The sequence below is a fragment of the Nuphar pumila genome, chromosome 3 (assembly GCF_984573655.1).
Source record: "Nuphar pumila chromosome 3, dmNupPumi1.hap1.1, whole genome shotgun sequence".
In the NCBI taxonomy this organism is placed as follows: Eukaryota; Viridiplantae; Streptophyta; class Magnoliopsida; order Nymphaeales; family Nymphaeaceae; genus Nuphar; species Nuphar pumila.
The window spans coordinates 110,171,122-110,243,210 of record NC_143251.1 but is presented as its reverse complement, the minus strand read 5'-3'; the positions used below and the strand labels follow the sequence as shown (position 1 = coordinate 110,243,210).

The window sequence follows — 72,089 nt, the reverse complement described above, 5'->3', positions numbered from 1 at the left end:
CCATATGACCATTATTTTAACATTTTAATAAAGTTTTATTATTTTGAGTAATATCTCAATAAAAAGTGTTTTAAAATTTTAAATATTAGTTAAAAACTAAAAAATTTCCATGTCCCCAATGTCTCATTTTTGGAAAATTTTCGAAGTTGTGAATCGAACCTGCATTCTGTGTCCTGGAGTCCAGAAGGATCAGAACAGGAGCTTAGACTGACTGTGTGTTCTATACAAAGAAAATACACGTACCAATGTGAATATTTACTTGATAAGTACAAATATAGGCTCTAGTCTGATTAGTGGGCCTACTGTGTTTGTTGGACTCACAGAGCTCCCTTTAAATTGCACTTATGAGGGTGGAAAATCGAGCAACAAGGACCAGTTTCGTAGCTGAGAGCTGTGCTCTCTGTTCTTCATTTTAAGTGGTAGACTTTTGTAGAAGCAAAAAGAAATAATTGTGTTGGTACTGGGGACACACTTGAAGTCAAACTAAGAGTGGCAAAATTGTAGGCGTATAAGGTGCAAGTTTGAAATTGATTGGCCACCTTTTAAGCTGATATTGTTAGGTATGAAACAAGATGATATCTTTATTTTCTTAGGTGCCCAATAAAATCATTGCCTAACATTGACTAATAGACAATAAAAACCAGACCCAAGGGGTTTGGCATAGTGGGATGGGGCCTAGATCGTTTGACGGGCAGTCTAGTGTCAAATCCCATAGGTGAGCTGAAGCTTGACGACTCCGTGGGGTCGAGGGGTAAGCCGTCGGAGCTTTACACCGACATCGACAGCGATCATAAGTACGGCAAGCAGAGCCAGCACGGCTAGGTCTCAGTGCCTGGAGCGTTTTCTCCGGGTAAAAAAATAATAATAATGGGAGTGCTGAGTTTGTGTTGGTGATGATAATCATATAGCCTTTGAATTTTGCCTACGTACTTGTGTGCAGATAATGTTGCTGCATCTTCTTTTATATTTTAATGGTGAATGGGAAAAGACAATTTCTTCTGTCAAGATTGACATTCAAGATTACAGGGGATGTTTGGTTACCTTTTGCAAGATCTTGTAAGAAGCAATAGCTAGCATTGTTGTTAAAATCGGTTCACTAGGTGATTCAGTTTCTTTTAAGAAACAGAAAAAATGGAATCAAGCTGAATGATTAACTTTTTCTCTACAGAGAAAGCTGGGGTTAGGCAGGCAGCTACTATTTATACAAGAATAACATTTGGGGTTCAAACTTGCAATGTTTCAATACAAGGTGAGGTGCACTAACTGCTCTTCAGACAAGCGGAGCCAACCCCTCCCCCTCCCCCTCCCCCTTGAATCGATCAACGTTTTACCATCAGATAACATGTGCCATTAAAAAGAATATTAAATTTTTTTTAACCCCCTTAAAAATATTAAAAAAGAGAATTGAATCCACCTTGAATTAGCCCCCCTTTTGAATCGTCTTTGGGCTGATTCGATCTGAATCTACTGATTCAGGCCAATTCAGACTGATGTTAACAACATAGAAAACTAGGCTCCATTTAGTTGCCTTAGATTACTACATTTTTGGTGAATTAGAAATGGCACAAGAACTAGTGGGTGCAGAGAGAATCAGTCATTGAATTGGCCCAAGCAAGAGAGAACCACATACAGTTCATACTCTGGGCATGATTCTCGTTCATCTGAAAAGAAACCCAATTGTTTGTCACATTTTCTCATCATCAATTGTTTTTCATTTCTCGCGTATAAATCTTGATTTTCTGAAGTTAGATTGAAATTCATGCTTGGGCACAAGTACTTTACTTATGTATCCACCTTGATGCTTCCTATCAAGCTGGTGCCAGAGAGTTCGAGGAAGCAGCATAAGCTTAGGAGGAATCATGTAGAGATTTTTTTTTTGATATTACATGGAGAAATCGCCCCCAAGGATCAGAGACCTAGCTGTGCTGGCTCTGCCTGCCATATTTACAGTCGCTGTCTTGGTAGCGTAAAACTCTATGAGCTCTTGCCCCAAGGATTAGAGACCTAGCCGTGTTGGCTCTGCCTGCCATACTTATGGTCACTGTCTAGGTAGTGTAAAACTCTGTGGGCTTACCTGTTGCCCCCAGGAGTCATCATGCTTGGGCTTGCACAAGGGGTGACACATGATATTTGAACCTAAACCACCTGCCTAACAACCTATGTCACATACCACTACGCCCCCTTTGGGGGCAATGATGTAGTGATGTAGAGATGTTAAATGTCAATTCTAAATAACTTGCTCATTTGCTAGTTATGTGAGCATGATCTAGTCAAGCTACATATTTAGGAGTCTATGTTTACGATATTTAGTGTTTGTGCCCCTACATTTTTCTTTTTGACAATGAGAAACCCTTGACAAGAACCAGGTCACTTAATGGGCCTGCCCTCCTTTGAGGTAAACCCCCAAGTGGAGTCACCGACACCCAAATCCTTACTAAGCCCACCAGTAGTTAAAAAGCACATGTGCACCTGGTGGTCGTCAAACCTGGGACGAAGGAGTCACCACCTTGTGCCCAGGCTGTTTACTCACCTAAGCGCTAAAATTATGATTTATCGTGTTCTATGTTAATGAGGAAAATAATTATAATTTTTATTCAAATGTTTTTTTATTTTATATTTACATGAATAAACCACCCACAAAATCAGAGACCTAGCAGTGCTGACTCTGGCTTGGCCCTTTTTTCCAAGGAGTCACCATGCTTGAGTTTGTGCAGAGGGTGACCCTCATAGGATTTGAACCTAGACCACCTGCCTAGCGGCCTAGGCCTTATTATTACTATTTACAAATGAATTTCGCCAGACAAGCTTGGACCCCAACAGATTGACACATTGGCCTGTTGAGCCAATGGGCTGGACCATGAGCTGCTCTTCAAACCCAAGCCTGTTAAGAACCGGGCCAAAACCCAGCCCGTTTATAAATGGGACAGGCCATCTACGGGCCGGCTCGCACCTTAGTTGATGCTTGACAGTTGACACCCCTAGTTATGAGAAAAAGTAGGGTGAATATTTGAAATTTCAGAAAAGTGAGGCAGTTTTCAAAATTATAAGCAAAAAGTTAGCCTTTAAATGGAATTTTCCTTATTGTTTAATAAAAAGGCGGTAGCGTATTCGTGATTTGGTTCCTATCTCATGACCGTTATTGTATATCCCCCGTCCGTATCCATATGACATCATCACCTTCAACCCAACCATGAAAAAGGTTCGGATATGGACCGTTCAGAAACCCCAAAATTGACGTTGAGATAAGCCAAAAAGAGCGTGTGCGAGGACGGAAATCATGGGTCGGATTAGAGACCAGTCCAACCTGGATCTGCATGGGTCTGATCCCCATGACCCAACCTTGACTTGCAGTTTTGTACCGTTGAGAGCTCCATCATATTCACGTCAGTATGATCTTGATAGGATCAATGCCCTCTCTCTCTCTCAAGGGCTTCTAACAAACGTCATATTTATATGACGTATATTCCATAACTACCGTACATCTTACTTGATCAAGGACTGGTTGCGCCCACTCTTGCATATCTCACGGTTGCCAAAGTGAGATGTGCAGTGGGGATTGAATATAACCAAGGTACGGTAATATACAATATGACCGTAACTGCACTCACTGCTGGAGTCGTATTACTGCAGTTAACACGTACCTTGTACTCTAGAACTGTAGACTGCAGTTTGTGATGCAGGATGCCCAAAGTGTCATTTATTGAACCAGAGTCCGTAGCGTATGCTGCAGCACGGACACATAGATCCAGACTTCTCAGAGCTCATTAATTAGGAATTGACTACTCCCGACATCGACACAATAAATGCTATCACCCCCATTCCATGCAAAGTCATAAACCCCTCCACACCCAACTCTCTCTCGATCCATAATACTCTAAGCCCATGGCATTTGCACCGACACTAAATGCCCCGATTCCCAGCTATGTTTAACGGCATTGGAAATTACTGGGGATTCCGTTCCTATGTTTGGGAGGGTAACCAAATTTAGGGCTGTCAACGGGTCTGGTAACCGACCATCAGGGTGTTTGCAAACCCGCCCAAATAACACAGTGGTGGGTTTTTTTGGGTCACGAAAACGAAATATCAAACCCAGATCCATATAGTTTTCAGAAGTTTACTTTTACTTAAAATACTCATTTGGGTTGAGTACCTGGCAAAAAGGCCAGGTCGGGTTGGGTAATCAGGAAAAATCATAACTCAAACCCCGCCTGCATATTGCTCAGGTTGGGTTCAGGTCTACCTAAATACTATTTGGGTCGACACCTTTTATGCACACATGGTGGAAAATTCAGGTTCAAGTTCGATCGGGTCAGGTCAGGTATCCTAGCACAAACCCCACCTGTGGACAACATTTCAAAAAAAACATTAAGGTTCAGTTTGGAAACTGGCAGTGATCAGATGTGTTCATGAAACGGGCAGGTACAGGAGGTGGTAGTTACCAACTTTAGGATTTAGTGCAAATACAAAGAGTCTCACGGTTGGATCCTAGTACAGATTCAGTGTGGTCAAATCGGTCTTACATTAAATCTAATGACCAATTTAGTAAGCCATTGAGACATGCATCGCCAGGATAATGATGAAACCTATTACACACCACATTTATGTTTGAAAATTCAATGAAACAATTAAGACTGCATAACGACTACCCTCCAGAGGTTAAATTTTTAATCTATGTATCAGTAGCACATCACTGAAGAGGTCTTGATAAGCCTATCCAGAATCCCCTCTGAACCAGGCCGTTAATCACTTCTCACTCCTCTTCTCCTCAAGAAATATAGTGCACACCCCGATCCTAGATCTAACAGTGGTATCAAAGCCTTATTGCGGGTGTGCGGGCATTGTAGTGAACTCGACCTTCACTTGAACCAAACCTCGATCGAACGAATCAGCTCCAAGATCTGGTGCATTGTGTAGAGCATCTGGTTCTCGGCGTTATCGATCCGACGATCGAATGGGTTCATCCTCAAGGCGTGAAGATCAGATGACCTACAGACGAGATCGTACCAGAGGATCTGTTTGCAGGCAAGATTGGCTCACCGATCCCTAGGGTGAAGGGCGATCTTTGCATGTGGCACTCGATTGAGAGGCCAATCTTCTCTACCGTCTCCTTCACCCTCCTCCACGTCAAGAAGCGAGGGAGGAGGCAATCCTCGCTCGTTCTACTCACCAGAATCGGCATCGGAGACCCCCGAACCTTCCACACCTCCGAAGAGCTCCTGTCCCTCTGCAAAACTCTGGCCTCGAAGCAGCGGAGGTCGAGAGTCGGAGAGGTGATCGACGAGTTTACTTCTCCGTCTTCCTCGCAGAAAGCCGCAATGAGTTACACCTCACGATCGACCAAAGACTAGAGCCAGCGTCCCCACTCTGCCTTGTTAGTGTAGGGCCGCAAGTCGGAGAGGATGAACAAAATGAGCCGGAAGGTGATCTCGAGGCCCTATAGGGAGGGTTTGAGGAGCGACTTGTTCTTCCAATCCGACTACTCTGGTTCCCCAAAGCTTCTCTGACGCTGAGCAGTTCATCAGGTCCAAGCTCGACGAGTGCTGATCGATCCTGTCGAGACCCTGCAGTGATGAAGCCGAGAGGTTGAAGCCTCGCCATCGCCCTGGCCGTCGGCAGTAAGGGAAGCTATGAGATCTAGGAGGCCGAGAGGCAGGTCATCGCCCTTATCCACCTGCCTCAAGTGGAAGGTCTTGCACACCTTCTCGATGTCATGGTATTATAATGTGCTTGGTCTGAGCATAGATGGAGGAGAACCATGTGCTTCCCTCTTTCGGTCTGCAAAGAGCAAGAACAGAAACACACAAAAACAAACACATGAAAAGCTCTATGTGTGGTCATCAGACTCTAAGGACTCCAGACACTAACAACAAAAGAGGAAGGAAAACCCTTGCATCTGAGGTAGAGGAAAAACCTTACTGAATCGGTGTTTGCAATCGATTTTTAGTGAAACAACATACTCGAATTGGGTTGGCTTCTTGACTGAGATCAGAGGAGGCAAAACCCCCTCTGTGTGCATTATAATAAAAAATGTTTTAGGTGCTGGTGGTTGCGTGGGAAGCGATCCCTGCCGATCTCCGACAGCAGGCTGTTGAAGTCTGAGGCAAAGGGAAAGCCCTATTTCCACCCAGTGGGGTGCATGCTTCTGCTCCTGGCATCAGAAAGAGGGAGGGAAAAACCCCTTTTCGTCAAGAGGTCGACGGACTCTGACGACCCCTGTTGACGGTTACAGTAAGGGGGGGGGGAGACGGGGATGTGGAGGAGGCTCACAGAGTTTGGTGAGAGGAGCGTCTGAGATGTCAAGATCCCCGACGGGGGCAACATCCTTGTTGTTCCCAGGAATATCAGTTGCAGGTGATCGAATCCGGTTCAAGTTTGATGTCCTCGAGTTCAATCAAGCGAAAGAGTTGGTGATCCTCTGCAACGCTGATGTTAGACTCATCATCTACTCCAACACGAGGAAGCTCTAAGTTTTTACTAGTTCCAGAGGAGAAAGAAGAGCTTCGATAACACCTTCGTCGGCGGCGGCATCGACCGACTTGGCGGTGCAAGAAAGCATACGGCGATAGTGCTTGGCGCCCCGTCGGAGACGACACCATTGTTGTCGACGAGCAGCAGGACTCCGATCGACTGAGATGATGAAGTTCCTTCGCTGGTCGACGGCAACCGAAGGGCGGCGACACTGTCGTGGGGTGGAGGAGATCCACCAGGAGACTAGTGGTTGTCGGATCTTCCGATGAAAGCGGTGGCAAGGACGAGATCCCCCAACCGGTCGGGCAGTTGTCGGATCTCCCGGTGAAGGCGATGGCGAGGCCGACGACCATTGCCCCCTCTTCCCTTAAGAGGTTTTTACACAAAGGGTAAAAAAGGGGGGGGGGAGTTAGGGTTTCACCCTCATTTTTTTTAATGGTGGTTTTTTGCCTTTCCATCCCCTTCCTTTCATATTTATCCTGCCTATATTTATACATAACAAGGCTCATTTTTTGAGAAATTTTATAAACATACCTGTTCTCTGAAAAATATTAGAGACAAGGTTATAGTTTTAGGATTTTCTCATAATTGGTTTTTGAATTTTTCTAAAATTATTAAAAAGCACCTACAATTTTCTGTTTAACTCAAAAAATTATGTTTTGGTGTTCTAGATTGTTGATTTTACCCAGATCTGTTTTGATTTTTCTGATTTTGCAGAAAAATGCTTCTGGTTAGTGGAATACCTGCCAGAGTGTTATCTAGACAGGTTTGGATCCAGTTGATTCAGGTAGTTTCATAAAGACATGATTGGATTTGGTAAAACTTTTTTTTATCCTGAAATTCTTTTTTTGTTATTGCATGCTTAACATTATGTTTTGGATCATATTATATCTGGATCCAGTATAGTTTGCATTGATCTAATTTTGATTTAGATCAAGTTTATTTGTGATCTATTAATTATAATGTTTGGGTTAATATTGAATTTGATCAGTATTAGATCATATGTTTAGATCTAGTAAGATGATATATATCTAGTTTGATCCAGTAAAGCATATTAGATCAGGTTAATCATATACATATCTGGATAGATCAAATTGATTGGGTATAAATCCAGTTGAATTAGTTTTTGATTTAGACAATGTTATTAGGTTTTGTTGAACTTATATGGATCTAGATTTGATCCATGTTTTGAATCCAATTAAGTATATGTAGAATATAGATCTAGATTTGATCCATGTTTTGAATCCAGTTAAGTATATATAGAATATGAATCTAGATTTGATTCAAGATTTATGATTGGATCCGGATAAGTGTTATGCTCGAATATGGGATATGTATCTAGTTTGATCTAGTTCTGTGATGGATCCAAATAAGTATGAATTTAGAATTGATCCAGAGACAAATCTAAATATAAATAAATAAATAAATATACATATACATATACATATACATATACATATACATATACATATACATATACATATACATATACATATACATATACATATACATATACATATACATATACATATATGGATCTAGATTTGATCCAAGTTTTATGTTGAATCTGGGTAATATCAAGCCAGATATTTGGATTTAAAAATGACATCTTTTGTATGGGTCCAGGTTTTGACACGGTTAAATCCAGATAAGTAGAATGTTTGGTGTATATATATGGATTCATTTTTATTTGAAATATATGATTTTGGATATGAATTTGGATTATGGTCAAATCCTGAGTGATTCACGGTTTCATTTAAGCTTGTATGAAGATCCATTTTAATATAGATCATGTTGGACTTGATAGATAACATCTCAAGTTGGATATATATATATATATATATATATATATATATATATATATATATAATTAGTAATAAATTTGAAGTTAAATGTTCAAACTTGTGGTTTGATTAAAGCCTTGCAATTGGTTTATCATGTTTGGCATATCCAAATGATAATGAGATAACTCTCATTAGATATGGATCTTGTACATATCTAATTAGATTTGGGTATGAGATTTATAACTTACTTCATGATGAAAAAATAACCTAGTTTGCGAATAACCTCATGATAAGGATATATCATGAAAGAGAAATCCAACAAGTGTACGTAAAACCACGTGATGCCATGACTTAATACAAATATTGCCTAAATGCAATACATTAGAAAGTGGGGGTTAAATTATAATTTTACACATTGATGTGAAGATATTTATTTGTAATAATGATAAATAATCATAATGCTCCCTATAGTGTACTGATATGAATACATGAAAGAATATTTTTCATATTTTAAAGTTTTTGCATAAAATGCTAAATGATATTGGTCGGTCACATTAGTGATTATTTAGATCCGGATATACCGATATAAAATGATGAGGTAAGGATCAACATGTGATAATGCACATAGAAAATGAGAGTATAACCTATGGTGAAAATTTGAAAAGTGAAAGTATTTGTTATGTGAAAATTTGGCAAATCACAGATTTATGAATTAATAAATTTCGCATTACTCCACCAGTGTGCATGCCTATAGTATAGTCATAGAAGAGCCACAGAACTTCATGATTACGTGAGACCCACATTATGATGTATTCATGGATTGCAAGACTTAATATGTAATGAATAGTGAATCCTTGAAATCTATGACATGATGAAAAAATAACCTAGTTTATGAATAACCTCATGATAGGGATATATCATTAAGAAAAAATCCAACTAGCGTATGTAAACCTCATAATGTCATGGGTGCAATACATAATGCACTGGTTATGATAAAATGTCAGTGTTCGCCTCATATGGCCAAGTAGGAGATGTTGGATCCTGATATAGATCCAGTGTGATCAAATGGGTGTCACATAAAATTTAATGACTCACTTAGTGGGCCATTGAGATATACACTACCAGGATAATGGTGGACCCCATTACAAATTGAATTCCCAACATATTTGGAAGGGCTGGAATCCAAAAGCAGGCCGTTAATCACTTCTCACTCCTCTTCTCTTCAAGAAATACAATGCACACCCCGATCTTAGATTTAATAATCACTTTGTCACTTTCTTTCCCAAATGCATAACCAGTTTTCAAACATAGTACCAAAATTTTATCTGATAAGAGATAGGAGTTAATGCATTTGGCAAAAAATTGGTCAAATTACCAACTGGTGGCTGTTTGAAACTGCATTTTGGCATGGGAAGTGGCATTGTATTTACACTAAAGCATGAAATTGACAGCTACCACATCTAGGAGGTGGTAGCAGCTACATCCAGGATTTGGCAGCTGCCACTTCCTGAAATACCACTTCACATCCCAGCTACTAGTTTCCAACTCTCATCCCAACTACATGTTCTCAAACACAGCCTAAACAACGAACCAACCAAACACTCAACTACGTCAAGTGTGAGGCAGTGCAAAACATCGTGTGCTATCTACGGCAAGGGTCCATTAACAGTACACTACGAGATGGACAAAAATTGACAGCACAAAAGGAAAACTTATCCACGAACAAAGCCAACACCATGTGCCTTCATGGAGAGAGGGAGAGATGAGTCCATCTGTCGTTTTGTAGCATACCGACTCAAGCCAAGTTCTAAATTTCACCATCCAGTTTCACAAAAAAATCATCATCAGAAACTTTCGTAAGCGGTAACTCTTCGTCAACTCTCAACGGGAAACAACATTTACAACAATTGCAAATGACGGGCATATTCGCCATTTGCACCCCCAAAGTCCATTCTACAGAGTTTTGAGAGCGACTGGTCTCAGGAAAGAAAGAAAAAAAAGAAAGCGAAAAAGAGGGGAAGCACAGAGAAGATAAAAGGGTCACAAACTTTCTAACAATCACGAGGCGACGCGTAAGGGACAGACTTACCTCGCTTTAGAAGATGTCGAGGATCTCGATGATGAAGCCGTTGCACAGCGGGCACGAGCCCCTACTCAGCCACAGCTCGCGCGAGCAAGCCCTGCAGAAGGTGTGGCCGCATGGGATGAAGGCCGCGCCCTTCTGCCGCACCAAGCACACGCAGCACACGCCCCCCACCTCCGCTCCATCACAACCACCACCCTCCTTTCCGCCGCTGGCCATCCACTCCCTCAGCATCGCCGAGGCCGCCGACCTCTCCGGTCCAACCACCGCCTGCTGGTCCGCTGCCTCCAGCAAGGCCATCAACGACACCCTTATCGGGGTCCCCACGTCCGAGCCCACCCCGGCCGACGGGCCCACCACCCCTGCACCCTCCGCCTCGGCAGTTCTGCCCATCTCCCGCTCCGCTGCCAATGCCTCCGCGAGGTTCATGCTCGTCCTCCGCTCCGTCACCGGCGGGGGGGTCTCCGGCTCCGGAATGGGTTCCTGATCTTCGGTCGTCGCCGGACGGCGGGCGGGAATCCGGTACGAGATGGCCGTGGCTCGCCGGAATCTGAGGCGGTGGACGAAGGACCTCCACGCCATCTTGGGGTTGGGGCGGAGGCCGTTGGGCGCGTGCTCGCTGTTGAGGATGTCGACGAGGCTCTGGCCGTGGCCCCGGGCGCTGTCGATCTTGAGGACGGCGCCGAGCGTCCGGCGTTGGCGGGATGGGTCGTCGTCCTGCCCGCGAAGGAGGTCGCCCAGATTGATCGTCTCCAGGATGGCCATCTGCTCCAGAAGCGTCAATCTCCTCCTCCCTTCCATGTCCCCCTTTGGGCCCTCCTCCCTTTTATATCCTTTCTCGATTTCTCTGATTGATTAAGATTTGTGCAGAAGGGTGAAGAGGATAAGAATTAGGCGTTCTAAAAAAGAAGAAATAAAAGGTTTTTTCTGTTTGGGGTGTGTGTCCGATTATTGAGGGCGGGAGAGGGTTGATCCCCTAAATTGACGGAAACTGACACTGAAAAGCAGAACATTGCTACGGAAGACGATGGAAGAATGTGGGAAGCCAGTCAGGAGACAAAAGAATCCGATTCGAGAAAGGACAAGAGACGCAGACAAAGTATGTGTATGGAAAATGCTCGAAATGAGAAAATTTTACTGGAGGAGAACGAATGATGTTGAAAAATTGTCAGGAAAAGAGAACGAAAGAATCCGCTTCTGACAAGGAAAAAACAGAGGACGGGAATTTTGAAAAGAGCCGAAAATTAGGGATGAGAGCAAGATTAAATAAGAATAAAGGCTAAACCTTTTTTACAGAATGTGAAATCTATCATCCAGATGTAAAGAAGGAAAACCGAAATTGCAGAACTTGTCGCCGAGAGCTAAATTCCAATCAGACACAAGATGAAAGGGAAATATCATATTACCCAAAGAGAAAAATCCCGTAATTCGTTTTTTGAGCTCATGAAGGCTAAATTTTAGCCTTCAGAACTAAAATTCTGAGAGATGCACAACTAAAGAGGAAATGCAGAACGCTGGAAAGAGGAAAAGCACGGGATTTACCACGGAATGTTGAAATTTCACGATAAAACTGCTAATTACTCATCAGATGCAAAGAAAGACGAGAAATAACCATAGATGAGACAATTTTCGAAGATTTCCACGGAAAGCAACATTTCGACAAGAAGAGCGGGAATTCAGAAGAGGACCGAAACTTTTCCAAAGGAAAGACAAAGCTTGAAGGATCTTCAGAGGAAGAGCGCCGGAGACGATTCAGAAGGCATCATCGAGCTCAGAAAACAGTACGATCACCACAAATTCTCCCTCAGGATCCAGAAAAACCGTAGATTAAGGCACCATCAAGAGAAACAATCTCCAAATCGATCTCAGCAAGCATCAAACACTTCAACTCCCCCGTCTCTCCCCGCAAACCTTCCTCAGCTTCCCTGATCTCCCCCTATCCTCTTCACTCCCGCCTCCGAGCTACAGAACGCCAGGAATTGCGAGCACGAACCTTTCCAGACGGCGATCGCTCTCGCATTTGGCATCTGATTCCTTTCCTCTCAGCTACGTCTATCTCCCTCCGTCTCTTCTTTTCTCTCACAGAGACTCAAGCCACGAGGAGACGCCTTTTTCCGCTAGAGTTTTTGAAGATCTGGCCCAGACGGAACGCGAACCGAGCAAAGAAGAGTGACAGAGGGATTCACGCGCACAGAAAGACTAAAGCGTCAACTTTCCTCCTCCTCTTCCTCCTCTTCCTCTCGCCCCTGCAACCTTGCAGAAGAAAGGCTCTTCTTTTTCTTCCTCGAGCCAGGAAAACGAAAAAGAAAAATAATGAGGGAAAATCTCAGAGAGAGAGAGAGAGCAACGATCTTTATCCCTTTTATCAAACGCCGGGTGGTAGAAACAGAAGGAGAGACATTACCAAAACTGCCCTTCATTTTCTATGAAATTTACGACGATAAAAGAAGACGATACTGAGTCGAGTCTGCTGTCAACGGGTCGGGTACCTGACCCATCAGGGGTGTACTCGAACCCGCTCTAATAACTGAGTCTCGGGTTCGGGTTTTACTGGGTCACAAAAATGAAATCTCAAACCCGGATCTATATAATTTCATAAGTTCACTTTTTACTTAAAGTATATATAAAACACTCAGATCGGGTCGGGTCTGGTGCCCAGCAAAAATTATAACCCAAATCTAGCCCGCATGTTGCTTGGGTCGGGTTCAGGTTGACCCGAATATTGTTTGGGTCGGCATTTTTTATGACCATACCTGATAATTCAGGTTCTGATCAGGTTGGGTGCCCGATACAAACCCGACCCGTTGACAAAGACTGCTCAAGGTGACACGGAGTGTAATTGGATTGGATTCCTTCAGACTTATGATCCGAACATGACGTTATCTTTAGATATGGATTTCAAAGAACGTTAATGTGTCATCTGTCCGAGACTCGGATGGAGGCTTTATGTGATCGGACTTGTTCGAAGACTCTGATTGGGGTTAAGATCTGGTCAGATCCATATTCAGATTATAACCAACAACCGAATCACTTGCACTTATAATAACTACACATCCCCAAGTAATTATAGTCACAAATCTGGTTATGGGGATTCTCTTGACAAAAGAAAATCTCATTATAATTTAAAAGCAAATTGTTTTCTTCGGAAAATCTCAGAAAAATATTTTAAAGTTAAATTTTAAAATTAAATAAATATGTACATATAACATAAAAACATTAAAATTTTAAAAGATATAAATATCACATTAATAATGCAACAATATCTTGATAAAGACATGATATTGAAAAAATATATTTTTTCAAGATTATATTAGTTTTTGAAAAACTCAAAAAAAATGGGAGATTTTAGCAGCCCCCTTGGAGAGAAAGTGCTGACCCCTTTGCTCTAGGGTGTGTGTGCCTTTAGATGGTGGGCTTGCTAAGGGTTTGAGTGTAGGTGACTCCACCTAGGGTTTACCTTATAGGGAGATGGGCCTATTAAGTGACCCTTTTTCAGCAATGGTTCCTCTTTTAAAAAAAAGGATTTAAAATATATATATATATATATGGACACACTGGTGCACGCACGAGAAGGTGGTAGCTGCTAACTATTTTTTTAGCTAATCACCCAGTTAACTGGGCTTTTGAAATATTTTTTTCCCATTTCTTTAAATTCTGACCACACACACACACACACACACATATATATATATATATATATATATATATATATATATATATATATATATATATATATATATATATATATAAGCGCACGGGTACGTGCTAGAAGGCTGTAGCTGTTAACTACTTTTCTAGCTAACCACCTAGTTAATCTGGCTTTTCAATGATTTTTTCATGTTTTTCTTAATTTTGACCTTCTACATACTTGATTTTATTTTATAGGAGTTGATATGTTTTTATATGGTTTAAAATTTTGATGAACTAAGTTTTTTTTTAATATTAAAAGCTTAAAAAAACATTTTTTTATCAAAATAACATGATTCAAGTGTCATTTTCTAATAAATTGACTACGTCGAATAAGGTTTTAAGTAAAACATGAAAAAAAAACCCTTCAAAAGCTCAGTTAACTGGGGCATTAGCTGAAAAAGTGGTTAGCAGCTACCACTTTCTCTATGTTTTCAGGTATTGATATTACTGCAATTCTAATGATTGGTTTTGAACTCCAACACATGTACATGCATAAAATATAACTTCCCTAAACATTTGACGTTACGCAATATCGGGATATTGTCTAATGAAAAAAATAAAATAAAAAATCAAAAGGGGAAGGAATGAAGGAAATTTGTGATGGATAAAACCGGTTCCATATCCAACTAGCAAAAAATCCGATTTTCACGCACAATAGAATTTCAGATTTTAGTCGGATTCAGACTTGGAATTGGATGCAAAAATCAAAACCAAGTCTATATCCGGTTATTAATTGTATCTGAATTTGGATACAACACCTGTATAATCGGATTCAGTTCTGATATTGGATTACGTTCAACCCTTTGACGTCCTAAAAAAAAGAGAGCAATGATAAAAAAACTGAGTAAAAACTTTCATATAGCTTCAGAGGAGTTGGCGTAGTGGGGTGGGGGCCTTGGCTACTAGACGGGCAGTCAAGGTTTGATTCTCATGGGCGTCACCTATCTGCGCAAGCCAATGTGTAGCATAGGCCTTGGGGGCAGGGGTCTTAGCCTCAGAGTTTTACATTGCTGGCACGACGACCGTAGGTATGGCAGTCTGAGCCAGTGTGACCAGGTCTTCATGCCGGGTGCAGTTTCTTCCGGTTATAAATTCAAAATAAAAAAACTTTTATGTAACATTTGATGTTATACACCGCCCGAGGGGTCACCCGCATGGCCAATGGGGGGTTGTAAAGGTGTTGAGATGAAGGCACTGGATCAAACCCCACAGATGCACGGGTGTTGTGTCTGCAGCTTTTAGAGGCAGGGTGGCCATGGGGCCCCACCCGGGGTTTCCCTTGCTTCGGCCAGGGTTCCTCATCATAAAAAAAAACTTTTGATGGTATACAATATTGAGATAGATTGATCCAATGAAGAATAAAATAACAAAAAGGAATGAATGAGTAAAAAACAAAAAAGTGCAATGTCTGAGCCCGGGTTCGAACCGGGGACCTCTAGTGTGTGAGACTAGCGTGATAACCAACTACACCACCCAGACATGTTTGTTGGTAGTCTTATCGTTTTTTATTTATTTAATAGTTTTGTTTGACCTGGCAATTTCTTGGGATGAACAAGGCCAAATGTTAATGTAATCTGAGCCACCGATCCTTCCGTGGACCAAAATGGGAATATGAAATAGTAAAGGGTTGAATAGAGAATGGCATTAAGCAATAATTATCACCATGATAACAACATTCGAAACATGATGAAAAATAAATAGGGTTGTCAATGGATCAGATATATCCAATATCTGAATCTGATTAGTCCAATTTGGTCAAGAAAACTGAATCCGACTAATAGTTGGATTCACATTTGTAGGATTTCATGACTGAATCTGATTTGGATAGATATCACAATGCGATTACAAGCATTGTCCAGATTCAGCCTTTTCCCATTTAAATCCGAGTCTGATTAGCCAATATTCAATTATTTGGATTTGGTATTGGCTACATCTAACCCGAATCCGAACCACTTATATCCTTAATCAGAAAGAAAATAAAAAAAAGGCAAATAACAACGATTAACCTCAACACTTTGTATTAAAAAATTGAGTTTTATAATTCCTCATTCCTTTTTTATAACAAGGAGAGGTGCCATGTTGATAATGGGAGCTCTAGAGCAAAGGATTGAATCTCATTTTTAATCTTCACATTCTCAAATACTTGTTATCTATTTGATTCAAGATAATCATCTCTTTTCTGCATGCTGCCTTTATGGGCCAAAATTGCATAATCAGGCTTCATCATGAACTTTCATTTTCATGTACAATGAGTGCCCTAGATCTAGGCTGTCAACTGGTTGGATATGTATCACATACCCAAACCCGAATTTTTAAGTATGGGCATAAAAAATGTTGACACAAACTCAACCTGCTTAATATGTAGGTTGGGTTTGGGTTATAGTTTTTAATTGTTGGATATTCAACCCAACTCGGCTTCACCAGAGTTTTTTATATGTATTTTTAGTAGGGCTGGTAAATGAGCTGAATGAGACGAGCTTGAGGTGTTCAAGCTCGGTTCATTCTTGTGGCAAGCCAAGCTGAGTTCACGCTCATAATCAGTTTTGAGTTAAACAAGCCGAGTTTGAGCTATCTTGTTTATAGAAAAAATGCATTGTTTTAGAGCTGGAAGAAATAGGATTACAAAAAAAATACATGTAAAATATATTTCTTATTACCTAACGACGAGCCAAGTACCTATTTTTCATATTGAGCTTGCCAAGCCGATTTTACGAGTTTGAATGGGCTCTTTACAAGCTAAGAGCCGAGGCATGAGTGTTTTGGCTTGTTTGCCAGCCCTAATTTTTAGTAAAAGAAAACTCCTTAAACTATATGAATCCAGGTTTTGAATTTCATTTTTTTTGTCCCAACAAAACTTAAACCCAAATGGGAATCCCACTAGCTATTTGGGTGGGTTTGGGCACACCCTAATGGGTTGGATATCCCGACCCATTGACAGGCCTAACCCGATTTGTGTTTACAATACAAGTAGACCACACAGATTGTTATAAACTAGTGGATGTGCAAAAATGCAATTCTTTTATTCAGTAAACATGCTTTTAAGCACCCCACAAGTAACCCAAGGAAATAAAAGAAAGCAAGCAATCTTGCACCCCTAGAAATTTTAGATGAGTTTTTTTCTTCTTTTTGGAGATTTTAAAAAACACACCAAGATTTTGGGCGATTATAAAAAACAAACCTAAATTGAAAATTTCAATATTGTTAAAAATACACCTAAACTTTTTCATGGTTAATCAAAATAACCTAGGGTTTACTTCCGTTAAAGGTGTGCTATAATTATCAAAAGTTAGGTGTTTTTTTTTTATTATTGTCAAAACTTTTAGTTGTGTTTTTGAATTTTTTTGAAAAAAATTATTGTTTTAGGGTTAAATCAATAACTTTATCTTATTAACTCAACTTGGTTTAGTGATAACTGATAACCTAAGTTAATTTGACACAAGTATGTTTTTTATTAATAGAAGAAAATTTAGGTGTGTGTTTAATATTCAAAACTTAGGTGCATTTTTTATTATAGCCTGAAATTTAAGTGTACTTTTGAACTTTTTTTTTTTTAGATAAGTGGGAGAAAACTACTGATTTTCTGATCACCTGCAGGTACTATCATTTATTAAGCTTGAAGTCGACTCTTAAAAAAATGCCTTTTCAAACTTGGCTCAATCTTTGAACAGACTCTGTTCATGATCGGTTCAAGCAGGACTCGGTTCGGCTCGAGCTGAACATTTTCACTTTACCAATGAATGGTGGGATTTGAACTCAGGACTGCCCTGTAAAAGTCCAATGTCATACCTGTTTAAGTGAGACCTCTTTTCTATTACTTCTGTCAGCAAAATAACTATATGTAAACCCTAAGGCATTATATAGTATATGAACCGAGCTTAACCAAGCTAGATTGACGGTTTAAGCTTGGCTCGTTTACCTATATCAAGCATGAGACATTGTTCAAGGGCTCCTGTATATTTTCAAATGAGTTCAACCTAGCTTGGCTCTTTGTGTGCAGCCCTACACCCTGTCCACCGAGTGAAGCCCACAGCTCCTTGAGCTAACCCCCTTGATAGGGCTGTCTATGGGTAGGGTACCGGACCCATCAAGGTGTACTCGAATCAACTCAAATAACAAATTGTCGGGTCCGGGTTTTGAAAATGAAATCCCAAACACAGACTCGTATAATTTCAGAAGTTTACTTTTACCAAAAATAATAATAAAACACTCGCCAGGTTGGGTATCTGGCGAAATCAACACAAACCCGGTCCACATATTGCTCGGGTCGCATTCAGGTTCGCTCAAATATTATTGGAGTCGGCACTTTTTATGCCCACACCCAGAAATTCAGGTTTGGGTAGGGTTGGATACCGATACAAACCCAACCCATTGACAGCCCTACCCACTAACCACCCTCGTGAACTGCAGTTTTGTTTTTAACCCCAATCACAAATGTTAGCAATAGTCTGGAAACTATCAAGATTTTATGGCAATATATTAATAAAAACAAAAAATCTTTAAAAAATCGTGTTGCTTTTAGAACATCATGATATTAACATTTTTCTTTGATTTTATATAATTTTTAATATTTGGTTATGTTTTTATTTATTTTCTTAACTTTATAAAATTATTTATGCCAATGTTTTCCATAGGCTTTCTAAAAAAATTAAGGAAATATAGCTTATTGCAATAATTTTCAAGATTTTTTTCTGGTATTAACTTATTAGGTCATAATGAGCCTGCCATAACGCCCAATATATGCACCAACCTAGATTTAGGGAATCTTTTTTTTTTTTTTGCTTTGAATTTTTTATCCTCTTGAGTTACACATTTCTTATCAGTCTCCTAAATAAGGATACATAGTGGGGACATACCAAATTAGCATTTGGTAACGCCCCAAAATTGGACCTTCATTAATGAATTGATGCTTCTGATTGACACCTAGATTTTCCCGTTTGAAAATTGAAATAATTATCCATGGACCTTAGAGATCTCCTTTCTCTCTCTAGACTCCATGACTTCCTCTATAAATTGCCAACTTATATAGACAGGACTCACACAAGTATCAGATCAAGATGGCTAGGGTTTTTGAGCTTCTCTTGGCCTTGATGTTGGTCTTCTTCCTCTCACTCCAACTGACCAAGGCATCTCTGGTAATTTATAGAGGATTAGTTTTCTTCAATTTTGTTCAATGTGCTTGCATGCATGCATGTGTGTATGCACTCGCTCTTGATTGGCCTCCGGTTGGTAAAACCCTTGAGCTCTTCCTGTCCCTCTATGTATATACCCAGCTGCAAAATTTTGCGACAAGGAATGTTCCCGGAAATTTCGAACCGTAGTCTTTCTCATGTTTGGTGACAAACCATGGTCGCTTCTAACTAGGAAGGTGGTGCTTGTGGTGTTTTTAGTGAAAATGCATGGCCTGCTTGTTTTGCTTTTGCTTTTGCTATTTGCTTTTGCTTTTTTTTCATGTAACAACTATGTGTTAGTGCGTGTCACTATGTGTTGGGACGTTGCAAGTTCAAAACCTAATCGTATGATGTGTAACTGGTGTTGGTGGGGGTCTGCCTAACCCCAGCTTGCCTATAAAAAAACAAGAAAACAGAGAAAAAAAATGCTTATGTGGTGAAAGAATTTCAAGTATAATTGCATCAAATTTCTGGGGTTTACTTTGTAAGGAAAACATGAACTTGTTTGGCAAATTGGTCCGATATGGGTGGGATCATGCCTGATCTGAGCCAGTCCAAATTTTTTGCACTAGATTCGAATCTAGTTTTGTCTATGAATAAGATCTTGTGATGCAAAGTGCATATTTGAAATACATACATTAATACTGTATCTGATAAAGCAAGTCCGCAACCAATGTTTTCTCATGTAACAACTATAAACAGACGGGATTAGATCGGATTCAATCTAAAAATCCATATCCAGTATAAAGTGTCGAATTCAGATCATGGGTCTAACTATACCCGTTCCATTTGCGCCTCCTACTTCAGCTGTTAGTTTTTGTGGATTTTTTAACTTTTTGAAAACGTTTTATTGATTTGTTTAATTACTAAATATCAGATTTTTCAGGCGGATCTATCCGAGAAGGAAACACTTGTTTATAAACCGGTAAGGTTTATATTATATCTTGTGTATAGCTGCTTCATCCATATAATAGTGGTAAAATGTTTTTCATGTTTTTTTTTACCTCAATTTTTAATTTTCAGAATGGCCATGAAGGATCTCTTCGCCCTGAAGGTGCAAATCTCTCTCTCTCTCTCTCTCTCTCTCTCTCTCTCTCTCTCTCTCTCTCTCTCTCATATGCTTACAACTAGTTTTGGCATACTAAACTGAACCCGTATCACAGCGACACGCCATTTTGGTGGTGTGTCCATAGTGACACATTGGACAAGACAGACACTGACACGTGCAAACAATTTTTTTATTTTTAATAATTTAAAATAATTTTTCCATAAAAATGTATTTATGGGTGTTTCTATGGTTGTACACACTTAATTTCCATAGATGTTACTCGAAAAAACAAAATCTAGCTTTTTGATGATTCTTAGCATGTTCTATTTACTATTTTTCATGTTAAACTTGATTTAAATAAGATGTTTTATACCTTTACTAAACTACCCATATTTTCATGAATTTAGAGTGGTTATTTTTTCACCATCTAAAAAATAAATATTATGGTGAATTATATATGACAAAATCTTTTAACGTATTAGATATACCATGCAAAAAAAAATGTTTAGATTTACCATTTGGTGGCTAAATCCATACAAACAAAGAGTGTACTACCACTACCGTGGAGGTGGTGCACATATATTTCTTTTATGTAATAAAATATCAGAAATAATTTTTTATTGAATTTGCATTTCGTACTCGTCGCGTGTCGGGTAGTACCCTTATCTTTGTGAGATATGAACTCAAGGAACTTGAATCTTACTCTAATTTTTTTTTTTTTTTTTTGCTTTGATGTGTCCTTTGGTTGGCCTGGTGCAGAGTGCTCAGCAAAGTGCGAGTTTAGATGCTCTGCAACTTCTCATAAGAAGCCATGCCTCTTCTTCTGCAACAAGTGCTGCTTGAAGTGCCTGTGTGTGCCCTCCGGCACCTATGGCCACAAGGAGGAATGCCCTTGCTACAACAACTGGAAGACTCAAGAAGGGAAGCCCAAGTGTCCTTAGCAGCTGAGCTGATATTTATTGATCCAATTCAAGATGAACAACTACACTTAGGATTTTTTTCCTTCTAGTTAGTAATAATTATTTGTGATCAGGCAAGCTCTGTTGGTTGTTCTCTAAGAAATCTATTTTGTCAAGGCAAGGTTTTGCAGACCTTATGATGATAAATTGAGACCTTAAGAAATTTAGTTATCTTTTTATTTTTTGGTTGCTGTGTCACATACATACATTTTCAAACAACTGATTGTATGCAAAACTAGGTATTTTTATGCCCACAAGGGTTCCCCTCATCAGGTTAGGGCGACTTGTGCATGTCACCAAGTTGACGTGTCACAAGTACGAAACCCACTGGTGGCATCCCTTGCCACAAGGTCTAAGCTGGGTGTACTTTTCAGTGGGCAGGGGGGACCTCACGGGTTTTACCAACCGAAGGCCAGCCAATGTGCGTTTGGTGATTTGTGTGTGTGTGTGTGTGTGTGGGGGGGGGGGGGGGGGGGGGATGTTTGCCTTCTATTATCCAAAAAAAAAAACTAGGCCTTCTTACATTGGCTTTGCACTAACTGTTTAGATAGTTGGATGTGGATCTTATCCAAGTTTTACCTTCATGTGGTCCAGCACCTTTTGTATGCAACTTGAAAGCAAACTAGTTTTACTTACCCTGTTTGGTCAGAAACTAGGTCGTTTGCAATTAGATCAACCCTAACTCTCCATGTACTTAGCCTGGATCCAACCGAGGAAAATTCATGCGACATTTTTTAAAATTTGTTTTCTGTATTGATATCAAGAAAACAATGGCATATGCAAAAGTGAAAAATATATGAAAAAGATAAAAACATAAAATATAGTAATATCATTTGTGCTAAAATTGTAATATTTTCAAAATAAGTGAACTAAGAATACCACTGTTTTTTGTGATTATTTCAGAAAATCGTGGTATGTTGAAAATATGGGGATAACCTGAGCTATGCAAGAAATCTTATTTTTCACTTCCTTTTGTTTGCCTTTTTGGCTAGGCCCAGGGAAACAACCCTCCCCCCATTAAAAATTGCTGACCATCAAGTATACCCAACTTTGAACTTATGTCAAGGGCTGCCTCGATCTCATAGGTTTTGAACCGTGGTCATCCCATGTCAAGTGACAAACCACTGGTTGCCCCTAGCAAGGAATGCACAGCCTTTGTGGGCAATCTTTTTTTTTTCCTTGACGAGAAACCCTAATCAAGAACCGAGTAAATTAATGGCCCCATCCCTCTGCAGGGTAAACCTCGAGTGGGGTCACCGACATTCAAGCCCTTACAGAGCCCACCAGTAAAAGGCAGCTGCACACCCGGTGGCAGTCGAACCTGGGACAAAGGGGTCCGCATCTTCTCCTTGGTCCCACTGCCACTCATCCAACCCGGGCAGGTGTCTTTGTGGGAAATCTTCATTTTCACTTTTCAGCAAAAGGAAATCGTGTGAATTGGTTGCATAAGCCTCCCAGAAGTTTCAACATACATCCTAGGAGTTGCATTTTTTGGAATATTTGCTATTTCTCTAAATAAGATACCATACATTTCATTTCATTTCCACCCTCATAATGTTTTACCTGTTTAAATGCTAGGGAATTCAGAAAGTAAACTGTACTCCACAAGATATAATGATTCATTCACTTGAGAAGCCATAACTATGGTCTTTCCATATTAGTCTTCCCTAATCACCAAATAGATAGCCGTTGGTAGAATATAGCACATACAAGTTACCACTCACACAAATTTGGACCCTTAATTGTGAATTAAATGAGTAGATGCAGAGCTTTCCTCTATGCAAGCATATAGAATGTTTCAACTCTACAAGGGTTCATGGTTTCTTCTCTATAAAGAGCCTTTGCCTATTCCCTTTAATCAAACAACACTTAGGCAGTATACATCAAATGGCTCGTGGGTTTGATCACCTCTTCATTCTGCTCTGATCCTCTTCTCAGTTCAACTCGGTGTTGCATCGCTTGTAAGCACATCTAGGCTTTGGATGTTAATCCTTGTTTTAGTTCTTTTTGGAGGCATACTTTTGGTTTTTGAGGAAAACAACAAATTTCCTGAGAAAATTGCACTGCCTGATTAATGTTTTATGTCTGAGCATGTCCACTCGTGTAACTAGGGTATAGGGACACGTACCCAGAACGGCGTATCCCTGTAACATACTTTCCGCAGCATTACCAATAATTCATGTCAGCATACAGTCCACTGCATTTTATCTGCCAGGGTGCTGGATTTGTTCTTGGAATCAAATTTCAGATAATAATAATAATAACAACAATAATAACATGACTAGCTCGCCCTCTGCTTTTGAATATATATTAAATAAATTCAAGAGCGATTATGCACGCATTCCTTTGGAATTTTGAAATTTACAAACTTACAGATGTAAGAATGGAGACTTTAGGCAAAAATGAACTCTAATAATGCTGCTCAAACAGTGAAACATGAGGGCAAGGGAATCAGTCTAACAACAAAAATGACTTATTATAATCTGTGTAAGAAATAGCTATATAGACAAAGAGAAAAATGAAGAATTGAAGGCAAAATGGAAACCACAGGCAAGCTAGTGACACCTATTCCGAGGAGCACTTCCATGATTCTGATTTGAACTGTCATTTAGAGCTTGACTCAATGCAGAAACATCAAACATCTCGATGAACATAAGGTCTGAAACTCTGACTTTGGCAGCAGCAAAACGCTGGTATTCCTCAAACACAGAAGCCAAACACCAACCTTTCCATTTCCTAAAACACCCCACAAGGCAACCAGTGCGGTGCTGCATGCATGTGAAGTTGCAAAAAAAAAAAAGTTTAGCACCAAAACAAAACATGCATTATCCAGCCATGTTAGCTTGTCAGCAAGAGGACCTACTCATCTAATGTTTGGCAACCTCTGCCATGTGCATTGTGCAACAAAGGGAGATGTATGTATCACAAGGGATGTATGAATATAAAAGACGATAAAACAGAAACAAATACATTGTTTACTCTTAATACCTTTCCACGTTTGCAATGAATAAGAAGAGGATAATTTTTAGCATCTGAACCACCAAAAGAGGGTAAATAAATAAACGCAACTTCTTGGTACTTGAAAGCACAATCTGAATTATATTTCAAGTTTACCTGTCAGAACCACAAGAGCGTCCATGATTGTATCCACAGGAATGCTGGCAAAAGGCTCCTGTAAATAATGACAGTTTATGGTAAAAGATAGCATCAGCTAACACTTCATGCAGCCAAATAATATTCAGCTCAAGATTTCTATGCCCTAATCACCTTACTATATATATATATATATATATATATATATATATATATATATATATATATATATATATAACGCATCGTCAGACGCCCAGGCGTCAATGGGCAGTCTTGCACTGAGCATCATTTTTTTTTAGAAAAAATCACTTTTAGCAGCGGTTTTGGACCGTCGCTAAATGCTTGTTTTCCGCCCAGGTCTTTAGCGGCGTCAAGACCACAGCTAAAAAGTGTAAACACAAAAAAAAAAATTGCACCGCTGATCACAAAAACAATCCAACTTTGGTCGGACTTTTTGGGTGTATGATGATACACACATCCTATATATATATATATATATATATATATATATATATATATATATATATATATATATATATATATATATATATATATATATGCACTCATTCTGCCCCGTTGGGCCCATTCAAAAATAGTAGTTTTTGGTATTTTTTCACATCTAACACTATAGATGTGATCTATAGGTTTTGTTCAGTGGAAACTGACTTTTGGATCACCGGAATCTGACCTGTATACAGGTTCTTACAGTGATCCAAAATCAATGGATATAAAGGCATCAATTTTTCTGGCTCATAAAAATACATTTTTTTGTAGAAAAAACATGATCCAAGAGTCAATTCCCACTAAATTGAGCATGCTAAACACATCTAACCATTCAGTTCTATCATAAAACACTTGCAGGCAGAATGAGAAAAGAGGGCCTAATATGTTCAGCTCTCTCTCTCTCTCTCTAAATATATATATATATATATATATATATTAGGCCCCATTTCTCGTTCTAACCCGTTCTGCCTCATAGGTTTCAAGTGTTTTATGATAGATCTGAACCATTAGACGTGTTTATCATGCTCTATTTAGTGGGAATCGACTCTTGGATCATGTTTTTTAGATGAAAAAACATATTTTTCTGAGCCGAAAAAAACTATTATCTTCATAGCCATTGATTTTGGATCACCGGAAAAACTTGTATACAGGTTAGATTCCAGCGATCCAAAAGCCGGTTCCCACTAAACAAAACCTATAGATCACATCTACGGTGTTAGATGTGAGAAAAAATACTTAAAACTACGATTTTTGAAGGGGCCTAAGGAGCACATTATTTATATATATATATATATATATAGAGAGAGAGAGAGAGAGAGGGGATAGTTGCCTACTCAGATCCATGCCTATTGTGCTTTTGTAGGTTTTTTCATGTTTTTCTCAAATCTGACCGTAAAGATGCATTCTAGGTGATAGATATTATAGAAATCGACTCTTTCTGACGTGTAGGGATGCACACGAGTCGAGTTCAAGCCGAGCCAATAAAAAATAATTGTTCAAAAACGGCTCGAGTCGAGCATTTTTATTTAAATTTTTTTTAACTGCACTAAAAACAGTTTTTGAACTACCCACCTCCTCCGTAAAAGGCTACCACCTTACCCGTCTGAACAAAGCCATTTGATGTGTTAAATTAGCAAACATAAATGGTACACATACTACTCTATGCATTATATAACTATGCAAACCGAGCTTAATCAGGCAAATCGAGCTCAACCAAGCTTGATTGCCTGGTCAAGCTCGGCTAGTTTGTGTACTGAACTTGAGCTTGTGCTCAAGCTCGACTCGTTTATCTACCCGAACGAGTTTGAGCCGAGCTTAAGCGAGTCGAGCCCGAGCTAGCTTGGCTCATTGTGCATCCCTACCGACACACAGGTTTTTATAGGGTTTGAAAATCGACGACACAATTTTTATATATATCTAAGGATTAAAAAATCATGTATTTTTTTAATCGAAAAAACACAATCCAAGTGTCATTTTCCAGCAAATTGACCATGTTGAGCGCATCTGCATGGGTTGATTTGTGAAAAACAACCCAGAAACCTCCCGTTCGCTCGCGGTAGGCATGAAACAGAGTAGGCAGCTGCCCTCAATTCTCCCTCTATATATAAAAGCTTGATTTTTTTGTTTTTCTGTTAGTATTTAACTCTCTCTCTATATAGAGAGAGTCTAATATATATAAGCTTGATTCTTTGTTTTTTTTTTTAGTATTTAACTCTACTATCAGCAAGCTAAATAACAGGGACTCGGCAAAGCAGGTGTTGCACCCACGTCAACGCGATGCAACGCGGGTGCGCGTGCGGCACTGGGTGCGGTCAACGCACCCAGGGTCATTTTCATCCACATTTCGAGCGTTACAAAAAAAACGATGAAAAGGAGTGATTAGGGCAAAAAATAAATTGCCCAAATCACTCATCTCCCGCGCAGCTCAGCTCGAGCACTCTCCTCCCGACGCCACCTCCTAAGCTCCTCCTCTCCCTCGTCGCAAGTACGTCCCTCTCGCTCTGTGCTTGGGTCGGCAGGGGAGGGGTCGAGCCCCTCCCCCCCCCCCCCCCCCCTGCACCCTCTCGCTCTAAAGGTGGTTCGACAGGGGAGGGGCCCAAGCCCCCCCTCTCACTCTCTTGTTGGGTCTGTAGGGTAGGGGGCGAGCCCCCCCCTGCTCCCTTTGTTTTCGACAGGGGAGGGGCCGAGCCCCCCCTCTCGCTCTCTTGTCGGGTCGGTAGGGGAGGGGCTGAGCCCCCCCTGCTCCCTCTGTTTTCGGCAGGGGAGGGGCCGAGCCCCACCCCCCCCCCCCCCCTCGCTCTCTTGTTGGGTCGGCAGGGGAGGGGCTGAGCCCCCCCTGCTCCTTCTGTTTTCGACAGGAGAGGGGGTCGAGCCCCCGTCCCTGCTCTCTGTTTTTGGCAAGGGAGGGGCTGAGTCTCATCCTGTTTTTGGCAGGGAGAGGCAGATCCCCCCTCCTTGGTGATTTTATATCAAGATAATGTCAATCTGTATAATTGATTTAAAATTTTGAATGTATTTTTTTTTGTGTTTTTAGGATAAAAATGACGGATAAAAGGAAAGGACTGAAAGTTCGAGAGGAACCTGTGAAATGAGAAAAGAAGAAAAAAGAATAACAAAGGGTGCGACTGTCACGATTTCAATCAATGAAATCGTGACCTAAACATTGTATTAATAAGTGTAAATGAGTCAGTATGGGTCCGGGTCTGGTGTAATGTCCAGACCCAAAAGACCCAAAAGAAATAAAACATACAGACTCGGGTCCTAATATTCAGATTGTACATACAATGGACCCGGGTCTTAATATCCAGAATACACTTTTTCACCCCACCCCCCTCAAGTTGATCATGGTTTTGGACCATGAACAACTTACCTTTAAGCATCCAAAAACGATCTTTTGTCAAACCCTATGTAAATATGTCTGCAACTTGTCTTTCAGTATTGACGAACTCAGGCTCGATCTCTTTTTCTTCAACCTTTTGTCTCACAAAATGTTGGTCGATCTCAATATGCTTAGCACGACTGTGATGTACAGGATTGAATGACATGTTGAGAGCGCTTTGATTGTCACACAGCAAGGTAGAGTGAGATATCTTTTCTCCCACTTCAGTTAGTAGATGCCTGATCCATGTGGCTTCGGCAGTAGCGGCAGCCATGGATCTATACTCAGCCTCAGTGCTTGATCTAGCGACAACCTTTTGTTTTCTACTACTCCAAGAGATTAAATTTCTACCAATAAAGACACAATATCCTTATATAGATCTTCGTTCATCAGGGTCTCATGCCCAGTCTGCATCACAATATATAGTAAGTTCATGCTCATCCTTGCTGCGTGAATATATCAATCTGTCCCCAATGGTTCCTTTCAGATATCGAAGGATCCTCTTAACTGCTTCCATATGTCCAGTACGTGGTGCATGCATAAACTGAGACACTTGATTGACTGAATAAACAATATCAGGACGAGTGAATGTGAGATACTGTAACATCCCTATTAGACTGTGATATCTGGTGGGGGTCCTCATACAGGTCTCCGTCATGAATGCTAAGTTTTTGGTGAAGCACACTTGGAGTTCCTAGATGCTTGCAGTCTTTCATACCTGCCTTATTGAGAACATCTATTGTATACTTATGCTGAGTGAGAGTCAAACCATGAGCCTGACTGTCAACTTCTACACCAAGAAAGTAACGCAAGACACCAAGATCTTTCATTTTGAACCTCTGGCCTAGCAAGTTTTTTACTTCTTTGATGTGAGCTTCAGAGTTTCCTGTGATGACAATATCGTCAACATAGATTAACAGTAGGGTGGTCACATTCTGACTTCTAAAAATGAATAATGAGTGGTCCAGTAGAGAACGTAAAAATCCATGCTTTTGAATCTCAAGCGAGAAGCTATCAAACCAAGAACGAGATGCTTGTTTTAGACCATAAATAACTCTCTTTAGCCTGCACACATGGGTTTTACAGTTTTGTTCTTGATATCAAGGAAGTTGTTCCATATAGACTTCCTCCTTCAAATCCCCATGCAGAAACACATTTTTTACATCAAGCTGACTTAGCTTCCATCCATGTTCAACAGCCAGGGAAAGAATGATTCGAATCGTTCTCATTCTCACCACCGGGCTAAAGGTCTCATCATAATCTTGGCCTGCTTCTTGGGTGAACCCTTTTGCTACCAGTCTTACCTTGTATCGTTCAATGGTTCCATCTGGTTTATACTTTATTTTATAGACCCATTTGCATCCGACAATATTTTTGTCAAGTGGTCTGAGAACAATTTCACAGGTTCCACATTCATGTAATGATTGCATTTCATCATTCATGGCTTCTACCCATTTGGTAGAAGTAGTTGCCTGACCAGTACATAATAGGTTCATCTTCCTTACTGAGGGCTGTTAAAAACAGCTGAAAATCCAAGGAAAAGTTGTTGTAGCTTACCCACCTATCAATAAGATGTCGTATGCGATTTGATCTCCTAACTTCAAGGGTATGAGAGGGAGTAGGGTCGGTTGCTAATATGGGATTTAGATGACTTGATGTTCTCGGTCTCTGTCTAGAATAGGAAATGCACTTGTATCTGCCTGGTACGGATGATGATACTTCTTCCTCATTCTGTGATCTCGATGTCCCGGTGGTTTCAAACATTTCTTCTTCTTGCTGCACACAATCTGGAGGACAGACTTCATTGGAACTAGTAAAAAGTTCTGAATTCAACCAAGGATAATAAACTTCAGTTGCGTTAGGGGACATGTCCGTTGTGTCGACTCTGTGATCAAAATTTTGCTCATCAAAGACAACATTCCTTGAGATTCTGATGCGCCTGTTGGTTGAATCATAACACCTATATCCTTTGTAGTCGTCTGCGTATCCCACAAATATACACTTTTGAGCCTTGTCCTGAAATTTATTTCTCAAGGACCGATCAATGTGCATATAACAAACACATCTGAAGGCACGCAAATCATGATAATTAGGATGAGCTCCAAAAAGACAATAATAAGGGGACTTATTTTCCAGAACAACCATAGGCAATCTATTTATCACATGTACGGCAGAATGAAAAGCTTATGTCCACAGATTGATGGGAAGATTACTGTCATGAAGCATACTCATGGCACTTTCAACAAAATGCCTATGTTTTCGCTCAGCAATCCCATTTTGTTGAGGAGTGTGTGGACAGGACACCCTTCTTCCTATCCCATTATTTTGAAGAAAAGAAATAAAGTCACTAGAGCTGAACTCCCCACCTCCATCACATTGAAAAAATTGGATAGACTCAAAGAATTGAATTTTTACTAAGGAAAGAAAATTTTGAAACAAAAAGAAAACTTCCGACTTATTTTTTATGAAATATATCCAGGTGTATCGAGAATAGCTATCAACAAAGATTAAGTAGTATATGCTTCCAGATCCAGAGGCAACTAGGGAGGGTCCCCATACATCAGAACAAATTATCTCAAAAGGTTTTGAAGCTCTATTATTAATGGAATGAAAAGGCAATACACGACTTTTGCATAAAAGATAACGAGAACACTTCTGACTGTTCTCATCCCCATTGAGACTTTCTTTTGGGATGAGATTATTCGAGACAAGTTTCTCAATAAAATGACTCCCACAATGTCATAATCGACTATGCCATAAGAAAGACTTATTACATTCAGAAATACTAAAAACATTTGCAGAAGAGAAAGAACACGACTCTAATGAAGACTTCGAATCCAGATGAGCAGGGGGGACAGAATGACATGGAGCTTCTTCAAAGACATACACATTGCCTCGTCTCTTTCCTTCATCGAATGTTTCCCTCGTGCGAAGGTCCTTGACCTGCACAGAGAAATGAGTGAATTCAACTGAAGCATGATTATCATCAATAAGTTTAGAAACAGAGACAATATTTTTCTTGATGTTGGGAGCATGAAGAACATCAGAAAGTTCAAGGGTGGAATGTGACATGGGAATGACAGTTTTCCCAACATGAGAAACATGATGGTGGGATCCATCGCCAGTGACAATTTTACTTTTGCCAAAATAAGGAATAGGGTTAGAGAGTTTACCTGCATCACCAGTCACGTGAGTTGCTGCCCCTGAGTCAACAAACCAAGCACCTTGATCATTCTGCTTCAATTTCAATTCTGACAAGGCGAATATCAACAGATCTTTAATCTCTCCACTGTCTCTGATATTGGTGAAATTTCTTTTGGGTTCAGTCTGTGAAGCCTTTCCTTTATTTTCTGGATTGTGCCAACAATTCGCCTTGATATGCCCCCTTTTGTTACAAAAGAAGCAAGTGGGGATGGATCATTGTCCCTGTGCATGAGTCATCATGTTCGGAGTGGGGAGCAAACCACGTCCTCCGTGTCCACTTCGCCCTTGCCCCCCTCGTCCTCTTCCTCGACCGTAAGTCACCCCTGTGGCAAGAATTTCTTGGGAATTTGTATGAACATGAGTTTCTTCAGAAAAACCCTTCAGAGTCATTTCGTACTGAATTAATTTAGCTCGTAACTCATCAAAGGTAGGAAGGGCAGGTAGACACAATAGTGAAGTAACGATCATATGGTAGTCAGATCTCAATCCACTCAGAGTTTGTTGCACCATATCACTGTCACTTACCACACATCCTATAACTGTAAGTTGGTCTGTGATAGTCTTCATCTTGTTCAGATATTCCATGATGGTCATGGAATCTTTTTTTAGCAACTGAAATTCTCTCTTGAGAAAAACCATCCTCGCCTGTGAAACCTGTGAATACGTCTGAACCAATCTTTCCCAGAGTTACAGGGTTGTACAATTGTCGGGAATGGCAACAAGAACCTCTTGGGACAGGGTAGAAGTGATATATACAACTATTGACTGATCTTTCCTTTCCCAGTTGAGATACTCCACATTTTTAACATATACAATTGAACTTACCCCTTTGTCATCTTTCTCTTCTCTCATAACAAACTCTAGTGGTACCGGAGTGGTTCCATCCAGGTGGCCTAAGAGTCCTTGGCTCCTTATAAAAGGAATGATTTGTCTCTTCCAGATCAAGAAGTTTGAGGTGTTTAGCTTTTCGGAGACAAGCTGATTTAGAAAACTCGAAGAAATGCTCGATTGAGAGGAATGAGAATCCATGAAGAGAAAGGAGGGAGGAGGAAATTAACAATGATAATCACGAAGTGAAATGCTCAATTTGTTGCCGAGAAGGGTACTGGTCACCCCTTTTTTTTTGCCCGGCTGTCACTTTTCAAGAGATCTGAGTCTGTCAGATCCAAAAAAGAAAAAAAATTCTTTTTCTCCTTTTATAAGGCTTATGTTGGAAGTAATAAAAAATGAACAAATAGCCGACTGTTTTCTGAATACCAAATGAGACAGCGAGAATAGAAAGACAAAATGAAGATAGAGACGCTGGTTAGGAATGAAAAATGCCTCAGATCTGCTATAAAGATGTGATCAGATCTGGATATATCAGACGAAAAAGGAGGAGAACTAAATATTTAAGATATTTCCAAGTACAAACGATCAGACCAAAACAGATCGACTTTAGGGACTCACGTGAAACGTGAATCCACCAGAAAATTAGGGAGAGAAACGAGGGATGAGGGAACTGATCCTTATGGATGTTTCAAAGTTTCACGTTACCGTGATGAAATTAGGGATTTCACGTGAAACGTGAATCCACAGAGAGGAGATAAAGGAGAGAAACATGATTCGCATTACCGTGATGAAATTAGGGATTTCATGTGAAGCGTGAATCCACAGAGAGGAGAAAAACATGAGAAATGAAGAACACGAGAGAGATAAAACCTCAAACCTCTAGTTCTGGTTGAACCCTTCTTTGAAGCCCCATCGATCTTCGATCCTGGATCTCGGCTCTGATACCATGAAAGTTCGAGAGGAACCTGTGAAATGAGAAAAGAAGAAAAAAGAATAACAGAGGGTGCGACTGTCACGATTTCAATCAATGAAATCGTGACCTAAACATTGTATTAATAAGTGTAAATGAGTCAGTATGGGTTCGGGTCTGGTGTAATGTCCAGACCCGAAAGACCCAAAAGAAATAAAACATACAGACTCGGGTCCTAATATTCAGACTGTACATACAATGGACTCGGGTCTTAATATCCAGAATACACTTTTTCAAGGACTTGCGTCATCCTCATCCCAACATGTGAGTTCTGCTGCTAGTTTTGCTGATAGTTGTAGTGGGATTGATGATGTGGGGCCACTATGGATACACGTAGATAAACTTGCAAAAACTGGTGAAGGAGGTGGTGGAAACAAGATATTTCGATGCAAACTCTACGAAAGAGATTTTGTTGGGTCTTGCACAAGAGTAAAGGCTCATTTGTTGAAAATACCAGGATATGGCATTTCAGCTTGCAGAAAAGTTGATGAGGCAATGCGAAGACAATACAAGAAAATACAAGAAGAATATGAGAAGAGAAAGACAATGGTTGATTCTTGTGCAGTTAGTGTGTCATTTGCAAGCCACCAAGAAGATGCTGAAAAAAAAAAGTCAATGTAGGAGGTAGAGGAACGATACAAGCATCATTCAATACATATGGATGAGAAGAATTGGATAGAAAAGTTGAGAGGTATTTTTTATTCTGGTTCACTCTCATTTAATGCGGCTAGAAATCCTTATTGGAAGGATTTAGTAACATCCATGGCAAATTGTAATTTGAGTGGTTATGTGCCTCCAAGTTCAGAAAAAATATGAACCACACTTCTTACAGAAGAGAGGGCAAATGTGGAGAGGTTATTGGAGATTAAAAAATATTCATGGGAGCAAAATGAAGTTTCTATTGTGTTTGATGGATGGACAGATATTCAAAGGCGTCCATTAATTAATTACATTGTTTATTCGCTTAGTGGCCCAATATTCTTGAAAGCAGTTGATGCATCTGGAGAATATAAAAATGCAGAGTATTTGAAGAGATTGTTTATAGAAGTGATAAAAGAAGTGGGTGATCAGAAGGTGGTACAAATCATTACAGACAACGCTCCAGTTTGTAAAAGTGCAGCGTTGAATTTGGAGAGTGAGTACCCTCATATTTTTTGGACTCTCTGTGTAGCACAGGGCTTAAATCTAACCCTAAAGAGAATCTGCAACCCCAAAGAAGAAGAAAATTCACAAGCATATGCTTTATGTTCATGGATTGAAGATTTAGAAAGAAATGTCAAAAGCATTAGGAATTTTGTTATTAACCATCATCGTGCTAATGCTATATTTAATAGGCATTCTGACTTGAAATTGTTGAAGGTCGCTGAAACACGTTTTGTGTCCATCATTGTGATAGTGAAAATGATTAAAATAGTAAAGAATGCTTTGATTAACATGGTGACTGATGAAAATTAGACATTCTATCGTGCTAATAATGATATCAAGGCTCAAGAAATTAAAAAATTCATTCTTGATGATGAGTTTTGAAACAGAGTGGTATACTTCATTCAATTTACGCAACCTATTTGAAAAATGTTAAGAAAAGTTGATAAGGATGAGCTCATGCTTCACAGAGTTTATGAAATATGAGATAATATGATTGAAAAAATACAAGCTATAGTTTTCAAGCATGAAGAAAAAAATCCTACATTGGATGATTCAGATCTTTTTAATCATATTTATTCAATTTTAGTCAGAAGATGGGATAAGAGCAACACTCGCTTGCATTGCATGGCAAATTCTCTTAATCCAAAATATTATGTAAATAAGTGGCGGGCTGGTGGTATTGGTCGTGTCCCTCCAAATTTAGACCCAGAAGACATAGAAATATGTGTATGACAAGACTTTTTTCAGAAGCATATCTTCTACGTCAAGTCACACGAGTTTGAAAAATTTTCATCTTCGAGATTATATGTATCGGCATTATTCGCAAGAGAAAAAGATAATATAGATCATATCACATGATGGTCAACATTTGGATCAGAAATACCTCTTCTCCAACGTCTTGTACGCAGTCTGCTAGTTCATCTTGTTGTGAAAGAAATTGAAGCACATATTCTCAAATTCATAACATGAAGAGAAACAAACTAACCAGCAAGCGTGCAGAGGATTTAGTATATGTTCATTCAAATCTTTAATTACTTTCGCGAACCAATGATGAATACAGGTACTAATTTGCTCTCTTAGTTATTTGATTATTTCTTAGTTTTTCATTTAAATATACTTGTATTGTATTTAACATTTTCAAATTGGGTTTGTAACGCAGACAAGGAACATCCAAATTTTGGGATGTAAACCCAGAAGAGTGTGACTTCGAGGGAGAGCATGATTTCAACATAACAAACATGGATTTAACTGAGCCCAGCATTCCTTCTAATGATGCATTTGATGATGAAGAAGAAAATTATTAACATCCATTACTTCATCAAGATATACTTTGGTATGTAATTTAGTTCTTTTATGCTTTACTTATTTGATTGATATTTAGGTTGATTTATGTAATTGCTTTTGATTGATAATTTGATATTTAGGTTGATACACTGCATGCATGATGAATGATATTACGACAATGTTAAATGTTAAACTGTTAAAACTTCAAAATTATATATATATATATTTTACATTTTTACCCCTGTCGCAACCCCGCACTCGGGTTTTTTGGAAGTGCCGCATCCCCGCACCCGCACCCACACCCATGTGACATAGTCTGCAAGAGAGATAGAGAGAGAGAGAGAGAGACCACACTTATTGTTAGTCATACATGATGAAGGTTTCTAGATTATGGATTCAAGAAATCATGATCAGAGAATTTGCCTAAAAATCAAAGTAATCGTAATGATCAGAAATGAAAGTCATATGTATACTCAGGCAAATAAAAGCTGCAATTTTCATACACTATATAAAAGCAGAAGCAGGGGCACCCATGACGAAAAAATGTTATTTTTATAACAAATTTCAAAATTACAACAATTAAAAAGACGTTGTAAGGATATTTCTAATTTGTTTTGTACTTTTCATTGTTGTACAAAAATGTTACCCATGCACCCATACAAACGATGATATTAAAATTTAAAAAAGGCATATACTTCCTCAACTTTTTCATATACCAACTTATATTCTTATATTTTTGGCAACTCCTGTTTCTAGAAGTCACAATCACACATTTTAAGCAGATTAAATAATGACACAAACGACCGAAACAGGAGAGAGAGAGAGAGTTCATTTATTCACGCTTCCACAACAGTGAAATTCAAGTAAAGTAATAACAAACTGTGAATGGATTGCACAAATACAATGCATAATTGAAATTCACTTATGACATTGCAATCATTCATCCACTCAATCCAATCATATTTTCAATAGAACCCATAGAAAGATATTTCAACATTGTCAGATTACTACAAAAGAACACAAGATAAGATCTGAAAATTGAATATAAGACAATCACCTTGTTTCCTTCTATTCCAAACTGAAAAAATTTGATGTCATGAGATCGAAGAAATTCAGCACTAGCTTCAGGATATGATTCAGTGCACAGGCATCTGGAAAAGGAAATCAAAAGAAACTGGTTAAGACATATGCTTATCAACTCTGAAATGTACTTCATAACATCTACTTGAATAATTTGGACAAAGACAAGCATCGAACCAAAAAAGTAAGTTCCAGTGGTTGTTATGCAGCTGAAAAAGTGGGTTGCTGACTTCAACAATCACAACCAACTGAAAAGGGACGCAAGGAGCTTCATCAACTGCCCCAAAGCGGTTTGGTGGAGTGGGATGGGACCTAGGCGGCTAAGCAGGTGGTCTAGGTTCAAATCCCATGGGTGTCACCCCTTGCACAGTGTGGCGACTCCCTGACAGGACAGGACAGGACAGGACAGGACAGGCAGGCAAAGCCAGCACGGCTAGGTCTCTGATCCTGGGGGTGGTTTCTCCTTGTAAATATATAAAAAAAAAGGAGCTTCACACACTGCTCATCCAGACTGGCCTGTTGGTTTACCATTTTAGTAAAAAAAATCTCATAGAGAAACTGCCAAGTATACAGCTAAGAAGCTCCCCGTTGTCCTTTTATCTTCTTCCTTATAAATCTAATGGTAGTATGTTTGCTATGGCCAACAAACATGGCTGATAGTCTCAGTATTTCAAAATGTTTGAAAACAGAGAACAAGAAAAAAAAACAGAATAAAATACAAATCTGTACTCGTACAGGAATCGATTATGGCCATGCAATGATTAATTGAACATAAGATTCCCATACATCATTCTCTTCCAATAAATTTCTTGCAAACCATCATTCAAGTACCAATAAGATGATAATGTAATCACGAATATCAACACAAGAGGCACAAAATTATGATATTTTTGTGTTTCATCCTCTATGCTGCCTATGCATAAAAAAAAAGGATCTCGCGATAACCTCAATCATATCTAAAGCTAAGTTATGGAAAAATAGAGAACGGGAAAACTAAAATCCTGTCCAACTAATATTGTACACTATTTCCGGAGTTTAGGGGCATGTTTGGTTGCATCTCATGTGATTTGGAATCACATGTGATTTGAAATTACATATTCCACCTTGTGATTTGAAATCACATGAGATTCACTTCCTTTCTCATTTTCATTTTCTGAATTCTGGTGTTTGGTTAGTTACAAAAATGAGATTCATTCTCTCATGAGAGATTACCAATAACATAAACAGACGCAGGGGAAAAAAGATCGGGAAGCCACAATTCCCACCAAAAATAGTAAAACAAAAAGGAAAAAATTCACACCAAATTTGAATATAAATGCATCACAGGATTGAACACGAACAGGAAATATAAAATTTATCACAGGATTGAATACGAACAAGAAATATAAAACTCATCACAGGATTCTAACAGAACTTCATTAAACCTTAAAAAAATAAAGCACCAATTCTTCTTCTCGTCAAAAACAAAACTTCTTCAAAATCTTCACAAAAAAAAAGGACTTGAGAGACAGCCCCAAGGGGGATTGGCGTAGTGGGGTGAGGCCTTGGCTGCTAGACGTGCAGTCAAGGTTCGATTCCCATGAGCGTCGCCCCTGCATAAGCCGAAGCCGAGCCCTGGGGAAGGGGTTCTTACCGTCCTAGCCTCATAGTTTTACACAGCCGGCACCACAACTGTAGGGATGGTAGGCTGAGCTAGCCCGACTAGGTCTTCGAGCCAGGTGCAGTTTCTTCAGGTTATAAATCGAAAAAAAAAAAAGACTCGATGAGACAACAAACAAAAGCAACGAGAGAGAGATGCCCATTCCCTCTTCCCTTACGCACATGATGGAGCGGAGGCCCAGGGTCTCGAGGAATAGGAAGTTCTCCGGGTGGGGAAATCCCGACCGGTAGATTCCGGTGTCGACCATGGAGAAGTTGAGCGGCGGGACGTAGAATCCGTCCTCCTCCGCCCCCTCCTCGTGGAAGAACTCGTCGTCTCCTCCATCGTCGTCGTCGTCGTCATCGTCATCGTCATCGTCATCGTCATCGTCCTCCACCTTTGGGAAGACCCAACTCCCCCGCATTGCGATGGCCCTCACCCTCTTCTGGTTCTCCGCCAGATTATTTATTCAGGTAGAAGAAGAAGAAGATTAAGAACAAGGAAGGAGGAGGGATTTTCTAGGGTTTCTGAGAGAGAGATGATTCAACACCAAGGCCAAAAATATGAGAGAGAGAGAGAGAGAGAGAAACGACTGAAACAGGAGGCGCCACCTCAAACGAACCTTCGAGTAAACGATGACAGGAAAATCTTCATATAACCAATGAAAATGTGACACCTTAGGCTGTGTGGGTCCCGCATTTACCCTTTTCTTGCTTTATCTTAATAGACCACGTTAGGGACCCACTTTTGCCCCTAGTTTCAAATATGGACTACACGTTTCCGAGTTTCTGAATATGAACCCAACTTTTCTAGAAACTGCCAAATAGGTACGACTAGGTTGAAGGGTTTCCGTCGTCACCTGAGAGAAGAGAAGTGTAGATCAATTGAGCGTGATTTCACTGCTTTTAGATTGAGCTTACATGGACATTGTAATAACTTATTTCAATGTATATTTCAAAATTGAGCTTACCTGTTTGTTGCACTTTTACTACCATCTCTGCTGTTTGTAATTTCAAAATTTGTGAATTGGATGATATTCATTATAAAATCCTTAAAGATTTTGAATAATTTTTTAAAATAATGAAGAGTTATTTTGGTATTTTTTTTTATAATATCAATGATATTTTGGATTTTATCATATCATTTGATAATTATTTTAAGACCTATGAGGCTTTTATAATATATTTGGATTTGGATGTTGATGAAGGATCCACGATGATCAATCCCCCATGAAATTCAGTTCAAAATGTTCCATTGGAACACCTAACATCCACTGGGTCTCAAAGACAATTGAGTTTTGACCCAGGGATAGATATTCAAATACAGATATGATCAAAATTTGGTTCCATTCAATTGGACTTGATCTAAGTTAACAATAAACTTTGAATTTTGCATATAGAAAGAAATCCAAGTTACTCAAACCCTAGGATTGGGATTGGGATCCATTAGGTGGATCCAATCTCAAAGCAAGTTGGATCCAGAACAGATCAAAAGTATTAAATACACCAGGTTTGGAATTGGATTAATTTATCAGACCAATTCTAAAATAAACTATATATATATAAGTATATATATAGGGTTGGATCAAAGATCCAAATGAGACCCAAAATGGGTCTCATTTAATAGTCATATGGGTCGAGTCCATTTGGACCCAACCCACTTACACCTTCTTTATACCCAGTTTGGCCCAACCCAACCTAAACCAACCTACACGGTTTGGGTTACATGCCTCTATACCCGGTGTGGTGTGGATTCAATTCAAACCAAATGGGTACCCACCGACAACCCAAACCAAATGGGTTACATGCCCCTTTATTTTTTTTCTAAAGACCCTCCACCTCTCTCTCTCTCTCTCTCTCTCTCTCTCTCTACCACCACCCCTCCTCATCTTCTGGCGAGCCTCCGTCATCGGTAGTGCTCTCTGCCAGAGGTCTCCCCTCCCTGCACTCCTCCCTCTCCCTATTGAGCGCCCAACTGGGCTCCAAGTGAGGCTCTTCCTCCTCCCCTTTCTTCTTCTTTCAACCTTTAGTTTTTTGGTGCCCAACCACCACCTGCCACGCAACAGGTGGCTAGTGGTCCTCCCTTCTCCTCCCTAGCTCACGACAGGTGCAGCCTGCACCGCCGTCTACCCTCCCTCTGTTTTCTTTTCTAGCCAAGTGAGGAAGAGTTGTCTGGCTCCTCTCTCACTCTCTTTGTGTTTTGCCATAATTGAGGCAGGCCGTAGGCCAGCCTCCCTCGCCTTCTCCCTCTGCGCCTAGTGCATGGTGGCCGGAGGCCACCCGAGCCACAGGGTACCCTCGGATCGCTGGTGTGGACTGGACTTAACATAAATTGAGCCCTCCAACCACCCCACGCCCGGGTGCCCCTGGGTCTCTGGTGGGGGCTGGGCTCAACTCAATCAAGCCCTCCAGCCACCCTACGCCTCGGGTGCCCCTAGGTCTCCGGTGATGGTTGGGATCTACTCAGTCCAACCTTCTAAGTAACCCAAGCCTTGTGGTTTCTCCCTCCCACCCCTTGCGGTGCTCAGTTGTAGTTCAACCGAGCTACTTCCACCTTTGTGGCTCGGTTCAAGCTTAACCGAGCTGCTCCCCTTTATGGTTCAATTGGAGCTCAACTGAGCCCAACTTCGATGAGCCCCAAATGAGCTTTGCTGGTTTGCTTGGTGCCCACTGATGTAATTTTTTGATAAAGTATTTTTAAAAGATATTTTTTAATAAAAATTGTTCATATAAATCGTGCATCACATTATAAAAATCGGTTCACAATAGAGTCAGATGAGAGTCAAACTCAAGAAACAGAATGAAAAACTTTATATTTTACAGAAGTGCAATTTTTATTGCCTTAAAATAAAAATAAATAACTAAATAAAATGAATTACCTCGGCAAAATGTTTAAAAATAATAAACAGGCCTTGTTACAAACTCACTTAAAAGTAAATGATTCTAAAATTAGAAGAAAAAAAAAAAGAATAAACAAAAGGTCTTTTTGTTGCTTGTGGTCTAGTCCCTTGATATGCATTGCTTCGGTTGTGTCCAAAAGCTATTGGTATTTGTTATTTAAATGTCTTGCATTCATTGTTTTATGTTTTTAAGGGCTTTTTTTGAAGGGCTTGTAGGGTCTTTTGAAGGATTTTTTTTGAAGAACTTTTTTACCGGCAAACGCTTCTCTACAAAACACAAAAAAGATAAAAAAAAACAAAACAAAACAAACAAAGACATTATTCCTAAAATGAAGGTTAGTCACATAAAAAAACAAGAGTCAAAATAACTATTCTAACAAACTTGTAACAAAACTAACTACTTAATTTTATAAAAAACATTGAATCATAATACTTTGCAACAAAATAACAAATTCCAACTCATTGTGAAGCAAACTAAAACAAGTTTTGACTAACTAAACATCAAACAAATCAAACACGTCTAAACTAATTGGTTATGAAACACTAGTTATACAACTAAGGAAAATGTGAAAGCTAATTTAATTGACCATTACCGTAAGACAATAAAAGAAAATCTAATTTGCACTAATTAGTTATAAAATATGCATGCTAACTATGAAAACTCGTTAAATATTTTTACTAACCTATGACATGAAACAAGAGTAATAACGTCTAATCTAATGATGATGAAATACCAAGACATAAAGTAAGTTAAAGAAAACTAATAAAATAACCATAAATTCTTACTGCAATCTAAAACAAACTTTTTTTTCTTTTTGAATTAATCACCGCAGCTAGCTCACGCAAGGTTGGCCAAACACTAGATCGTGATTAACGCTGATAACGTTTGGTTCACGTACATGTTGAAACTGAATATGCAAATTGCTGAACAGGAAAAGAAATATATCGTGGTCCAAGAGATCACGTCAATTACACTAACTTGTTCGGCAACACGGTAGTTCAGATGCATGTCAATCGCAATTTATGCACCTATTCGTGAACTCACCAAAACTCGGCATACTATCAGATCTTCATGCGATATAACAGCAACGAAGTATGCAGTTTGTGAATCCAATCAGCGTTTTAAAGAAAGAAAATGTGATTCTGGGAATCATGAGTAATCATAACAAAAACGACCAGCATAGTTGCGCTGATGGTGCGCATGAAGATCGCAGATCGTATAATATATATATATATAATATGCTTATGCTGGTTTTTGGTGTTTCACAAATTCAAACAGCCTTGCGTGAATACATGACTCACGCAGGTTTGTTTCCAGACCTCTAACAAGAATATGCTACATTTAAAAAAAAAAAAACTAATATAAAACACAAAATGAATCTATGATGCAATATTCTAAATGAGAAATAAAAAAAATGACAAATCAGAAATCAATTATTCTAAATGTGACACTATTGCTAAGAATAAATCTAAACTATTTTCGAACCTAATAAAGAGATAGGGGAGAAGAAACGTACCTTGTGGTCGCTTCCAACGGAGGGGTTGAGAAAAGGAATCGATCGCTCTCGTGGTTGAATGTGTACTCTGACGATGAGGCAAGAAGTATCGGCGATAGCATAGATCAGAAGAACGACAAAATCAAGATTGAAGAAGGGAAGAAGTGAGGGAGAACCGGTGATCGAACGAAATTCAAGAGGAAAGAATGAAGAGGAGAAGGAGAGAAAGGGGCCTGCATTTTTTTTCATGGGAGGATGCCCCTCTCTTCTAAAAAATAATATTTTATAGTGTGATTATAGGGCAAAACAAAATTTTCTAAAAACTACATTTAATTTTCTAAAAATTTCAAAAACTACCTTGCTAAAAACTGGTTTTCAAAAATACTCAATCCTAAACTAATTAAAATATGAATCAAAGACTCCTAAACTAATTAAAATATGTAGAGAAGGTTGAAATTGGCATTTTTCCCATTTTTAATTTTAAAGCAGTTTCTTGAAAAATGTTGACAAGAATGGGCTCCTAATTCATTTTTTTGACAAATCATTCATAAAAATATGTATCTAAAATGCAGAAATTATGCATGATCAAACTCCCTCATGCTTATCATTTGCTAGTCCTCGAGCAAACTGACCCTGAATGACAAAAAGCAAAAGCAAACTAAGCAAAGAAAAAACCTAACTTTTGTAAGAATCACGGTTGGTTTTAGCGTATTCAACAAGCCCTTTAAACCCTTGGGTTATCTCAGTGGACGAGTAAAGTCTCATGAAGGTTTTAAGTGATTCTACCCATAAACATCTCTGTCATGTATATAAAAGATTTGACTTAAAATAATATTAGGTAGTTAAGGAGTTTTGTCCAAACAAATATTTCATGTCATTACACTTTCAAAGCATATTTAGAGCCTTTACATGCCACCACAGGAAAAAAAAACTTTTTCCTTACTTTACTAAAATTCGTAATCATTTATGCTTTATTCTCAAAAAATCAAATACACACATGTCATTGCTTATTTCTCCTCACTTATATGTTTTCTGCACAGGCTTCTTAAGAATTATTTCTAAGCAGTGAACTTTATCTTTATGCTCTTGATTTTTTTTTTAATTTTTAATTTTTCATATTTTTTTAGTTGAGCACTATATCAATTTTCAGTTTTCGTGATCTGTGTAATCAACTTTGGGTGAGTGACTCCTAAGCCAGACAACGTTAGGGCACCAGATACAAAGTATCCCTCAGATTTAGTTGCTCGAGTCACTAGACCTTTTATTTTTATAGTTTTACATATAATTTTCTTCTTGTCATGTGCAATGTGAACATCTCTTAGGATCTCTATAAAGTCCATGTAACGAGATTTTGGGTCGATAACTCCCAAACCAGATGGCTTTAGGGCACCAGGTGTAAACACCCCTCAGGCTCTACTTGCTCGAACCAAATAAGCCACAGATATTAACTTAGACAAAGAAGTGATTTCCTTCATAGTCTTTTTCGGCATAAGAATCAAACACTTCAACTTGTGTCTAAGCCCAACTACTGGAGACAACGAAGATATCAAACAACTAAACATATTTTTTTTTTCACTTTTGAGCTCTTATTTTTTATGTTATTTAATTCCTTAGTTTTTCAAAAATAACGTTGTGCATATTCATACTCATGGTTCAAAATAAGCTCTAACATGCATCTACCATTTCTTTGAAATCCACATAAGTGACCCCATTTTTCTAGATTAGTGTAAGAAAAAAAATTTGCGGGGCTTAAAAATTCTCTAAAAATGTTAGATTATGTAAAGCATTCATATAAGATTAAAACTTATTTCTTAAAAGCCTAATTTTTATGAGTTTTCATCAGTGCAGATATATGGACAGAAAGAAAAAAATTGAGTGTGCAAACTACACTTTCCCCCATGCTTGAACGATACTATTCTCAGTGGCACTCCCCCATGCTTATATGCAACTAAATGAATGCAGACTAAGAAACAAATACATACAAGGGAAGGAATAGAGGTCACCTAATCTGCGCTATGGAAGTTGTCCTGTCACCTGTAACTCATAAACCATATAAAAATTAAAAAAATGTATACATGATCTATCATATATGCTCATAAAATAAAAAAAAAGCAAAAACTACTAGATTACTAAAATTACAACAGTATGAGATGCCTCCCATAAAGCGCTAAATTTTACATCTTCAGCCAGACGGATCTCTGGTTACCCTTCATCGTCCATGAGATCAATGGACTTAAGGACATGCTCAATCGAGAGGTCTGAGGTATATGATCTCATCTTTTGTCGTATCCACTATATTTTCTCTAACTCTTCCTTTTTTGACCCTACAATGACTCTTTTTTTTGCTAGGAATGAGCTTAATCTCCACGTTTGGTTAAAAATCATGGTGAATCTCATGGAGATGATTCTCATATGATGGCGAGCCATAAATCAAATATTTATCCATGAAGTATCCAACTTTGGATCGGATTGCTTCCATTAAACTTCCTTTACATGGAAGCATTCATCATTTCCTATCGCTCTCGTGGCAGTATCATATATATTTATCTGTAATCTCTTATTGCCAAAAGAAACATCCATCTTCACAGTACGACAGTTAAGACACGCGTTGGCAATGGCCAAAAATGGTTTGCCAAGAATGATGGGGGTCCAGTGAGCGACATCAGTACCTTCTATATCCAGAACAAGAAAATCAATAGGGAAATAAAAGTTTTCGGCCTTAACTAACACATCTTCTAAGATTCTCAGGGGACGCTTGGTGGACCTGTCTGCCAACTGCAAGATGGTCGTGGTGGGTTTTAAATCTCCAATCCCAAAAATGTCATAAAGGGAACTCAACAATATGTTTACATTGGCCTCAAGATCGAGCAAAGCACGCTCGATGGTCATGTTCTCGATGACACAAAAGATGATCGGTGCCCCTAGATCCTTAAGTTTAGGTGAGGATTGGTGCCCAAACACCGAGCTCACCTGCTCAGTCAAAAAGATCTTGGGCAATGATCTTGATTTTCTTTTCTGGGTGTAGAGTTCTTTAAGAAACTTTGCATAGTCAGACGTCAAACAAGGAGAGGTTTATATGAACATGCTTGAATATCTCAATCATTTCTTGCATTCTTGTTCCTTATTTGCCAAAATCATTAGATTTTTTTAAGGCCTGAGAAAATGGGGCTTTAGAAATATACGAAGGAGAAGGCATAGGACGTAGGCCCTAGCCGCTTTCCTTGGGACTGGTAGGAGAGATCGATTTGTCAATAAGTCTTTCTTTGGATTTTTCAGTCTTCTCCTAAATGGGGTGAAGTTCCTTCTCACTCTGAAGGGTCATAACAGAGTTAGCCTGCTCATGATGAGACTCTATGATGTGCAAGCCATGGTGCATGGGTTCCTTGCCCCTTGGATTAACAACATGCTTACTAGGAAGGCTCCCTTCATGACGTCTACTTAAGGCCTCAACCAACTGCTTTATCTGAGTCTCCAGCTTGGCTATTGACTGCATATGGGAGTTGATGTTACCCTTTATGTTAGAAAAGGCCTCTAGGAGCTTCTCCTGAAAGGATAGACTCGATGTGGGTTCTTGGAAAGAAGGCAAGCTAAGCTGAGAAGGGGCCTGTGGGAATGTAGGTCTTGGGTAACCTTGTTAAAAGTTACCTAGTCTGGCCTATGGCTGGGAAGACATATGAAGGGACTCTTGTGGATTTCTTCATGCAAAGTTGGGGTAGTTTCGCTAGCCTAGATTATAGGTTGGGGCATATGGATCATGCACCGGTCTGGTGAAACTTTGGGCAGCATTTACCTGCTCCTGAACGAATTCAGGATAGAGCGGTGTTGTTGGACAGTCAGAAACATAATGTGCAGGGCTAGCGCATAGCTTGTAAACTTTACTCACGTGATTTATTGAAGTTGGGTTGGCTAGCAGTTGATCTACTTTTCTAGTCAACTGGTCCACTTTGATTTACAATTCTTGGTTGAACCCAACTTAAAAAATTTCTCCCTTTTTAGGACCACTAGGATCAAAGGTGGTCCTCTCAAACCTTGAAGATAAGGCATGGTGCATGGAATTATTGCTCAAGGTTTCAAATAGTGACCATGCTTCATCTTATTTTTTTAGCATAAACGTGCCCCACAGGCAACATCCACCATTTGACGGTTCTTCTCAATAAGACCGTCATAAAAATATTGCACTAGTTGCCAACGATGCACTTAGTGGTGGGGACACTTTTAGAGAAGATCTCTCATCCTCTCCTGAGTCTCATGGAATTGTTCTCCTTTGATTTGTGAAAAACTAGTTATGGCCTTATAAAATTGATTCATTTTACGAATTAGAAAAAACTTCTTCAGAAATTCTTTCTGCATATGTTTCGAGTTGGCAATCTGAACCATATGTAAAGACTTTAGCTAGTGCTTGGCTTTGTCCTTGAGGAAGAATGAAAACAATGTCAACATCAATGCATCATCTCTAAAATTATTGATCCACACTATAGAGCAGATCTCGAGAAACTCGTCGAGATGACAGTAGGGGTCCTCATTGCTAAGGCCATAGAATGAGGGTATGTTATCGTCACAAAAAATTTCTTCTCTTCCCTGCGGGAGAGAGAGGAAAACGTTTCTGCGAGTCAAACTTGACCAGAGTTTTGAAAATTGTTTTGAAATACTCGCCTCCATTTTTTAAAATAGCGGGAAAATCCATGGGATGGGGCTCGACCTGTCGGTACGAGGTTCGACCATTCCTACCGCCTTTAACAGGGGTAATCGAACCAAGGACCAAAAAGTGTGCATGACTTAGCTAAATTATCAAAATTGTGTTTTATCCTAGATGCACAGAGAATTCAGGCATGTGCTATCAAATTTTGTAAAATGCAAATTGGGAAAACATGATGTATGCTTAGACAACATTTTGGAGTTGGAAAAGTCTTTCTTAGGAAAAAGATGGTAATCAGTCTCTCAGGAAACTCTGATGAAAAGATTTGAAATCTCAAGAAAGTTTATAAAGATTTGGGAAAACTATGAATGGATGAAAATTCTGAGAAAATGAAAAGAATTCTTGAGAAAAAATGAACATTTGAAAAGGAAAATATTTGTCAGGAAAACTCTAACTTTGAAAATTTTCTTTGAAAAATGATTGAAATTTATTGGAAAACTCTTTGAAGAAGGAACATCAAAACTCAGGAAACTGAAATCATGAGAATCTCAGCCTTAAAGTTTTGAAAATCAATTTTGATTCTTGAGAATGATGAAAAACTCTTTTTGAAAATGAATCTTAAGAAGAGAACCTTTTCCAGGGAAAATCATGGAAAAACTTGACTTGGAAAATCCAACTTTGAAAATTTTTAGAGTTTCTTGAGGGATCGATTTCCTTGTAATGAAATTTTCTTGAGAAAAGTTTGAGAAATGCAGGTAATTTCATGATGCAAATGACTTGAATGGATGAATGTCCTTTTGTGAAAATATCTTTTCAGGAAAATATGCAATTTTAGAATTAAACTAAGGTAATATTACCACATATTTCAACTATGGTCGTAAATATGCTTATAATTTACTTAGCTAATTCTAAAATATTTTGTAATCATTGAAGACATGCAGTGAATTTTGGAAGATAGCCTAAGAGTGTAGGCTCGATGTGACTAGTAGAAAGATGCTGAATCTGGGTTTCATCCATATTCCGACTAAGGCTGTAAATATGGACTCCACCGAGTTCATCAACTCCCTAAGAGTTGGTGCACGTGCCATTCGTGTACATCCATAGTGATTTTGAAATACAATGCATGAACCACAGTCAGGATATTACAGAAATCAAACTACATGATATGCATCCTAATCTAAGCAGTAAAAGTAAATATTATTCCAAATTTGATTATTACATCTCTGACATAAAGCAAAATAAATGAATAATAATAAAAAAAATACATAGTCAAAAGGATCAGCATCCTCCAGATTTTCTCTGTAAAAGTGGGTTAGTACAAGAAATAAAAATACAAGATACACAAGGAAATAGCTATATATATGCATGTACAATGTATATATATATATGTAAATATATATATAAATACATTCCTATAATCGAAGACATATTGTCCCCTACCAGCATTGTCCTTTATTGCCCAATCAACAGGATTCAACAATTATTGCAGAATTCTCTTTATGTAGCATTTTTAATACACTCTGGTCTAATATTCAGCTTTAATTCCAAGTTAGAGTGGGTCTCACAATGTAAACATATTTTCACATACAGTTAGAATCTACTAAAGGAGCTCGGAGGAGGGTTCATGTCAAGATGAAGGTCATAGATATTTTACACAGAATGAAACTGTAGAGGCACAGAGGCTTGTTAAAAGCATTTATTTATGACTAGATGACTCAACATGAACTCTTTCTGATAATCAAATAATTTTTTTTTATCAGTCACACTAAGCTAAAATTCCATTTTCATATCAAAGTAACATCCTGGAATTTAAACAATCACCACTCAGCATATTTCCAAGAACCTAAGCACATTACTCAAGCCATTTTCACATGTTTCCTCCTGTGGTATCCATGACTGCAGTGTAAGAAACTGTTGCAGAAACGATCCTCAAAAATTAGGTATTATGCATGCTTCAAATAATAAATCCTAAAATACACAAAAAAAAATCATAAAATTTGCAACAGTTCTCATGTTGTTATATCATTTATGAGAACTGATTCTTCATAAGTTCTTCCATTCAGATACTATAGTTGACATCTAATCCATAAAAATAACAAAGCATACTTAAGGTGGTATTAAGTAGTGACCAACAGACTGATGATCTAGGTAAATACAATTCAAATAGTAATAATCATTATAATTGTCTTACAAATGTGCTAATCTTGCAAGCCACTAATGCTTAGGAATCAGAATAACCCAAGAATCAATATGTTTAAGTGATCACGTTGATGTTTGAAAGGTAGTTGCTGTGAAACATTATTAGAAAACCAAATGCATGATCATGGGTTTACCAATTCATAGAAATTCAGGTTGCAATAATGCTACAGTTGCTGATCACATGTCAATGTATCATATTAAACACCAGCACACCACTCTGTAAACATTGAGGAATCAAATATGTGCACCAACACACTGAATGAGTATAATCACTCCAGCCACAGAGTATGTGTTCTATTTGTGTCAGCCAAGCAACATCTGCATGTACAATTGCCATCCAGTCTAGAAACTGGAGAATGTTTGCTTCTGCAAGTATATGCAGCTTGGTAATTTTGCTACAGTCGTATTGGCAATTCAAGAAACCAACGACAGATGCTCATTTATTGGTACATATAGCAAGTGAATTAATGATAGATCAAACACAAAAGACCTTTTGTTTCAGCAAAAAAAAAAAACTCAGAGGGAAGTATATCGATGCTCAAAACTAGTGCATAATCAAAAGAAGCAGACAACAATGAGTTGGGTGATGCTTCAGAACAAACAAAAAATAGATGAATGCTATAATGATAATAAAAAAAAAATGCATGAATGCATTGATGTACAAAAAAAATGTTAATGGCGTGATGAATCAGAAATACGTAGGTAAGGCAATGGACATGAACAATGCACAGGTGTAGAGCATCTGAAAGTTAAAATGTAGAAGAAAATGGTACCGGATGACGTAGATGACTATGCTTAAGACGATGCAGAACGAAATATGGAAATCCATCTACAACTAATATATGATGGAATAAAAACACGTAGAGTGCAGAAAAGAGAAAAATTAGGTAAAGTGATTTCTCGATGTAGCCCAGCAAAAGGGGCAAATCGCTATTGCAAGATGCTAATCAGTGCTGCTATATGCAGACTGATGTTGCAGATGGTGCGTAAATGAGTAGGGAATAGAGGATTCAAGGAAAAGGGTGATGTTAATCGAAAAAAATATTGATCCTTACCTTGGTTCGACAAAAGCTGAGAGCAGGGAAGGATTCCTTCTGGAATGCTACTGCTGCAGGAGTTATCTTCAGCCGATCAATGAGGGGAAAGAAATCAGGGAAAATACGGGAGGGAAGAAGAAGGTGATGAAGTCGCAGATCCGATTGGGGGTTTTGCCAAGAGAGTCCCCAAAATTGCAGGAGATTGAGGGTGTTCAAGAGGTGGGAAGAAAAGAAATCGGGGCCCCTTCCTTCTTGCGATCCAAGCTTTTTAAAAATCGGAGCCTCTATGAGGCTCTCGAACTAACTTTTGAAAATTTTTGAAAATCTTAAAACTATTTTTTTTGAAAAGTTTTAAAAAATCGCCGTTTTGAGAGGGGGACGACTATCTGGCTACTTGAAATTTTCAGTTCATTTTACCTAACATTTAGGTAAAGTGAACATTTTGTAGCAGGGCTTCATAGCGGTGCCTTTTTGGGGGCTGAAAAGGTAAAAAAATGAGTAAAAAAACGGATTTTGTTTCCCTTTTCTTTTTTCTTTTTTTTTAAGGTGGTGCCACCTCAACCGGATTTGAAAGCCTTTTAAAAATAAAAAAAATTTGTTTTTCTTGGCAAGGAGCTTTAGTGAGGCGCCACCCATGTGTGGGCCCACTGATTATTTTATTAAAATAAATAGAATTGAAAACTAAATTAAAGAAAGAGTTTTATAAATTGGTGCCACCTCAGGGTGGGCACTGTTTTGAAAATAAGAGAAATATTTGAGAATTTGAGTGTGACACCGCTTCAAGGCAGGTCCCACGTCATTTATTTGAAATAAAAGCAAATTCAAAATAAATAAATTCTTTTTGGGATTTTTATAATAGTAAGCTAGTTAGAAAATATGAAGTAAAAATTGGTTTGATTTCAAAACTTAGAAGAAAATGGTCCTTCAGGGCAAAATAACAAGATGCAGAGAAATTCAGAGCCCTTTTGCAAAAGTTTAAAATAAAGTCTTCTAAATTTAAAATTGTGTCCCCTTCTTTCCAACTGACGAACTTTTAAAATCAATATCAAAATATCCAGATTGTTTTCCTGAGGAAACTTTTGTAATTCAGAGTTCTGGGGGTTAAGACGAGGGAAACTGACTATTTTGAAAAGCCCAAGGATTTGAAATCACTTTTGAAATATTTAAAGCTCGAATCTGGATCGATAATTTTGGAAATCAGGAGTTATGGTTCTCAAAATGACATGTTGTGTAGTGAAATGATGTGAAATGTTCATGCAATGCTATGCAAAGACATGTTTCAAAAAATACTACTCTGAATCAGGAATTGGAAATTCTAGCTTCTTGTCAAGAATAGGATTTTGAAAATCTGCAGTTTGAAGATATTTCTGAGCCTAAATAGAGAAATTTTGAGACTTGGGAATAAAATTTTGGACTTTCTGCAAGGTCCAATCTCAGAAAATGACCATTTTACCCTTTATTGATTTTAGAGAACTGAAATGTGATGATTGATGGAGATATAAGAGAGGTAAGTGAAAATTTAGGGTGTTTACAGATGCCCCTCTTTGCTACTAAGCCGGCTTGTGGCCGAGCTTAGTGTCAAAGAAAAACACACCAAATTTGGGCTATATAAAATGCCCTAGTTAGAAGGATCTGACTGAGCATAGAGATATTAGCCTGGGGAAGATGGTAGATATGAAATGGAGAATGACGAGGAAAGATTCGCTCTGCGGCGGTGAAGTTCAGGTTTTTGCCCTTAACTTGGATGGGACAGAAGATGCTTCGCTTGGGAAGAGGCTCAGGTTTAACCTTCGGCCTGATTGGGGAATGGAATATCTCATCGAAATGAGACTCAGGTTTGTACCCTTAACCTGATTTGGTGGAAGTGAAATACCTCATCAACTGAGACTCAAGTTTATACCCTTAACCTGATCGGGTGGAAAATGGAATACCTCATCAAATGAGGCTCAGGTTTGTACCCTTAACCTGATCGGGCAGAAAATGGAATACCTCATCAAATGAGGCTCAGGTTTGTACCCTTAACCTGATCGGGCAGAAAATGAAATACCTTATCAAATGAGGCTCAGGTTTGTACCCTTAACCTGATCAGGCGGAAATTGAAATATCTCATCAAAGAAGGCTCAGGTTTGTACCCTTAACCTGATCGGGCGGGAAATGGAATGGAATCCTCGAAGGAAAAGACCATGATGGAATCTTCAAATTTTGCACAATAAATTCGACAGAGTTTTTGCAAAAGGAAGGAAAATGGGATCCCTAAAGCTTGAAAATGGATGGATCTTGGACGTCTCATTGCTGAGACTAAATAGCTTTTGAAATTGCCTTTTGCGATAAAATGATTGGTGGTTCGACCTCGAACCGACATTGGACTGTCTATGGTGGGACAGTGGGGACACAGGGAAGTGTGCGAATCTGAGAGCTCGCGCTCTCAAATTATAAAAGAAGGGAAGGAATCCAGTCCTTAAGAGGGATTTAAAAATTGGTGTCAAGATGTATAAAAAACGGACATCAAGCTCTCACTTCACGTCAGGATAGCTAGAAAATATTATCAAAATCTTGAGAATTTTGTTGTTAATTCAAAGTATTTGGAAATGGTGCACATCGTTGCAGATATTCCTCCTTTTCTACCTGAAGTATTTACCTCCAACCGAGATTGACTTCACAGAATCAAGATTTGGAATCCAAATTGCTTGCGATTGACCTTCTTCAAGGAAGCTATCAATTTCTTGGATATGAACAGGAAAGAGAATTTGATATTATGAAAGCAATTGATGAAAGGATATTGATAATAGAATTTCACAAATTTAAAGAAGATTCTTGATAGATTTGACAGTTTGATATCCTGGGAGCTTCTCTCATGATATTCTTTCTGCACTCTTTTGAGGTCTTTTGGGCTTCGGGAGATTTTATTACATCATCCTTTATTTTGGAGATGTCCTGACTTTTCTCTCTTTCTTTTTCCTCTCTTGCTCTCTTTTAGAAGGGTACATCACAAACTCCTTCAACTTGGAGATGTTTTGATCCTTCTTTGCCTTAGGGATCATGTTGATGATATTGGCTCATTGGTTGGAGATCTTTGGATGATAGCAGAAATTAAATGTCTTTTAGGGATTGTCGGGAGGTTCATCGCATCTGCCTTCATCTCGACAGTGCTTTGGACTTTCTCTAGAAGGATCTGTCACAAACTCTGTCATCTTGGAGATGTTTCAAATCTTCTTTGACCCTGGAGGTCTACTCGCTTAATTCACCTTCATCTTGACGACAATTGAGAGATCCCTTTTGTGGATATTTAATTGCAGCTTAGGTGATTTTGAGGAGACAGGGCTTGAGTGAATTCTCTCTTTTTCTGGCGCTCAGGATATTTTCACTGCCTCATCTTTACAAGAATAATATTTAGAGATATGCCATAACTGCGATCAATATCAATCATTCGTGGCTTTGCAATAACATTGAATCTTCTTTTCTGGCCATATCGAGGATTTATCCTTCATCCTTTTGGTTGGCCCATGAAAAGAATTTGAATTTTGAATCTTTCTTCTCAAAAGCTTCACTTTTTTGGAAGTAATGCTGAAGGTAAACTGAGGTAAAGATTTATGTAATAAAGATTCTGAAATCAACAAGTAATTGATTGACAAATTGACAACATGTTCTTGAAATCCTTGGTGAAAGAGAGCATTTGAGGTCCGGCTCGACCCATCCGTGACGAAAATTCTCCTCTCTTTTTCCCCAAAAAGAGAGACTGAGGCTTAGCCCTTACCTGAATGGGAAATGGAAATTACTCCTCTCTTCCCTGAAGAGGAGGTGTTTGCAAAATGAACTTTCGAAGAGAAATTAAGCTTTCGTCAAAGCTCCCTAATATTAGGCTTCTCTTATGGAAAGGGGGCTGATAGTAGTGAGGTCATAAAATTGGGTCATGAAAGGAATGAGTCCATCACACTCTTTTTAAAAAGAGGGTCCTCTATGACGAAAATGGCCTAGTAGGAAAACTAGGAGGGCCACAAGAAAAGCGAGTCTCCGTCGAGCCTCTCCCTTAAAAAGGGTTCCTTGTGTGAAATTGGAAATTGTTTTGCAAATGGTTCACAAAGACACGAGTCTCTTCAAACTCTCCTTGAAAAGTGGCTAGGTGAACAAATTGGATAGCATGCGAGAAGAACAAGCTCCCTCGAACTCTCCTTATAAAAAGGGTCTCTCACAAGAGAAAATGATTGAAATTTGGATATTGAGCCAATAGGCGGAATGAATACGACCTAGATTGGCAAAGGTGACCCGAAGGTCAAAAATGATTGAGATAGAATTGGTAACCCAATGGTTTGAAATTGGATGACCTAACGGTCGAAATTGAGAATTGATTGACCCAAAGGTCGAAGTTGTGTGACCCAAAGGTGAAAATTGAAAATTGGGAAATTGATTGTTGGAGATTGGGTGACCCGGAGGTCGAAATTGAAAATTGAATGACTCGAGGGTCGAAATTGGAAACTGAATTTGAAGAATTGACTGACCCGAGGGTTGAAATTAAAGAATTGAATGACCCAAGGGTCGAAATTGGAAATTGGTGGGCAAAAAGTCAAATTTAAGAAATTGACTGACTTTGAGGATCAAAATGACTTGGATCCCCTTAGGAGAGTAAATAGCTCGAGTTAGAGCTTGAATAAAGTAAAGAAATCACAAGTCGGAACCCGGATCAACAAAGGAGAACAAATTTGAAGGAAAACCTGAGTCAGAACTCGGATCTTTCAAAGAAAAAATAATTTGAAGGAAAACCCGAGTCAGAACTCATTTTTTCAAAAGAAAAATAATTTAAAGGAAAACCCGAGTCGGAACTCGGATCTTCAAAAGGAAAAATAATTTGAAGGAAAACCCGAGTCGGAACTCAGTTTTTCAAAGGAAAATATAGACCAACTTGAAAGTTGGATTTTGGTATGTACCAGTTCGAGCACTGGTTTTTTTGAAATAATACCAGTTCGATCACTGGATTTTAAAATAATACCAATTTGAGCACTGGATTTTGGTTCAGTATTAATGATTTTTTTTCAATTTTGAATAACAATTAGGAATTGTGATGGGACCGTTTGTTGAAATCCCAATATTGACCAAATTAATATTAATGCAGTTGGATGCAAATGAATGCAAATTGATGCACATGAATGCACAAGTGTGTAAAATGAGAGATTTGTTCATTCTGCCTGCATACAAAATAAAAAAAAATTAAAATGCCCCAGTATAACTGAGAAAGAAAGTTTGATCCTTATTGAAGAAAATAAGAAGATTACAAAGGAAGAATAGATGCTTCAAGTATAGAACTTTTTCAAGTGTCGAGCATTAATGGGATCTGATAATTCTACCCCATCGGTATTGATGAGACGATATGAGTTGCGAGGTAATGCTTCTTTGACGACATAGGAACCTTCTCAATTTGGCGACCATTTGCCACCGGGATGATGCTTGAGATAGACTGTGGATCGAAGTACTAAGTCATTGACTTTGAATCTCCTTTCGATGACAGATTTCACGTACTGCCTGGCTATTCTCTGGCGATAGGATTGAGCATGTTCTGCTGCTTTTAGCCTTCTCTCGTCGAGCAAGTCTACCTGTATCAATCGCTGCTGCTGGTATTGATCGAGAGGTAATTCTAGAATTGATGCAAACTTTAAAGCGGGCTTCTGAACATGTAGTGGCAATACTACTTTTGTTCCGTAGATCAGTTCTGATGGAGTAGCATTTGTTGGAGTGCGAATGGTGGTCCGATAGGCCCATAGTGCATCGTGGATCTTCTCATGCCAATCACGACCTGTTTCTACAGTTCGCTCCAAGATACAGATTAAGATATTGTTAGTAGCTTATGCCTGACCATTCCCTTGAGGGTAGTAGGGAGCGGAAAAATGATGATAGATTTTGAACTTTGAGCAGAATGTCTTCATCCTTTCATTCTTGAAATGATTGCCATTATCTGACACGATGTCATGTGGGATGCCGAAACAGCAAAGGATGCTCTTGTGAATAAAAGAGACCACATGTCGGCCTTCTACTGTGCGGAGAGTGATAGCTTCTACCCACTTAGTGAAATATTCTGTTGCAGCCAGGAAGTATTTGTGGCCATTTGAAGCAAAGGGAGTGATGGGATCTACGACATCGAAGGCCCACATAGAGAACGGCCATGGAGAGACAACAGATTGCAAATATGTTGCTGGAGCGTGAATAGAAGGTGCATGTATCTGGCATTGGATACACTTCTTCACAAAGTGGTAACAATCTTGCTGCATAGTCTTCCAATAGTAACTTGCTCGGATGATTTGCTTGACAAGGGTTTGGTAGCCGACGTGGCCACCACAAATGCCTTCGTGTGCTTCTCGCATGACTTTTTTGGCTTCGTCTTCGTCTAAGCATCTGGAATACTCTGAACTAAATCTACGATGATAAAGGATGTTTGTAGACATACACTCGATTGCTCGCTGCTCTTTCCTTGAGAGTTTTGGAGAAAATTCACCAGTTTCTATAAAGTTTTTTATATTGTAATACCAAGGCTTCTTCTTTTGCTCAGCTTGGTGTACTTGTTCTATTGGAAGGAAGGCAGGTTGGTCAAGTCGGCCAATTTCAAAGGAGCGACAAGATTCTTCATTCTTGAATGTCATAATTGAGCCTAAGCTGGCTAGACTATCAGCTACTTGATTAAAATCTCTCTTGATATGGAAGAGCTGAAATTCTTCGAACTTGCTGACAAGAGCTGAAACGATTTTCTGATAGGGAAATAGCTTTTGATCTTTCACTTGCCATTCGGCTCGGACTTGATTGACAATGAGTAATGAGTCACCGTAAGCATGCACTCTCTTGACATTAAAGTCTAGTAGAATCTTTAGACCTTGAATTAGGGCTTCATACTCAGCCATATTGTGGGTGCATTGAAAATCTAACTTGAGAGAAAATGGAATCATCTCTTTCTCAAAAGTGATTAATAAGATCTCAATGTCTATTCCAGCCATATTCTTGGAACCATCGAAAAATAAATTCTAGAGTGGAGATTGTTGGATATTACATATTTGCTCATCCGGGAAATCATCTTCGGTTTTCACCTCTTTTGACAGAGAAAAATCTGCCAATTGATCTGCAATTGCTTGGCCTTTGATTGAGTGCTGGGAGACATATTCTAGGTCGTACTGCATCAGTAAGACTTGCCATTTGGTGACTCGTCCGCTGAGGAAAGATTGCTCTAGGATGTACTTGAGAGGATTGAGTTTATACAAGATTTTGACTTCAGATGCCAGCAGGTAGTGTCTTAGTTTCTGATACATCCATACCAGAGCTAAGCAGGTATTCTCTATTTGAGAGTATTTCTTTTCATAGTCTATAAAAGTCTTACATAATAAATGGCGTGCTCTATCAAGCTGCCTTCTTTGTATTATGCCAAGAATCCGCCGCATGCGACTTGATTAACTGAGATGTATAACAAAAGGGGTTTTCCCAATTCTGGTGGCTTCAGAATGGGAGGATTGAGGAGATGTTTCTTGATACGATCGAATGATTGCTAACATTCTGGTCCTCATTCGAACTTCACTCCTTTTTTTAGTAAGTGATTAAAAGGCTCGCATCTCATTGCCAAGTTGGAAATAAATCGCCGAATTGATTGCATGCGTCCCTAAAGGCTGCGCAATTCTTTGAGATTTTTTGGGGGTGGCATATCAATGATAGCCTTTGCTTTGGCTGAGTCAACTTCAATTCCCTTTTTGCTGACCAGAAAACCCAACAGTTTGCCTGATTCGACTCCAAAAACACACTTTTGAGGGTTAAGTCTTAACTTCTAAAGAATGAGCTGTTTAAACACTTTATCAAGAGCTTCGATGTGATCATCTTCCTCTTTGGATTTTACAAGGATATCATCAACATAAGCATTCATGATTTTGCGCATCTGATCGTGAAAGATAACGTCCATTGCTCGTTGATACGTTGCTCTTGCATTCTTGAGCCCAAATGGCATGACTGTATAGCAGAAAGTGCCCCAAGGCGTGGTGAAGGAAGTTTTTGATTGGTCGCGGGTGGCCAACTTAATCTGATTGTAGCCGAAATATCCATCCATAAAAGAGAACATGGCATGTCCTGCCGTGCTATCGACTAGAAGATCAATGCTTGGAAGTGGATAATCATCTTTCAGAGTTGCTTTATTGAGGTCTCTGAAGTCTATGCAAATCCTCACTTTGCCATTTTTCTTTGGAACAACGACAATATTGGTTAACCAATCTGGGTAGTCAATAGTTCGAATGAATCCTGCTTTGAGCAAATCTTCAAGCCCTTCTTTGACTTGTTCTATTCTGGAATCCATTTTCCTCAACTTCTGCTTGATTGGCTTAGCATCTGGCTTTAAAATGAGGCGGTGTTCGACTAATTTTAGGACTAAAGCTGGCATATCTTCATATGTCCATGCGAACACTTCTTCATGTTGTTTGAGAAAGTTGGTGAGTCTTTCCTTTTCTTCCAGGCTCAGACTTGTTTCAATCTTGAGAATCTTAGGGTTATCCTCCGAACCTATATTGACATCTTCAGTCGGATCTTGTACTAGAGCTGATGGTTCATCCTGCTTCTGAACTAAGGAACATTCTGGCAATTCTTGAAGAGTTTGATTAAATTTTGCATGATCATCTGACTGCTTTGCAACCTTGCCATCTTCCGTGCTCGCTTTGACTAGGTGAATTATTGTCAATTTCTGGAAAGCCTTTGAATTGAGAATGAGCTTCTTGATTGCTCGAGGAGACATTCTGAAATTTTGGAGGAGAAATTTGATTCAGATAAAATCGCCCATCATAAGACAAACAACATTTGAAAGGAACCATGCATAAAATGACATTGGAATTATAAAATTAAGAGATATAGAAGGGAAATAGATGACATTCAGATAGACAAAGAATCTTGAAATTTTATTGATTTCTGAATTGATCAAAGACATTGATAGAATGAGACATTTATTTTGAAAAGAATAGAAAGAAAATAACAAATGGGTCTCAATGTACCCCTTTAACAAAAATAGTCTTCTTTGGTGAGCCTTCGCCAAAAAACCCTAGTCCTGCTCTGTGGGGACGATGCTTTTGAATCATTGGCTCAACACGACCATCTTCATTTTTACCCAGTCCTTTGAAGGGTTGATAACCATGCTTCAGAAGTAAATCAAATCCCTTTCTTGTTTTCATGAATTGAGGGAACAACAAGTGATCTTTGAAAGTGCTATAGTTGATCCGACCTCCAATCTTAAAGAATTTGGGACCTCTCCATCGGGTCATGGCTACAGTGTGCAGAGATAATTCTTAGGTTGTCTGGAGTATTTCTAGACTTTCTCCGAGACTGATTTCTTCTATTTCCCTGATGCTAGGAAAATCTGTTGTGAATGACGATCGAGAGATCATGGGATGCAGGAGCCTTTCTTCTGGGTCTTCTCCCAATACTGTTATAATTATTTCACCTTTGGACCATTTTACGCATTGATGAAGGGTGGAAGGTACTGCGTTTGCATTATGGATCCATGTCCTTCCGAGCAGTAGATTGTAGGTGGGTGATACATTGACCACATGAAAGAGGACAGAATGCACTGAATAATTGATAAACACTTTCAGAAATATCTTGCCTTTAGCTGTTTGACCATGGTTGTCAAATCCATATATAGTGATAGAATCTAGAATATATTCTTCTTCCTTAATCCCTAGTGCCTTTGTTGTCATTTCAGGACATATGTTGAGGTTGCTGCCTCCATCGACCAGTACATGGGGTACTGTCATTCCTCTCACTCGAACGACGATGTACAAGGCATTGTTATGAAATGAGTGAGGCTTTGAAAGGTCCTCATCCGAGAAGGTGATTGGCGCATTTGTCATGGTTGAATTCACGATTTGGGTCATGTCTTCAGGTGTGGTACTGGGTTTGACTTTAATTTTTCTGAGCAAATCGTCCAGTACTTGTTGATGCTTGCAAGAACTCTTGGCTAAGTCCAAAATTGAAACATTAGACAAAGCAGTCAGAGGCTTTTGAATTTCCTTTTCCGGCATGGGCTTGATGAACTGATTAAGGAATTCCAGAATTCCTTTTAATTTCTTGGGGGACAATTTTGTGGGTTCTTCAAATACTTTCAGCTTGCCAAATGCTGCAATTATGTCCATCTTCTTAGAAGTTGGTGTTGCTTGTCGCAGTACTAATACCTGATGCTGAACTTGGAGATCTTGAACGAAACATGGTGTGATGTGTTCTTGAGGTAAAAAGGGATGTTTAGATATCACTGCTGTGGTGTGTGGCGGAAATGGCTGATCGATAATGTCCATTTTCTCTTCTTCATCTCCTTCCACTAAAATACTCTTGTCGATGAGATCCTGCACAATATTCTTGAGAACGAAGCAATTCTCAGTGTTGTGTCCCACTGTCCGGTGGAACTTGCAGAATTGGTCTTTCCACTTCCCCATAGGCACAGGGGGATCGGCTAATCTTGGCAACTTGATCATTTCCTTCGACAATATGTACTCGAGCACATCTTCGAGTGATTGATCGAGAGGAGTGAATTTCCTGTCGTAGCTCCATTCTTCATGCTTAGTCTTTTCACGCAGTTTCGGCCCTTGATCTTGCTGGAGGGGTTTGTTATATTGAGGAGCAGGCCTCCCTTTCTGATCACTTTTATTGTTTGCATTGCCTGTGTCAAAGCAATAGTCTTTCTTCTGCCCTTTGTAATGATTTCGCTATTGTTATTGTTGTTGGCAGAGTAGGTGAAGTGAGTTCTTTTTTTGCTCACCTTGGGGGTTATTCTTGGAAAATGTGAAGCCTTCATAGACTCCATTCTCTACGCTTAGCTAGAGCCATTCGACTCGTTCAGTTAGTTCAATGAAAGTACGTGATGGTGCAGTGGAGATTAATCCTCTCAGATGTTGCGAAAAATTATTGAGGATCAGCGATAAAACATGTCTTTCTGATATATGATCTCTCATTTTATTGCAGACTGATCTCCATCTATGTATGAAATCTCGTGCTTTTTCATTTTCATTCTGCCTTAGATTGCAGAGATGGCTTAATGTCGGGAGCGCCTCCGTGTTGAACAGGAAGCGTTCGATAAACAAATTTACAACTTTATCGAACTCCTTGAGCTCGATAGGATTAATATGCTCAGCATACCATTTAGTTGCAACTCCTTCCAAGCTGCGAGGGAAACATAGAAATAGTGCTCTATTATCTCTCTTGAATCTTGAGCACTCTGCGAAGAACGTGGCGAGATGAACTTTTGGGTCGCTAGAACCGTCGAACTTGATGACCTTGCGGGGTAGATTTTTCAGATCTTCATCTCCTTTTAGGCCATCATAGAAGTCCTCGCTAGTGAAGACTTTCTTGCCCTTGTCGCGGGGTTGCAAATATTTAACCACTCTAGCTATTTCCCTGAACTGTGCTTGCAGGGGCTCTTCTGTGACCTGACTCTTTGGTTTGCGTTCCCTCCTTTGTTCTCGGCCATGTTTCTGAAATGTCGAAGGCATCTCATATTCTTCATCGGTGTCTTCCGTTGATTCTGTTTCATTTGAGATTTCTTCTAGCTGAATCTGCTTCTTGGAAGTCTTTATTGATTTCGTACCTTTGTGACCGTGGAACTTCTGCCTAAACGGATTCTTTTCTGAACTGGTCCCGAGCTGCTCACTCATCATCTTGTTCATCATCTTCCGTAACATAGCATACATCTGTGGATCTATGTCATTGTCCTCTTGTTGTTGTTCTTGACTTCTGATGAATCTGAGAGAATCCATTTTTCCTTCTGAGGCTGAGGAGTATTGAGGTGATGTTGTTTTTCTTCCTGATCTTGTCTGAACCATCAAATGTTGCGGATGCTCTCTGCAGGGCAAAGACCTGATTAGATTATGAAGGAATTGGTTTTTGGAAGAAATATTTGCTGAAAATATGGTAGACAATTTGAAAAAGTATCCCATTACTAGGGATTGAGTCGTCGCAGGAATCACGACAATTGTGTTGTCATCTCTTTGCAAGAGAAATGAACAACAGAAAAATGTGCCTTCTTACCTAGGCGAGGTCGTCAAACCATAATAGAAAAAGAGAAAATTTTATTGGAATGAGAAAATTCAAACTTTTTATTGATCTTGACAAGGAGGTGGAGGACAAACAATTTGCCACCATTCATGATAGTCAGCAGACACTCTAGGACCAGGAAATAATTTGAGAGCAACAAAGGAATCCCAACCATAGCGGGCAGAATGATATGCCCCGGACCATTGTGCGGAAGTGAGATCGAATTCTGCCATAGCTTCTGATAGTAGTCTGACTTCAATATATTGTTGCCTTTGAGAAAACTGCCGAACACATCGCTCCGGTTGGTAGTAAGTGCAGAAGAATGGTTCCAACAATTTGAACCGCTTGCCATAAGCATATGTATATCTGGGAGAAGACAATTGTCGATCAAAGTAATCCCAGACTATGTCATCTTCTTGAATGCTGTCAATCATGGACCAGTATTGCGACACTGGAAGAAGTTCTTGACCATTATATCTGAAAGAATTTGCTTGGGCTGGAACGTGTTAGAAGAACCAGGATTGAAGTGCATAGATGCAACCTTTGATAAGAATAGACTCTCCAAGTGAGAAACGAGTCAAACCCCGATATAGGAAAGCGAGTGTTGCCATGGCTATGGAGAGACGGTTGGTCTGTCGACTTCCCCATCTTCTCATGAGCTAGATTATTCTGATATCCATGTAATTTTGTCCGTCTGGGAAGAGGGCTAATCATACAGTGCATAAAACCATTGCATTCTGAATTCTTTCTCTGACTGTCCTTGATAACGAGTGGACTTCGACGAAGGTCCCGTACTGACGGTACAACTCAAGCAGATTGACATATTCATTTCCGTCCAACTGAATCAGGGGCCAAGATCGGCAGCCTGTCATACGAGCTAAGGAATCTCGGGGGTCCAAACCCTTGACATTGATCAGGAACTGATGTTCTAACGGATCTCCTCGATGACCGGATGGTTCTGGTAATCCCATAATTTCTGAAAATTCATCTACTAAAATGGTCATCTCTCCCCACGGGAACCAGAAGGTGCATGTGCGTGGATTCCATCGCTCTGCCATTGCGTGGATCAGGTTGCCATTGATGGTCTGCTTTCCGACTGCTGACGCCAATTCTAATCCGCACTCGTTCAAATGGTCCGAGAACATGCGAGAAAAGCTTTTGAGCCATGAGTAGTACCACCGGGGAATGAAAGTTCTGGTGCTAAGGGCTCAATGTTCAGGACGACCTTGTCGCACCTCGTAGGAGATGTGACCTTATAGAAAATAGGATCGATTTGACTGGATGCCATCAGACTGAAAACAAAGAAAGACTCAGAATCAGACATAGGAAAAGTATGGAAAAATTTGAAAATTGCAGGCAGGATATAAAATGCAGCTGGAAATTCGAGATCTAGTAGAACAGGAGAATGGAAAATCACCTGGAGTTTTGAAAGAAATTGGATATTTGGGAAAATCATCCAAGGTTTGAGAAAATAAAAGGAAAAGATGATAATATGGATATTTGGAAAAATATTTTGGGGAATATGAGAGGAATAAAGGTAACATACAAACAGTCACATCCTGCACAAACATTTATGCACATACAACACTCCCTAAAAGGCTGACTCTAGATGCATCATTTTGAAAAGCAGTTGTAGGACCCTAATCCTAACTCTAGGTTCAGATCATCTTTGTCCAATCCAGTTATGCCGATATACCCGAACCGAAATCCGAGGTACGTGGCATATAATTTCAACTCTGGTTCTAAGGTAAGGTTTTCCAACATCCTTGAGTGTCTACCGATATACTTCGGACTGTGGCCCGCGGTACATGGTAGGGGGGCGCTAACCCAAATAAGTGGCCCAGTTGTGAAGCTCTGTCCCAAACTAGGGTTCTGAAAGATGTTATCATCGCAAAATTTTACTTTTTGCAAGTCAAACTGACCTTTGAAAAAGATTTTGAAAATAACTCGCCTCCGTTTTAAAATGCGGGAAAATTCCGAAAAATGGGACTCGCCTGTCGGTACGAGGTTCAACCGTTCCTGGCACCTTTACCAGGGGTAATTGAACCAAGGATCAATTGTATACTTAACTTTGCTCAACTTGTATAAATCATGTTCTATTTCCTAAATGCACAAAGAATCAGGCATGTGCTATGAATTTTCTAAAAATGCATATTTGAAAACATTATATTTGCTTCTGAGATTTGAAATACATGGAAATTTTTTAGAAAAGAAATCCTTTGAAAATCGTCAATCATGATTGAGAGAATGTTTCTGAGAAAGTGAAAATCGATTTCTGAAGAAATATAAGGGTTTTGTGAAAATCGATTTTGAGAAATTTCAAATAACTTTGGAAAAACTTGATTTCTTTGAATTCAAACTTTGAAATTGAAAATATAACTTAGAAAATTGAATTTTGAACTTGAAAAATATTTGAAATATCATTTGAAAGCTCAAAATTTTGAGAAAATCAATTTCTGAGTAAGACTTAGAAAAATTTGGGAAAATCGATTTCTCTGGATTGAAATTGGGATTTGTAAATTGAATGAAATGAATGAATATGGATTTGAAAGTCATGATTTTGAGGAATTGAGAAAATCCTTTTTGTATTTTTGAGAAATGTAGTGCATTTTGAAGTTAGCCTAAGAGTGTAGGCTGAATGTGGCTAATACGAAGATTACAAATCTGAGTCTCATTCGTATTCTGACTATGGCCATAAATACAAATTCCACCGAGTTTTTCAACTCCACAAGAGCTAGTGCATGTGCCATTTGTGTAGACCTCAGTGGATTTATAAAATGTGCATGAATGACAAACATAGCAGTTATATATCAAAGTTTAAAACTATATGCAATGCATCCTATTCTATGCAGGAATTGAAATTCTTATTCCAAAATTAATTACAATTTACATCACTAATTGAATTTAAATGACTGAAAATAAAGACTTTAATGTCTCTGCAAAACTAGAAAAATGGATTAGTGAAGATATGTTGGCTTTTCTAGGTTTATCTAGTAATATGTAGAAATTACTGAATTTTGCTAGATATAAGCCATTTTCCATGATTTCCTGATATAAACTTAATAAAATATGAAATAAAACTAAATAAATAAATAACGATGAGATTTGAAAATTCAAATTTGGGGTCAAAATGACCAAAATACCCCTAATTGCAAGACTATGGCCTCAAAATCAGGGTTTTCAGAAAGATATTTTGTAAAATGAAAGTTTTAAAATTCAAATAAGGATAAATTAAACCAAATATGATATGACATGATTAAAAACATGAAAATTAGGGTTTATGATTTCAAAATTTAGGTCAAATGACCAAAATGCTCCTGATAGCAAGACTATGGCCATGAAATCAGGGTTTTCTGAAATAGATTTTGGTAACCCTTAGGAATTATGATTGAAATAAACATAAAATCAAATATGAAACATCCTAACATGATTCTAAACATAAAAAAACCCTAAAATTATGAGCTTATATACGAAAATCAAGAAATATCACAAATATCACAATTTTGGCAGTGTTTCTGAATCTTTTAGGTACCCTGTTTTGCAATTTGATCTATTTAAGAATAAAAAAAATTCCAATTTTGATAAAAATCGACACCTGCACTTATTATCACCATAAAACCAGATTGGAATCATAAAAATATATTTTTGACATTATTTTAATTCAAATAATCCATTAAAACCCTAAAATAAGCTATTTTTACCCATATTCATAGACCAGTTCCAATGTTAGACCCAAATCAGGAACCAATTCACCATGAAATTTTTTGAAATTTTACATATGTAAACTAGACAAAAAAAAATTCCCTTTTTACAGATTGGAAAAATCATCTCCGGTTAGGGAGAAACTCTTCCGACAATCTAAACTAAAATATAACGAATCTAACATGGGTTAAAATAGATACTTTGGGTTAAAAATACAGAAATAAATAACAAACTTAATAAAAAAATTTTGAAATTGTAAAACTGAATAGTAAACAAAAAACAATGAAACTCTGTTTTTACAGATCATGAATCGGATCTACGGTCTGAGATCTATGATCAACACAAGTCAGATTAGAGTTTTGGTAAACACTAACGAGTTTTAAATTTTAAATCTGATTCTCTGACAGAGGAAAAATACTAAGCAGAAGCTAAAAATTATCAAAATTTCACAGTAAATATTTCACCTCAACATGAATCCACAGCTTTTTACGGATCTCAAATCGGATATCAGATGAGAGAAATAATGCAACTGCAAGTTATGTATGAATTTCAATATCGATTCTAAACGACTGAAAATCATGGTTTAATCTTTTATTTTTTTGACAGGGTTCCCTAATTTCAAAACATCTGATTTTTTTACAGTAGTTCACTGACATAACCATGTATCACATATAAAAAAATCAAAAATTTATAGAGAGTACTTCAATACGAAATAACATGTTCTTTACTGATCTAAGCTTAAAATACACAGAAATTTGATAAAACCTAATAAAGTATGCATTAATCAATGAAAACAATAAAGAAAATACCAAAACAGTAAAATAAAATTGATTTTTATGCTGGAAAAGGTGTAATAAACATAAATAAGCAAAGAAATAAATAAAACACAGGGAATTCGTGGTTGAAATTTGATTTTACCTTAAAAATCATGGTTTTGACCCATTTAACGGGTAAATCACATGTTTTCATGGTTAAGAACATGAAAAACAATGCTATAATCGATTCTAATGGATTAGAATCCCTGGAAAAATAACAAAACAGGGTTAGATCATCTTCTTGAACCGTTCTTGTGGTCTGTGAACTTGAATCCATGGTTTAATCCATAGAATAGATGACGCCAATGGCTAAAATCAATTTAAAACATGAAAAAGTATTAAACAAAACTAAAAAAAGTTAAGAAATTATTACCTTGGGCTTGCAGCAATGGAGGAAGGGCTGAAGAGGAGAGAGAAGCTCCAAGAATTCCAAAGAGAGAGAGTGTGTGGGTGGACCCCCCTTATGCCCCTTTTTATAATAAAAAACTAGGCTTAGTCTTGGATTTTTCAAATTCCACATTTGTCCTTTTTTTTAAAACTCATCCAAAACCATTAGAAGGGGATGATTTTTTAGAGAGACCTAATCCTAATTAAATCCCAAATTAGCCCTAAAGACTCCAAATGTGGCACCACTTGGCGTTTTTCCATATTTGGTTTTTAAAGTTTTAACTAAAACCTTTAAAAACAATAATTTAAAAATCAAATTTCAAAATGGGTTTTCAAAATGGATTTTGACTCTTTTAAACTTCTAAAACTAACCAAGACACTGACTAACTTTAGTCTAACCCTGACTTTCTCAAATGTGGCGCCACCTCGAGTGGACCCCACTTGAATTTTCAAAAACGATTTAAAAACTTGAAACTGAGAGAATTTTCAAAAGATTTCCAAAAGTAAACTTAAAATTAAAAGTTTTAAAATGACATTGAGTTCCAACTGAGTCAGAACTCTTATGGATATGGCGCCAACTGAGTGGGCCCACATCAGGTTTTGAAAATTTTGAAATAAACACTGAAAATAGGTTTGAAAAGGGGTTAAAATGAATAATTGAAATTCAGAATTTTGAAACTAGAGTCTCAAGCGAACTGAAACTCTGGGTTAGAGTCCTGAAATTTTAAGACTCTGAGATTTTGGGTTTTAAAGGCCAAATGAAGGACTTTTTGAAAATATTTTATAAAAAATGGTGAAACAAGTCAGAAAATACAATCAGGGTTAGACTCCTAACTCAATCAGAACTCTGAAATAGAGTCTTGAATTAACTGGACTCTACAAAATGACCTAATTTTTTAAAAACAAATAGAGATAAATGAAAATGGAAGTAAAAAAAATAGACTCCTCACTAGATTAGGACTCTGGAACAGAGTCCTGATCGGACTGAAACTCTAGATTTTTTTTGGTATTTTCTGAAAAACAGATTAAAGAACTTGTGAAAACAGTGAAAATAATGAAATATTGAAATAAAACAAAGTTCTGATTCAACTGAGACTCTGGGGACAAAGTCCAAATTAAACTAGGACTCTCAGATTTTTGGATTTTTTGAGAAAACAAATGAGAGAAATTTGAAAATTAATTAAAAACATGATGAAATTGAAGTTTTGGTTCAGAGTCCTGATCTGATTAGGACTCTGAGAAAGAGTCCTGATTCGATCAGAACTCTAAGAAAATTTGGTTTTCTGAAAAGTAAATGATGAAATTTAAGCAAAGCTTTTGAAAACCAGTGAAAATGAAGTGCGAAAACCAACTTTGGATAGAGTCCTAATTCGATCAGGACTCTGGGGTAGAGTCCTTATTTGATCAGAACTTTGGGATAAAACCTCAGAATTTTGAAATTCTTTGATAAAAGTGTAACAATTTTGATAAATGGAAAGAATTTTGAAAGATTCTCTCAAAATTAAAATCAGGATCAGAGTCCGGATCCAACTAAGACTCTCTGAACAGAGTCCTGTTTTGACTCATTTTGAAAGATTTGGTTAAAAACAGGTAAAAATAGTGACAAAAGACAGAGTCCTAGTCCGACTGGAACTCTGAAAAAGAGTCCTAATCCGACTGGGATTTTTGAAGAAGAATCCTAATCCAACTAGGACTCTGGGATTTTGGCCAAAACGGAAGATTTTGAAAGATTTTTTTCTAAAACAGGTGGAAAAGGTAGTAAAAAGTAGAGTTCTGATCCGACTGGGACTCTAAAAAAAGAGTCCTGATCCAAGTAGGACTCTAAGATTTTGGCCAAAATGGAGGAAATGGACAAGAGATATGACCCTAACCGGTTTAAAATCAAAATGGAGTTTTGAAAATGTTTTTAAAAAGATAAAAAGATAAAGTCCTGATCCAACTAGGACTTTGAAATTTTTGAGAAATTTGATAAATGAAGGCATCCAGAAGCGACACCACCTAAATGGGTCTCATCTGAGAATTGAAATCAGTTAAAAAAATTGAGTTTAAAACGAATCTAGATCGTTTTCTGAGAAAAACATTTCAAAATATAAGGTCCTGGGGGTTGGCGAATGACAGAATGTTGATTAAAAACCCAGGTTTTAAAATTGATTTTGAAAGAAAAGTTTTAAAACTCGAATCTAGATTAAATATTTTGAAAACAGGAGTGCTGAATCTCGAAAATGAGATGCAATGACATGCAATGCAATGAAATGGCATGCTGAATGCATGCAATGATATGCAATGACACATGAAATGTAAGCACTGGATAAAAGTGAAAATTTGGGGTGTTTACAGATGCCCCTCTTTTCTACTAAGCCAGTTGGAAGCCGAGCTTAGTGGCAAAGAAAAACACACCGAATTTGGGCTATATAAAAAAATGCCCCAGTTAGGAGAATTTGACCGGGTGTGAAAGAATTGGCTCTGACGGTGATCAGGATAGGTATGGAATGAAGAATAAAGAAGGAATATTCATTTTGCGAGATTGAAGTTCAAGTTTGGCCTTTATCCTGGATGGGACGAAAATACCCCGTATGAAACGAAGCTCAGGTTTTAACCCTTGCCGTGATTGGGAAATGAAATACCTCATCAAATGAGGCCCAGGTTTATACCCTTAACCTGATTGGGCGGAAATGAAATACCTCATCAAATGAGGCTCAGGTTTATACCCTTAACCTGATTGGGCGAAAATGAAATACCTCATCAAATGAGGCTCAGGTTTATACCCTTAACCTGATTGGGCGAAAATGAAATACCTCATCAAATGAGGCTCAGATTTATACCCTTAACCTGATTGGGCGGAAATGAAATACCTCATCAAATGAGGCTCAGGTTTATACCCTTAACCTGATTGGGCGGAAGTGAAATACCTCATCAAATGAGGCTCAGGTTTATACCCGTAACCTGATTGGGCAGAAATGAAATACCTCATCAAATGAGGCCCAGGTTTATACCCTTAACCTGATTGGGCGAAAAATGAACGAAATCCTCGAAAGAAGAGACCGTGATGGAACCTTCGGATTTTGCATAATAAATCCGACAGGGGTTTTGCAAAAAGATGAAATTGGGGTCCCTAAAGCTTGAAAAGGGGTTTGATTTTGGGCGTCTCATTGCTGAGACTAAATAACTTTTGAAATTGATGACCTTTTGCGAGAAAATGATTGGTAGCTTAACCTCAAGCCGAAATTAGACGGTCTATGGTGGGATAGTGGGAACACAGAGAAGTATGCGAATCTGAGAGCCCAAACGCTCAGATTATAACAAAGAAGGGAAGGAATCTTGAATACTCCCGTTATCAAGTCCTAAAAGGGACAACAACCGATGTCAGGATGTGTCGAAGATGAAACTCAAGCTCTCGCTTCACGCCAAGATAGCCAGAAAATATTGTCAAAATGTTGAAAATTATTGTTGATTCGAAATAATTGAAAGTGATGCACATTGTTTTGAAAATATTCCCTCTTTTCTACCTGAAGTATTACCTCCGACTGAGCTTAACTCCGTAGAATCAAGATTCAAATTCAAATTGCTTGCGATTGGCTTTCTTTCAAGAAAGCTATCAATTTCCTTGATATGAGCAGAAAAGAGAGTATTCTTGATATTATGAAAGCAATTGGTGAAAGAATATTGATAAAAGAATTTCATAAAATTTAAAGAAGATTCTTTGGCAAATTTGGCAGTCTGATATCCTGGGATTCTTTTCTCATGATGATCTTTCTGCCCACTTTTTTTTTAAATTTGGCAAATCTGGCAGAATTAGAGCTCTCTTGGGGTTTTTTTGGGAATTTTATTGCATCATCCTTCATTTTAGAGATGTTTTGACTTTTCTCTCTTTTTTTTTGGAAGGGTACGTCACAAACTCCTTCATCTCAGAGATGTTCCGATCCTTCTTTTTCTCAGGGATTATATAGGCGATTATTGGCTCATGGGTTTGAAATCTCTTGGTGATAGCAGAAATTAAATATCTTTTAGGGTTTGTCGGGAGGCTCATCGCAGTCGCCTTCATCTTGATGGTTCTCTGAACTTTCCTTGGAAGGATCCGTCACAAACTCCGCCATCTTGAAGATGATTTAATTCTTCTTTGGCCCCGGGGGTCTACTCGTCTAATTCGCCTTTATCTTGACGACAATTGAGAGATTCCTTTTGCAGATATTTAATTGCAACTTAGGTGATTGAGGAGATGTGAAAATTGAATGGGTTTTTCTGTATCACCCAGGATATTTCGACTGCTTTATTTTCCAACAATGATCTTTAAAAATGTGCCATTGACTGCGATCAATATCGATCACTTATGGCTCTGCAACAACATTGAATTTCCTTTGCTGGCCATATCAAGGATTTATTCTTCATCCTTTTGGTTGGCCAATAGAAAGATTTTGAATTTTGAATCCTTCTTCGCGAAAGCGTTGTCCTTTCAGAAGTAATACTGAAGGTATTCTGGGGTAATGCTTTTGTGCAATAAAGATTTTTGAAATCAACAAATATTTAATGACAAATTGGCAGAATTTTCTTGAAATCCTTTATGGAAGCGAGCATTTGCAGCACAACTCAACGCATCCATGACAGAAATTTTGTTCTCCTTTCCCCAAAAAAGAAGATTCAGAAATTGGAAATAGAAATTACTCCTCTCTTCCCTAAAGAGGAGGTGTTTGCAAAACGAACTTTCGAAGAAAAATTAAGCTTTTGTCAAAACTTCCTAACATTAGGCTTCTCTTATGGGAAGGGGGCCGGTAATGGTGAGGTCGGTGAATTGGTCATGAAGGGGTCCATCACACTCTCCCTAAAAAAAGGGTCCTCCATGATGAAATGACCTAGTATGAAATTGTGATCACAAGGAAAGCGAACTTCCGTCGAAGCTCTCCCTGAATTAAGGGTTCCTTGTATGAAATTGAAATTTTGTTTTGCAAACGGTTCACAAAGACACGAGTCCCTTCAAACTCTTCCTAAAATGGGGCTAAGTGAACAAAGGATAGCATGCGAAAAGAACGAGCTCCCTCGAACTCTCCCTATAAAAAGGGTCTCTCGCAAGAGA

General features: G+C 38.6%; 3 protein-coding genes and 1 non-coding gene across 4 annotated transcripts; 1 reads left to right on the top strand and 3 right to left on the bottom strand.

The window, feature by feature from the left end:
- Positions 1 to 10,347: 10,347 nt before the first annotated feature.
- Positions 10,348 to 11,136, bottom strand: LOC149843275 (uncharacterized). The gene has a single exon (XM_090000869.1). The coding sequence runs from the start codon at positions 11,134 to 11,136 to the stop codon at positions 10,348 to 10,350; it is 789 nt and encodes a 262-aa protein (XP_089856995.1).
- A 4,294-nt stretch (positions 11,137 to 15,430) lies between these two features.
- Positions 15,431 to 15,504, bottom strand: TRNAV-CAC (transfer RNA valine (anticodon CAC)). The gene has a single exon. It is a non-coding gene; the product is annotated as a tRNA-Val (tRNA).
- Positions 15,505 to 19,079: 3,575 nt separating this feature from the next.
- LOC149843273 (gibberellin-regulated protein 12-like) lies at positions 19,080 to 21,395 on the top strand. Its single transcript, XM_090000868.1, has 3 exons — positions 19,080 to 19,157; positions 20,217 to 20,247; positions 21,001 to 21,395. Exons 1-3 carry the CDS (start codon positions 19,080 to 19,082, stop codon positions 21,180 to 21,182), a joined length of 291 nt encoding a protein of 96 aa, XP_089856994.1. The 3' UTR covers positions 21,183 to 21,395.
- Positions 21,396 to 23,591: 2,196 nt separating this feature from the next.
- Positions 23,592 to 38,361, bottom strand: LOC149843272 (inositol diphosphatase DSP4-like). Its single transcript, XM_090001763.1, has 5 exons — positions 38,012 to 38,361; positions 36,168 to 36,261; positions 24,315 to 24,372; positions 24,189 to 24,232; positions 23,592 to 23,968 (listed from the first exon to the last, which is right to left on the bottom strand). Exons 1-5 carry the CDS (start codon positions 38,251 to 38,253, stop codon positions 23,756 to 23,758), a joined length of 651 nt encoding a protein of 216 aa, XP_089857889.1. The 5' UTR covers positions 38,254 to 38,361; the 3' UTR covers positions 23,592 to 23,755.
- Between the last annotated feature and the right edge of the window lie 33,728 nt (positions 38,362 to 72,089).

Excerpts from the sequence above, each read along its gene's own strand:
- LOC149843275 (XM_090000869.1), bottom strand. The coding sequence starts at position 11,136 with ATGGAAGGGAGGAGGAGATTGACGCTTCTGGAGCAGATGGCCATCCTG.
- LOC149843273 (XM_090000868.1), top strand. The coding sequence starts at position 19,080 with ATGGCTAGGGTTTTTGAGCTTCTCTTGGCCTTGATGTTGGTCTTCTTC. Across the intron at positions 19,158-20,216 it reads AACTGACCAAGGCATCTCTG|AATGGCCATGAAGGATCTCT; the intron begins GTAATTTATAGA and ends TTTAATTTTCAG. Across the intron at positions 20,248-21,000 it reads AGGATCTCTTCGCCCTGAAG|AGTGCTCAGCAAAGTGCGAG; the intron begins GTGCAAATCTCT and ends GGCCTGGTGCAG.
- LOC149843272 (XM_090001763.1), bottom strand. The coding sequence starts at position 38,253 with ATGCGGGGGAGTTGGGTCTTCCCAAAGGTGGAGGACGATGACGATGAC. Across the intron at positions 24,373-36,167 it reads TTGGAATAGAAGGAAACAAG|GAGCCTTTTGCCAGCATTCC; the intron begins GTGATTGTCTTA and ends CATTATTTACAG. Across the intron at positions 23,969-24,188 it reads TTCATTGCAAACGTGGAAAG|CACCGCACTGGTTGCCTTGT; the intron begins GTATTAAGAGTA and ends ACATGCATGCAG.